Genomic DNA, 72,089 nt, shown 5'->3' with positions numbered 1-72,089 from the left:
AGCTCGAGTGAAGGATTCGAATTAAAAAAACTTCGAATTTCGAAGTGTTTTTTGGGCTACTTCGCCATCGAATGGGCTACTTCGACCTTCGACTACGACTACGACTACGAATCGAACGATTCGAACTAAAAATCGTTCGACTATTCGACCATTCGATAATCGAAGTACTGTCTCTTTAAGAAAAACTTCGACCCCCTAGTTCGGCAGCTAAAAGCTACCTAAGTCAATGTTAGCCTATGGGGAAGGTCTTGCCTGAGATTTTTTGATCGAAGGATATTCCTTCGATCGTTGGATTTAATCGTTCGATCGAAGGAATAATCCTTCGATCTTTCGATTGCAGGATTTGCGCTAAATCGTTCGACTTCGATATTCGAAGTCGAACGATTTTAGTTCCTAGTCGAATATCGAGGGTTAATTAACCCTCGATATTCGACCCTTCATACATCTGCCCCAAAGTATGTCGGACAGGAAAGTAGAATAAAGTGGAGCAACATTTACTAGGGGGCCGATTCACTAAGGGTCGAATATCGAGGGTTAATTTACCCTCGATATTCAACTAGGAATTAAAATCCTTCGACTTACGTAGTCGAAGGATTTAGCGCAGATAGTTTGATAATTCCTGCGATCGAACGATAAAATCCTTCGAATCGATTCGAAGGATTTTAATCCAACGATCGAAGGAATATCCTTCGATCAAAAAAAGTTATGGGGACCTTCCCCATAGGCTAACATTGACTTCGGTAGCTTTTAGATGGCGAACTAGGGGGGTCAAAGTTTTTTTTAAAGAGACAGTACTTCGACTATCGAATGTTCGAATAGTCAAACGATTTTTACTTCGAATCCTTCGATTCGAAGTCGTAGTCATAGTCGAAGTAGCCCATTCAATGGTCGAAGTAGCCCAAAAAAACTTTGAAATTCGAAGTTTTTTACCTTCGAATCCTTCACTCTAAGTTAGTGAATCGGCCCCTAAGTGTGTTTAACAATACATAAGGGTTCCCTACTATAAATGTGCAGCCCACTAACTGTCCCTGAGCTGAACCCCCTTGATCCTCCCCTCTAAACTTAATTTACATACCTCTAACTGGAAGCAAAGTTTTTATTTTCTCTATTCCTGGCTACTTTCTAAGAATTTTAGGTCCCCAGGGCGTGAATCCCAAGCACATGTACACAAACAGGACAATTACTCATTTATTTTCGCAGCGACAAAGGGAAACCTATCTCCTTGCATGCGTGGCCTCAGTTCCTGAACCTGTGTTTGTGCATTTGCAAATGTAATGACTTAGACAGGAGAGCCGGGGCATTGTGCTGAGTATCCTTTGGGATCACTAATTTCAGGTGCTCATTCGTCTGTGATGATTTACTTACATTTCCCTCCTGTCTGTTACCCGGCCCTTTGTCCTCACTCAAAACACATCACTTTAATGAGGTCTTGGCAGGTCACACAATGTACAGAAAGAGAAATAATGAAGTCATGTGGTTACAAATGCAAGATTTTCTAGGGATCTAGCAAGAGTTGGACAGTTCCAGTTAAACAATAATAATGTAAGATGAGGGAAATAATGTATACAAAATGGGAGAACATTTATAAATAAATATACCCCACATTTTTATGACTATATCATACCTTTCAACGCAGTTTACTAAATAAGTGTGCTAACATCGAAATTAGATGAGTGATGCTGTCAAGCGAAGAACAACAATTCACTCAGTTAGAGAAAATGATGGCTAGGAAAGCACAAAACGCGTCAGACTATATATCTATTAGTCATTATCTACTAAAGCAGGGGTCCCCAACCTTTTTTTTACCCGTGAACCACATTCAAATCTAAAAAGAGTTGGGGGCAACGCAAGCATGAAAAAGTCCCTGGGTGCCAAATAAGGGCTGTGATTGGCTATTTGGTAGGCTCTGTGTGGACTGGCAGCCTATCAGGAGACTCTGTTTGGCAGTACATCTGGTTTTTATACAACCAAAACTTGCTTCCAAGTCAGGAATTAAAAAATAAGCATCTGCTTTGAGGTCACTGGGAGGAACATCCAAGGGGTTGGTGAGCAACTCACAAGTAACTGGTAGTGGATCACTGAACTAAAGTAAGGTCTTTCAATTTTCCATGCCTGGTCTGGAGTGCTTGCCCCACATCCACTTTAAAGTCTGGTAGCAGGCTAGGGGCAGGTCACCTGAGCCCTCCGTTTATTTTAAGTGAGTCTTCCCGTGGCTGGTGCTATAGATTCACTAACTTCGAGTGAAGGATTTGAAGGTAAAAAACTTCGAATTGCGAAGTTTTTTTTGGACTACTTCGACCATCGAATGGGCTACTTCGACCTTCGACTACGACTATGACTTTGAATCGAAGGATTCGTAGTAAAAATCGTTTGACTATTCGACCATTCGATAGTCGAAGTACTGTCTCTTTAAAAAAAACTTCGACCCCCTAGTTCGCCATCTAAAAGCTACCGAAGTCAATGTTAGCCTATGGGGAAGGTCCCCAATACTTGGCTAACTTTTTTTGATCGAAGGATATTCCTTCGATCGTTGGATTTAAATCCTTCGAATCGTACGATCGCACTATTTGCGCTAAATCCTTCGACTTCGATATTCGAAGTCGAAGGATTTCAATTCCCAGTCGAATATCGAGGGTTAATTAACCCTCGATATTCGACCCTTAGTGAATCAGCCCCTTGATTTGTCACACACAAAAAAACATTTATTTGAATGGGTGCAACCTACACTTGATTTAATGGTCTACCTACATGACTGTCAACTTGCCAGGCGACACAAAGACAGCCAAGCAAAAATGGAAAGACAAGATTTAAAAAAGTGTTGTTTAAATAGTAATTTCAGGTATATTTAAGGGATCCATTATCCGAAAAACCCAAAGTACAGAAAGCTCTGAATTACGGGAAGGCCGGCTACCATAGACTCAATTTTAAAAAATGATTCTCTTGTTCTGTGTAAAATGAAATAATGTATTTTCTTTTTCTCTGAATAATAAAACAGTACCTTGTACTTGATTGCACTTAAGATATAAACAATCCTAATGTTTTTTAGCAGACTTAAGGTATGGAGATCCAGATTATAGAAGAACCCCTTTTCGGAAAACCCCAGGTCCTGAGCATTCTAGATAACAGGTCCCAGTGTCGGACTGGCCCACCGGAATACCAGGAAAACTCCCGGTGGGCCCATGTATCAGTGGGCCCTTCTGCTCAACCAATTATTTGCCTTGTATGTCTATACCACAGCCATTTCCCCATTTGTAAGAGAGAAGAGAGGAAATGGAGGGAAGAATGGATGATAATATGTAAGGAGAAGTGATTAAAATAATAAAGAAAGAAGAAAAAGAAGAAAGAAGAAAAGTGAATGAAGAAAAAAAGGAACAATTATTTGGAGAGTGGGCTGGCACTCAAAAGTTTTCTGGTGGGCCCCAGGCATCCCAGTCCCACATTGACAGGTCCTATACCTGTATTTTACACTAAAATTGTGATTTTTACATCTGCTATTGACAGTCCAAATGAGTACCTCTGTGCTTCTACTTCTTCCACTCAAAAGCTTCTGTTGACCCCTTTGATCCCACTGGGAAGTTGCTTCCATTCCAGTCGTTCATCTGTGCCCCCAGCTAAGGTATGTCCCTGCAGTGTTCTTGGAAATCGCTGATGGGTCAAGTTGCTAATTAAACCTTGAGGTGATCCATGTGGAGACCATCTCTTCCATTGGGTTGTATATTCACAGAACAGACTGAACACGGTTCCATATTTACTTCTCTCAAGTTACACCTTTAAAGTACTGAGGAACAGCTAAACTTTATTTGTGCTAAGTATGTATGAACTCAAGGTCCACTTGAGAATCGAAGACCAACACAGACTCAGGCATCTCCTGGTGTCCAGACTAATGGTACACTTACTTTGCTTTGACAAATACCTTTGGAATTAGGCATCACTCAGACGTTTGTTCCTTCAAATGTATCTCTTCTTAGCTTGATATTTAAGACGTTGGAACTAGATGTGAAACTAGATTATAACAAGTTCTTTGTAGCAAAGCAATTAGCTTTGGTAATGTTGAAAGTTTCAGAATGGTATTATGGAAAACTTTAATGACCTTGGTTATGGCGTTCCAAGAAGCAGTTATTTCAATTCAGACTGACTCATTTACTCCCTTATCATGCAATTTTTTGATTACCGAAATCCCCTACTAAGCCTTCCTCCCCCATAAACTGCCTCCAGGCAAATGAGTTCTGGATGCTTTGGATAGGCTTGTTTCTTTTACCATGTTCTCTACCAATTCTACCTCCGGCTTCTCATGTTTTTCAAGTTTATTGGTAAATCTGAAAAATCCTAAACTTCTTGTACTGGATTCATTACCTCCAAATCCATGATTATTTCTAATCTATGCCTCCAAGGCTTTCCTAAAGCCGCACCAAGTCTTTACATTTTGAGGGATTTCATTGATTTTTCCCCCTTCACTAGGGATGTCGCGGACTGTTCGCCCGCGAACTAATTCGTGCGAACATCGACCGTTCGCGTCCGCCGAATGTTCGCGAACGTCGCGCGACGTTCGCCAATTTGGGTTCGCCTTAGCTGGCGCTTATTTTTGCCCTCTCACCCCAGAGCAGCAGATACATGGCAGCCAATCAGGAAGCTCTCCCTCCTGGACCACCCCCACACCCCCTGGACCACTCCCCTTCCATATATAAACTGAAGCCCTGCAGCGTTTTTTCATTCTGCCTGTGTGTGCTTGGAAGAGCTAGTGTAGGGAGAGAGCTGTTAGTGATTTGAGGGTCAGTTGATAGTAAATTTGCTGGCTAGTAATCTACTTGATACTGCTCTGTATTGTAGGGACAGAACTCTGCAGGGATTTGAGGGACATTTTAGGTTAGGTAGCTTTGCTGGCTAGTAATCTACCTTCTACTGCAGTGCTCTGTATGTAGCTGCTGTGGGCACTGATCTCTTCTGATCTCATCTGCTGACTGCTGTAATAACCCAATAGTCCTTGTAAGGACTGCTTTTATTTTATTTTTTGTTTTTTTTACTTTGCTACTGTAAGAGCCCAGTGCTATTAGTCTAGCTGTGTTGGGGAGTGGGACTGGTGTGCTGCTCCTCCTAGTAGTTCACCACTACCAGCACCAACCAGAGTCAAAATTGTTACAAAGTATCTTATTTGCACCTGTTAGCTGTTCTGAGCTCTCTGCCAAAAGCTAATTAAGTTAGAAACTGTTTTTTTTCTGGCTGTTCAGTTCAGAGAAAAGAGGGACTGGTGTGCTGCTCCTCCTAGTAGTTCACCACTACCAGCACCAACCAGAGTCAAAATTGTTACAAAGTATCTTATTTGCACCTGTTAGCTGTTCTGAGCTCTCTGCCAAAAGCTAATTAAGTTAGAAACTGGTTTTTTTCTGGCTGTTCAGTTCAGAGAAAAGAGGGACTTTCCAGTACAAAAGAGGGACAGGGGGTTGAGTGGTCAAAAGAGGGACAGTTGGGAGGTATGCAAGTGCCACCTAGCTGTGTGAGCTTTTTCACATTCTGTCTAAATAACAATAATAATTCCGTGTCCGTAAACATCACCTGAGTGATGTTTTTACAGCAGCAATAATATATTCCGTACCCACTACTGTATACGTTGCCCTTGCAGGCATTGTTTGCCCAGTCTTTAACCAAGTGCCACCTAGCTGTGTGAGCTTTTTCACATTCCGTGTCCAGAAACATCACCTGAGTGACGTAGTGTGATTTCTGCCCTTTACAGCACAAAACGCAGCGCTGTGTCAACAATGTATTTTTCAGATACATTTTTGCCCTTGATCCCCCTCTGGCATGCCACTGTCCAGGTCGTTGCACCCTTTAAACAACTTTAAAATCATTTTTCTGGCCAGAAATGTCTTTTCTAGCTTTTAAAATTCGCCTTCCCATTGAAGTCTATGGGGTTCGTGACGTTCGCGAACCGGTCGCATTTTTGACGCAAGTTCGCGAATATGTTCGCGAACATTTTTTCCGCCGTTCGCTACATCCCTACCCTTCACTTTGCCAGAAAGAACATTTTGATCCTCTCAACAGAAATCATAGATGTTCTGGGTCAAGGTTACAAAACCATGCTGACATTTTCATTAAAGAGTCTATGAAGGTTTTCATTAAAGAGCATGTCAAAATGAGTTAAAAAGAGTTTTAAAGGGGAAAAAATTATTTATAAACAGAAAATCATTGAAAAATGAGTTGCAAATGAAATATGTAGAAAATATGATTTAAAATTTGAGAAATATTAAAATTGTTACTGTTTTCTATGGAACCTGTCATGCCATTAGCACCCACATTCAAAAATACATTCCACATGAATACATCTGTGCCTGAATTTGGCAGCAATGTATTCATGAGAGGCTGGCGGGGGAGGCCTCCCTAACACCCAGGAGCATTGTTGGGTGCCTTGTAGCAACACTGTATGCTGGTGGACATGATTTTAAATGCACTATAGATTTAGAATGCTAATAGGCAGTGTAGAAGTGATGTGCAGGTCGGGTTTTTCCCGACCCACCTCACGGCCTCCCTCCACCCTTACCCATCCTTGCCCGACTTCCGGGTTCCTTTTATAGACCCATGCTGCAATGTCACAAAAGGGGGCGGACGAGCAGGCGCTCGTTTATAAAAGTTCAACCAGGAAGTCATAAGCCGGCATTTGTAAGGTCACGGGAGGAGAGAGCAGTCAGACTGCACCCGCCCGCGGCCCGGAAACGGGGGTGCGAGTTTGGCCCGAACTTGCCCGACCGGCGGGTATAGGGCCGGCCCGCACATCCCTACAGTGTAGGACTTACGTACAATGAGGGTCCTTGACGTAGTACATGAGTTTACATTTTTTGGCCAAAACATGGTACTAGCACCTCATTTTTTTGTAACAATTATTTTTTAATCCAGAACGAGGTTAATCCGACAGGTTTTCTAACTCTTTCTGAAACTGAACAGAGAATGAGAATATGTGTGTGACTGTGATAAGGAAATTAGACTGTAAGCTTCATGCTCATTAACCCTGTTCCTTCAGCATGCGGCCAGAGGGTAATTTTTCTTCTGTCCATTTCACTCTCAAGGAACGACTAAACCATTCATCAATGTCAACCTCCTACTAACTGACAGTCCAGGCATCTTAGATTCTGCTGGTAGAATCCTCCTGCTTATCCCTAAGAGAGAACCTGCTCTTCCTCTGTTGAAATCTCTATTATGGTTGCCTGTTAACCAGAGGATACATTTCAAAACCCCCTGCTAACCTTCAAAACATTCACTCCATTTTGCACCTCGCTACTTTTCTATCAATTCCTGGTCTTCTCTGAAGCTCTCAGACCCTTCATCTTTTCAGACCGCCCACATCTACTGCCTACCTCTGTCTAAAACCCTTCTCTTCATCTGCTCCTTTCCTGAATTACTCCATAAAAAGAAGAGTCAATGATAGAGAAGTTGCTACCCATCTATTTATTTCTGTAAGTTGCCTTCCCATATAGATTGCAACTTCTGTAGGGCAGGGACCTCCTTCCTCCTGCGTCTCTTTATAAAGCTCACTCACATTATGCCATTGTGTATATTTTTGTAGTGACCAATATAAACGATTCTCCATCACAACCTATCTTAACCTAGCCAAATTAGTGTACAGCTGGGTAATTCAATTTCAACTGGATCTTTTATAAAAACCAAATATTTGCCCCCCTCCCCGTGCCTCATTCCAGAAGGTAACTGTAACTCACCAATTTAAGTACGTTCCAACTGCCTATGAAAATAATTTCATGTTTCACTGGTTAGTTCCCCTTGCCTTTATAAGAGCTCTTTCCAAGAAAAGTATATCTATAGTTTAAAGGGACATACTTTTTAGAAATGCTTATAGGATATGTGACTGAATCATAATAACATGGCTAGCAGAAATTACATTTATTGCATTTAAATTATGGAGAAGGTTATTTCTTTATCTACTTCCTTCCTTTCACCCAAGCACAGGAGTAGCCGGCAGAAACTTCTTGGGTGGCATTTCGGACGACTTCCAGGAATTTTTAGTGGAAAGTCTGAGCACTCAGCACAGAAGCCTATTATAAAACTGACATTTTAATGGACTTTAGCCTTATGACTCCATACATACTGTATTTAATATATAATATAAATAAATCCTACATCCTTATTGTGCAGATTATTAACAGGACCAAGGATGGTGTTCTCTTTGCTCTTGAGAAAGTTGTCGTATATACCAACAACAACCGTGAAAGTTAATGGAAGACAACAACAATGGGTACTTTATTTATCATAATACACAAGTTTTACACATGTGACAGAAATGACAACAGTACTCACCATTTCTAAGGATATAACTTACAAGGTATAAATGGCTTTTGGTTATTATATATAAGATATGTGGTTGGAGGAATAAAGACTATTTTTCTTTTATGGAAATATGACGCTGTGAGTCCTTTCTGCGATTGGAATCAAACTATTTTTGTGAGCACCCGGCTGGTGACAAGGTTGATCTGTAAGTGCCGATGAATGAAAAATTATATATATATATATATATATATATATATATATATATATATATATATATATATATATATATAAAAAAATTTCAGCTTTTTTTTAAGAGCTTTTTGGATGTTCATATTTTTTAGTGCATCGTTCAGCATTTTTTTCTGTTCAAATGTTTTATATTCCGATCCTTTGATAACTTTAATGGCATTTGTAGTTTTAGAGAAAATAAGTTTAATGGTGACTTCAAAAAGCTCTAATACCACAAAAAATGTTATTGAGGAAACAAGACTAAGTTCAATGATGCTCATACATTGTTGGTGCAGCCCCTTGCTATATAAATTCTTACAGTGATAAAGTATTTAGCAATGAATTCCCTGCAGAAGGCTCTTACAAAGGGGACTAGCGCCTATGACTTTATTATGCCAAAAGAACACAACGTTTTGGGTGCATGCCCCCTTGTCAGGTGATAGATTCTTTTGGCATAATAAATTCATTGGGACTAGTCCCCTTTGACATAAGCTTGTGTGCCGGAAATCCATTGCTAAATACAGAACACTGGGGAGCTCCATCTCCCGAATAACCACAGCACCAAGGTGAATTTTGGAGCCCAGGGTGAGCAAAGGGCAGTATTTTCTGCAGTGATCAAGTGCCACTGATGGTTTTTCATTTAAAATGTATTTTAGGCAGGGTTCATTGATTTTCAAGTATTCTTCTCTTCTGTTCTTAGTGTTTTTCCACTTCTGTTCCCTCCTTCTCTTTGTCTTGGCTTTATTGTTTTATTATCTCTTCACATTCTATGTCTTTCTATCCCAATCCTCTCCTCTTCCCTTCTGTTATTCTACATTTACCACAATTTCATTTCTCATTTCTTTAATGCAGTTGTTTTTATCTTTTACATTTCTTTTCTCCCAACCTTTCACATCATTCCTCCCGTCCCTCTCTTTTCCTTATGACACCCATCATTCTTTTCTCCCCTCTTCCCCATATGATCTCTCCCATTCTTCCTCCTCGTATTTTTCTCCCCAGACCCATTTCCCACTTGTACTATATTTTAGGGTGGCTCTGCTCTTTTCTTTTCTTTTGTACCACCATTTTTCATTTGGTCCCCCAGTTCCAAAAACCACTTCAGGCTCTAGAATCGCCTTACTCACTTCCAATTCAAAAGAAAAGACTTTAGGGTGCCATAATAATAGCAAAACCTATTAATGAGCCTTCACTTTTCTGCTTCTCACTACAGGGTAAATTTATCAAAAAATGAAGTTCTGCCACTAGAGTGAAATTCCGCAGCTCACAATCCATTTCTATGGGATTTTGAAAGGCATATTTATCAATGGGTGAAAGTGAAAGTTCACCCTTTGATAAAAACGCCTTTAAAAATCCCATAAAAATGAATGGAAAGTGGCGAAATTTCACTCTAGTGGCTTCACTCTTTGATAAATATACCCCTACATTTCTTCTCTTGTCTCACTATATGTTCCTGGTTGTCTTCTCCGCTCTTCTCAGAGCCACCTTCTCTTCACACCATCCACTACCATCTCTCCTCTCAAACCCTTCTATCTTGCTGCTCCTTACCTCTGGAATTCCATCCATGAATTCCTCCGTAAGAATCCTCTCTCAATCTCTTCAAGAAAAAACTAAGGGGCAGATTCACTAAGGGTCGAATTTCGAAGTTAAAAATACTTCGAAATTCGACCCTCGAATTGAAATCCTTCGACTTCGAATATCGAAGTTGAAGGATTTAGCGCTAATCCTGCGATCGATCGATCGAAGGATTTTTCGTTCGATCGAACGATTAAATCCTTCGAATCGAACGATTCGAAGGATTTTAATCCAACGATCGAAGGAAAATCCTTCGATCAAAAAAAGGTTAGCAAACCTATGGGGACCTTCCCCATAGGCTAACATTGACTTCGGTAGGTTTTACCTGCCGAAGTAGGGGGTCGAAGTTTTTTTTAAAGGGAAAGTACTTCGACTATCGAATGGTCGAATAGTCGAACGATTTTTACTTCGAATCGTTCGAATCGAAGTCGAAGGTCGTAGTCGAAGGTCGAAGTAGCCCATTCGATGGTCGAAGTACCCAAAAAATACTTCGAAATTCGAACTATTTTTCATTCGAATCCTTCACTCGAGCTTAGTGAATCGGCCCCTAAGAGTCAACCTTTTGGACCATTAGAACATTAGCCTAGTCCTGTGCCTACTGACTATGTCTTACCCTGTGCACTTTTTTATCTCCAATTTGTACCTGTATGTTAGCCTACCATCCACTTAGACTGTAAGCCCTACGGGCAGGGACCTCCTTCCCACAATGTCTCTTACCACTTAGCACTTAAGCTCTTTGTCCTATGATTCTGTATATATTTATTATTTGATTTGTCTCCCCCATGTATACTTTTATATATATATATATATATATATATATATATATATATATATATATATATATATATATATATATATATATATATATATATATATATATTGTACTTTTATGCACTGTACAACACTGCGGCTCCTGAACTGCGCTTTACAAATAAAGTTATACATACATACATACATACAATGAGGCAATCCCCACTTTGGATGCAATTCCATTAAAGAGATACTGACACCAGAAAATAACCTTTTTTTATATCTATTATAACAATACCTTTGAATGTTATTTATAATTTTGCCATAAAAGTACTTGCCTGATGCTTTCACATTACCTTTCTTACCCCCATGTTCCTGTATGAGGAGCTGCCATATTTGTGCAGCAGGAGTCCGTTAGCATTAGAATCTCTAACTGACAGTCTGAGAAGGGACAGTCAGGTTGGCAAAACAGTCAGGGTTAGAAACTTCAAGTAATAATTATTTACCAAAGTAGAACTATCAGCAAAAAAAACATCAGTGTAACCTATATGTAACTTTTAACATAGATTAATATTTTTAAAAGAAAATGTTTAGCGTCATTAACACTTTAAACACAATGCTACCCCCGGGTAATTTGGACCCTAACACCCAGATTGCTGAATATACAAACTGTGGAGCTGCTGAATAAAAATCCAAATAACTCAAAAACCCCAAATAATAAAAAATGAAAACCGATTGCAAATTGTCTCAGAATATCCCTCTCTACATCATACTAAAAGTTAATTTAAAGGTGAACAACCCCTTTAAAAGAAACTGCCTGTGATTTGCCTTTGTATTTTCTCTTTATCTCAGAGCTAACATTGTACCAGGGCAGATGCTTTACATGAACAGCCCAGTGCAGAACAGATCTGATTTCAATATTGACAGTCACTTTGTATAAAGCTGTTTAAAGAAATTCTCTCACACCAACGGAGCCATCAGCGCCGGCGGCACATGCGAGACATGTGACAGTATGTCATTAGCACCGTGTCATTGCCTAATCCAGACATGGCAGTTTGCCTATTCTGGCAGCTGGGAAGGAGACAAACGTAATGGCTGACTATCCTTTTTGTGAAAGTAGATATTCCTTATAATATCACTGTACAATGCACAGCTGCTGTGAAATTATAAGGAATATATACTTTCATAAAAAAGGACATCCTCATAATGTTTATTTTTTAATTCCTGCCTTGGAGGCAATTTTGGTTGTATAAAAACTAGGGGGCTGATTCACTATGGGTCGAATATCGAGGGTTAATTAACCCTCGATATTCGACTAGGAATTGAAATCCTTCGACTTCGAAGTCGAAGGATTTAGCGCAAATGCTACGATCGTACGATCGAAGGATAATTCCTTTGATCGAACGATTAAATCCTTCGAATCGAACGATTCGAAGGATTTTAATCCAACGATCGAAGGAATATCCTTCGATCAAAAAAAGTTAGCCAAGCCTATGGGGACCTTCCTCATAGGCTAACATTGACTTCGGTAGCTTTTAGATGGCAAAGTAGGGGGTCGAAGTTTTTTTTAAAGAGACAGTACTTCGACTATCGAATGGTCGAATAGTCGAACGATTTTTACTTCGAATCCTTCGATTCAAAGTCGTAGTCGTAGTCGAAGGTCGAAGTAGCCCATTCGATGGTCGAAGTAGCCCAAAAAATACTTCGAAATTCAAAGTTTTTTTACTTTGAATCCTTCACTCGAATTTAGTGAATCGGCCCCTAGGTGTACTCTCAAGTAGTCTGCCAGTCCACAAAGACTACAAAATTGCTAATCACAGCCCTTATTTGGCATCCCCTGGGTCTTCCCTTCATGCTTGTGTTGCTCCCTAACTTTTTTTTTTTCATTTGAATGCAGCTCATGGGTGAAAAAAAGTTTGGTGACCCAATGCAATCAATACTGTGTAGTATAAGGGACAAAACATTCCTTGACCACATACAAACCCCAAACCCAAGTTTGGCTTTTATGTAGAATTCAGTGCTGGCATCTAATGTCCTTACTGTCAGTTTTTTTTTTAGCAATGCTGTGTATCAGTTTCTCTCCTGTTGGGAAATGTTGAGAGATGGCCAGGAAACTGCTGTGGTGATAAAAAAAGTTATATTAGAACATGGAATAATGTTAGAAGCTGGGACTGTATAAAATAAAATGCAGGTCCTACTTTAAAGAATAAGAGACAAGAGTTCCTTGACCCAATACAACCCAAAACCTATGTTTGACTTGTATGAAGAAGTCAATATTGGCATCTAATATTCTTTATAACTAAATTGTGTTTTGAGGGCATTATCGTTGTTACTATCTGTTCATTCAGCATTGGTGTATAGCAGTTTCTGTCCTGTTAGTAAATGCTATGCAATGGCAAGGGATTTGTGGTGATAACAGACATCCTGACCGTAGGATATGGTCTAGAGATATTGGCCTTTGTTTGGACACCACAAGAGTTCCTTTTTAGAATCACACTAGATGGTAAGATTCTGTAATGGTCTGTAAGGAATAAGGACCAATAGTTCCCCAAACCCATGTTTGGCTTTTATGTAGAACTCTTTGTTTACCTTAACCGTGTTGAGGGCTTTTTCATGTTACTTTCCATTCATTCAGCCGTGGTGTGTATATGGTTTCTGTCCTGTTGCAATGGCTTGGTCTGTGGCTGTGGGATAGCAGGTATAGTAGGGAGAGATGGTGCCTATAGTAACAGTGGGATTATAGTCTCTGGGAAGGGAGTGTGACTGTGGGATAGCAGGTATAGTAGGGAGAGATGGTGTCTATAGTAACAGTGGATAATAGTCTCTGGGAAGGGAGTGTGACTGTGGGATAGCAGGTATAGTAGGGAGAGATGGTGCCTATAGTAACAGTGGGATAATAGTCTCTGGGAAGGGAGTGTGACTGTGGGATAGCAGGTATAGTAGGGAGAGATGGTGTCTATAGTAACAGTGGGATAATAGTCTCTGGGAAGGGAGTGTGACTGTGGGATAACAGGTATAGTAGGGAGAGATGGTGCCTATAGTAACAGTGGGATAATAGTCTCTGGGAAGGGAGTGTGACTGTGGGATAGCAGGTATAGTAGGGAGAGATGGTGCCTATAGTAACAGTGGGATAATAGTCTCTGGAAGGGAGTGTGACTGTGGGATAGCAGGTATAGTAGGGAGAGATGGTGTCTATAGTAACAGTGGGATAATAGTCTCTGGGAAGGGAGTGTGACTGTGGGATAGCAGGTATAGTAGGGAGAGATGGTGCCTATAGTAACAGTGGGATAATAGTCTCTGGGAAGGGAGTGTGACTGTGGGATAGCAGGTATAGTAGGGAGAGATGGTGCCTATAGTAACAGTGGGATAATAGTCTCTGGGAAGGGAGTGTGACTGTGGGATAGCAGGTATAGTAGGGAGAGATGGTGTCTATAGTAACAGTGGGGATAATAGTCACTGGGAAGGGAATGTGACTGTGGGATAGCAGGTATAGTAGGGAGAGATGGTGCCTATAGTAACAGTGGATAATAGTCTCTGGGAAGGGAGTGTGACTGTGGGATAGCAGGTATAGTAGGGAGAGATGGTGCCTATAGTAACAGTGGATAATAGTCTCTGGGAAGGGAGTGTGACTGTGGGATAGCAGGTATAGTAGGGAGAGATGGTGTCTATAGTAACAGTGGATAATAGTCTCTGGGAAGGGAGTGTGACTGTGGGATAGCAGTTATAGTAGGGAGAGATGGTGCCTATAGTAACAGTGGGATAGCAGGTATAGTAGGGAGAGATGGTGTCTATAGTAACAGTGGGATAGCAGGTATAGTAGGGAGAGATGGTGCCTATAGTAACAGTGGGTAATAGTCTCTGGGAAGGGAGTGTGACTGTGGGATAGCAGGTATAGTAGGGAGAGATGGTGCCTATAGTAACAGTGGATAATAGTCTCTGGGAAGGGAGTGTGACTGTGGAATAGCAGGTATAGTAGGGAGAGATGGTGTCTATAGTAACAGTGGATAATAGTCTCTGGGAAGGGAGTGTGACTGTGGATAAGCAGGTATAGTAGGGGAGAGATGGTGTCTATAGTAACAGTGGGATAATAGTCCTCTGGGAAGGGAGTGGTGACTGTGGGATAGCAGGTATAGTAGGGAGAGATGGTGCCTATAGTAACAGTGGGTAATAGTCTCTGGGAAGGGAGTGTGACTGTGGGATAGCAGGTATAGTAGGGAGAGATGGTGCCTATAGTAACAGTGGATAATAGTCTCTGGGAAGGGAGTGTGACTGTGGAATAGCAGGTATAGTAGGGAGAGATGGTGTCTATAGTAACAGTGGGATAATAGTCCTCTGGGAAGGGAGTGTGACTGTGGGATAGCAGGTATAGTAGGGAGAGATGGTGTCTATAGTAACAGTGGATAATAGTCTCTGGGAAGGGAGTGTGACTGTGGGATAGCAGGTATAGTAGGGAGGAGATGGTGCCTATAGTAACAGTGGATAATAGTCTCTGGGAAGGGAGTGTGACTGTGGGATAGCAGGTATAGTAGGGAGAGATGGTGCCTATAGTAACAGTGGGATAATAGTCTCTGGGAAGGGAGTGTGACTGTAGGATAGCAGGTATAGTAGGGAGAGATGGTGTCTATAGTAACAGTGGATAATAGTCTCTGGGAAGGGAGTGTGACTGTGGATAACAGGTATAGTAGGGAGAGATGGTGCCTATAGTAACAGTGGGATAATAGTCTCTGGGAAGGGAGTGTGACTGTGGGATAGCAGGTATAGTAGGGAGAGATGGTGCCTATAGTAACAGTGGATAATAGTCTCTGGGAAGGGAGTGTGACTGTGGGATAGCAGGTATAGTAGGGAGAGATGGTGCCTATAGTAACAGTGGATAATAGTCTCTGGGAAGGGAGTGTGACTGTGGGATAGCAGGTATAGTAGGGAGAGATGGTGCCTATAGTAACAGTGGGATAATAGTCTCTGGGAAGGGAGTGTGACTGTGGGATAGCAGGTATAGTAGGGAGAGATGGTGCCTATAGTAACAGTGGATAATAGTCTCTGGGAAGGGAGTGTGACTGTGGGATAGCAGGTATAGTAGGGAGAGATAGTGCCTATAGTAACAGTGGGATAATAGTCTCTGGGAAGGGAGTGTGACTGTAGGATAGCAGGTATAGTAGGGAGAGATGGTGTCTATAGTAACAGTGGATAATAGTCTCTGGGAAGGGAGTGTGACTGTGGGATAACAGGTATAGTAGGGAGAGATGGTGCCTATAGTAACAGTGGGATAATAGTCTCTGGGAAGGGAGTGTGACTGTGGGATAGCAGGTATAGTAGGGAGAGATGGTGCCTATAGTAACAGTGGATAATAGTCTCTGGGAAGGGAGTGTGACTGTGGGATAGCAGGTATAGTAGGGAGAGATGGTGCCTATAGTAACAGTGGATAATAGTCTCTGGGAAGGGAGTGTGACTGTGGGATAGCAGGTATAGTAGGGAGAGATGGTGCCTATAGTAACAGTGGGATAATAGTCTCTAGGAAGGGTGTGACTGTGGGGAGCTATTGTGATGTTAACAGAAGTCCTATGTCTCAGTTATATTAGAGATATTGCCCATTGTATGGACACCTTCTTTTTTGGACTCACTCTAGAAGGAAAGACTATTTACTGTATAATATACAGAGAGTTTCTTGAGCATTTACCACCCTAAACCCACTTGTTTCTTTATGTAGACTTCAGTGTTGGCGTCTAAAATCCTTTATAATGTGATTGTGTTAAAATTGAATCACCAGTGCTGTGTATCAGTATCCGTCCTGTTGGCAAGTGCTGAGAGATAGTTAAGGAGCGGCTGCAGTGAAAAATAAATTCTGGGCCTCAGTAATAAAGGAGACTGATGATTTAAATGGCTCGTCCCACTACCCCAGTTTAGGAATATCAATAACATTAGTGTATTGTAACATTATTCCTATTTGCAGAGTTGTGTGTATTGTGTTACAAGTGCAACTTCTTATCATTCTGTACTTTTGCAAGGCGAGGGGGGAATATTTTTGGGGCTATAAATTGTTTACTGAAAGTACAGGAAAAGTTTGCCAAAAATCTCCCTATAGAGCCGCCCACACATACAAATGGCACATTGTATACCCGTTTCAGTTTTACATTCTTCTGCACATCCAACCACGACACAGACGCTGGTCATTTTGCTGCATTTCTTTTGTAGAAAGAACTAATTACTGACTCTCCTGCGGCCAAAATGTGACATTTCAGCTCAAACAATAATGTTTTCAAATCTGGCCAGTGAATGCCGGAGGTTTCACTTAAGTTGAAGAAAGACAGATGTAAGAGATGCCGATGATTTTATTTATTTTTTCTTTTCATTATGGTCGGTGAAACAAAACAAGGCAGCGTTTACTTAACATACGGGACATCGGAGGGGAACGTCGCAAACGTGAGAGCGGGAACTGTTGTTGATTTTAGCGTGGGCTTATTGAGTCGCTTATATGGGAACCCAATAGGAAAGCCTTGATCATGAATTCAATGCCCTATTGTGCACTGTAAAAAGTCAATATGTTAAGGCAGTGATCCCCAACCAGTAGCTCGTGAGCAACATGTTGCTCTCCAACCCCTTGGATGTTGAACCCAGCGGCATCAAAGCAGGTGATTATTTTTGAATTCCAGACTTGGAGGCAAGTTTTGGCTGCATAAAAACTAGATGTATTGCCAAACGGAGCCTCAATGTAGATTGACAATCCACATAGGGGCTACTCAATGGCCAATAACAGCCCTTATTTGGCACCCCAAGAACATTTTTCATGCTAGTGTTGCTCCCCAACTACTTTTACTTCTGAATGTTGCTCACTGGTTCTAAAGGTTGGGGATCCCTGGGGAATATCCACCCAATGAAAATGATGGAAGAAAATGTCATTCTCATCCTGAGCAATATTCCAATATTCGGTTTCTGTTCTATGCATTGCTGGTTCTGACTGCTGAAACAATGTAGAGAGGGAATATTACATTTCAAGAATCATTACAAGCGAATAGAGAGAGGTGAACATGCTCAGTCTATTAAGGCACATATTGGCATTTACGAGTGCAAGTGCAAGAGTCAAGTGAAATTATTGTAAGGACAATGGTTCATTATTATTATTTTTGTTAGCTTTTATAAAAGCATTACTAATTGATCTTGCCTGAGGTGCCCTGAGTAGGTGCCCTCCTACTGTGTTATAATAATTGTATATCTAACAAGGAGCTGGAGGGCAGTATGGCCTCACATTAATAGGATTGGTTTGACATTCATGAAGGTACAGGCAGACCAAAGGGATATATAAGGAACACTACATAGTTGGGACACTTCACTAGGTATGCTCATATGCTGTACAAAGAGATAATCTATGCAACATCTCAGCAGGAACAGTTCTCTAAGTTTGTTTATAGCCTGTACAGAGAGATCCCATAAAACTATGGCAGCATAGGTATTCCCCTGTACTAAGCACAATTCAGCAGGAACAGTCCCTAAGTTTGCTCATAGTCTGTACAAAGAGATCCCATAAAACTATGGCAGCATAGGTATTCCCCTGTACTAAGCACAATTCAGCAGAACAGCCCACTCATAACCTGTACAGAGTAATAATATATTACAAAAACCAGCATGAGCATTTACCTGTGCTAAACACAATTCAGCAGGAACATTTATACAATACAATTACTGGAATTATGGGCCATAGTGGCACCCTTAGATGATCCCTATTGGTAGCATTTCTTCTGTGACAATTACTGGTCACTGACAAAACAATGAGTTTTGGTAGATAAAAAAAAGCTAAAACAGGACAAAAGATAGATAAAAAGTAAAATATAGAGGAAGGTACGGTCGCAGATATTTGTAAAAAGCTCAGCTGCTGTGCATGATACCACCTCCCAATGCTGTAAGATATAATGAGGAAAGTTACACCCTATCATTTTCTCATGTTAGTCCTGCATTAGCGAGACACTACCCAGAGCACAAGATTTTGGTTTTTCTTCCAAAACAATGAGACATTGATTAATATATCTGAACATTAGATATGGAGTCTGGGAAACACACGAAGCACTTCTTTTACATATTGGTTTGATTCTCCTGCTTAATAATTGGCTCCCGTCAGCTTGAAGAACTTTCCTCCTCAGTTAGAGCCGCTGTTCTAGAAAGAGACATTTGGGTTGTTGTGGTCTCATAAGTAAAAAACATTGTAATCACTGATTTCCAGGTATTTATCAGTAGTGAATGGCGAATAATTATATAAATGAATTTGCAAATTAGTTGGTGAAAAATTCACCGGTGTCACGATTTTGACACCTGCGTAAAAAAAATTTTCGACGCCGGGGACGGTTTCCAATTTAGATGCAGGGGCGCGCCAGGCGCCGGCCCCAAAATCGCTGTTTCGCATATTTTTTGCCAGTTTTGCTAATTTCGCAGGAAATTTGCGAAATTCACGGCGAAGCGAAACGGGACAAATTCGACCATCACTATTTATCGGCCTTCCTGTGCGCTAGTGGAAACAGAATAACATTTTAAAGTGGTGGTTCACCTTTAAGTTAACTTTTAGTATATTAAAGAAAGGCTAAATCTAAGCAACTTTTCAATTGGTCTTCACTTTTTTTTCTAGTTTTTGAATGATTTGCCTTCTTCTTCTGACTCTTTCCAGCTTTCAAATGGGGGGTCACTGACCTCATCTAAAAATGTATGCTCTGTAAGGCTACACATTTATTATGCATTTTTCTATTAAGGCCTCTCCTATACACATTCCTGTCTCTTATTCAAGTCAATGCATGGTTGCTAGGGCGATTTGGATCCTAGCAACCAGATTTCTGAAATTGCCAACTGCTGAATAAAAAGCTAAATAACACAAAAACCACCAATATACCATGACCTGGATGAATGAAAATCTTCATAGTCAAACCACCAATAATAAAAACAATCAAAGCCAATTTCATATGATCTCAGAACAACACTCTCTATGTCATACTGAAAAACTCTCTACGTCCTACTAAAAGTTAATTTAAAGGTGAACACTCCCTTTAAGAGAACAATCAGTATGTTTCATACCACGTGTGCCATAACCTTAAAAGCAGTGTACAATGTGCTATTGATTTTCTGGTAAAATCCCAGATGCAATACATTTTTTATTTCTCGCTGACATTTTCTATCCATCGCCCATGCAACATGTAAAAGAAGGAAAATCAGATGAATAACCAATTTGATTACAAAGTCCCTTTACATGCCAGAAGACAAGTGATTTATTGCTCTTTAAAGAGTATTTGGAACATTGTATAGACAAAGGAAGACACCCTAAGCCCATTATATGACTTTCCCAAGGAAAAAGAACATGGCACTTCTACAGAACAAAAGTCTAGAGAGAGAAAGAATAAACAATGTAGAGTTAGTTCATTAAGAATTAAGAATATCACATTTACAATCTATAACAGGCCAACTATGTCCAAGGAGACATTTACTTTCCTGTAGGGGTAATGCCAGTATCAGAAGATTTACTCTCACTCTTAGTGATGGGCAAATTTGTCACGGCGAAAAATTGGCAAAATAAATTGAAGTCAATGGGCGTCAATTTTGATGCCCGCGACAATTTTTATGTCTACGACTATTCTGACGTGCGACAAAATTTTCTTGACGCACCAGCAGGTGAATTTTTGTAATGAAAAGTCACGAGATTTCCCTTCCTGTCCCTAATTTACATATGCAAATTAGGATCCGGATTTGGTTTGACCAGACATAAGGTTTCGGCCGAATTCGGACCCTTCAGAAAAAGGCCGAATCCCGAACTGGATCCTGGATTTGGTGCATTCCCAGTTTTTATGCAACCAAAACTTGCCTCCAAACTTGGAATTCAAAAATAAGCACCTGCTTTGAGGCCACTGGAAGCAACATCCAAGGAGTTGGTGAGAAACAAGTTGCTCGTGAGCCATTGGTTGGGGTTCACTGTTTTAAGGGGTTCCAGTAGGTTCTGCAGATGTAAAGGTGCATACAATGTTCTAAAGTGCTTAAAATTTAAATGAATTATAAATTATCAGGCCAGAATCATGACTTTGTTCAGAGTCTCCAGAGTCTTTAATTAGACCCATCTAACTGATATTGGCTCTTTTGATCAGAAAGTTCAGTCTAGCAGTCGCTCCTATTCGAGCATGTAAGTTGTTATTGGCTAAACCCATGTGGGTCAATCCAACTTCCTACCTCCTGTGGTAGAGTGACCAAAGGGGTGTTGTTCCTTTGAGTTCTCCCCAGTAAAGGATGTAGGCACCAGGATGGGTGTTAAGAAACAGAGAATAGGTTTTCTGTTTAAAGTCTTTGGTGTCCAGGTCCTGGAAGCTGGAGTATTCTGGAAAGAACAGGCAAGCCAGGTACTCCGATCCAGTAGTCCAGCTCATGGATTAGAGCTCACCTTCCACAGGAAGGCTGTCCTGTGGAAAGGTATTTAGTTCTAGTGAGCCTGTTAGGAATCTCTCTCAGTGCAGGGCACAGAGCAGGTAGGAGACCTGCCTTTGTGAGGAACTCCCAGAGGGGCCCCTGCGAGGTGCAGAGAGAGACAAGACCAAGTGACAGAGTAAGACATTGGAGAAAAGCCAGGAGGCTAAGCAATCACTCAGGAGATTCGTAAGTACAGGGGATGACCCCAACTTATGTGTTTGCTTACTGGTAGTCCACAAGGGGCCCAGTTTATTAAGGGAACTCTTCATGTGTGAAGGTAGAGCCCAATGTGCAGGATTTATTTTTATGATTTGTGTTTTTGTATCCTGAAATGGTCACCCCTGTGGGTAAATAAACTGGCCAAACTTGAAGAAAGTGTCTGTTATGGATCCCACAGCTTACACTCCCCTTTGATTTGCTCATTTGAACGTCCTAACTATGTTTGTGATTGTTGCCTTACTGTATCACCCTATTACTTTTGACTTGTTGGGACAGTTTCCTTGGAAATCTCCATTTTAAGGAACCCCCCCCCCCGTGCACCATACGAACGCTGCCTTCTTTCTCTTCATAGTACAGTGTGTGGATGTTATTCTATTCTAAACAGATGTGGCTCTGCCTAAATTCAATATTGTGCAAAACGACCAAATAGGTTAAGAATGTGCTGATCCTTTAATTGTAAAAGTCACAAATGAATTCAATAAGCCATTAAATCATTCCTAAAAAGGGAAACATCCATTGATTCACTATTTATTTTCCAGAAATCCATTTGTGGCAATGAGTCCTGATCTATTTTGTGAGAAGCAAGTGCATCAACTAAATTTTGATGTTATGGATTTGAACCAACAAACGAGCCCGTTGACTTGGATCTACTACTGGCTAGTAGGCAACGGGCTTGATTTACTAAGAGCAGACTCAAGGTTCTCATGCAGTTACAAATGTGCTGAAATTCTGGGGAAAAAAAACCAATGCATTGTGGTAAGAACATTGAGGTCTGCACAGATTTTTGCACTTTTCCCCTCCCCCCCTACATCTTTTCACTTGATAATTGTAGGCTCTCATTGAAGATCAGTCGGTAACTTGATCCCACGATGGGTTTTCCAATGTTTGTTTATTGATACTGGAATCGGCTGAAATATTTCTCTTTTCCCAATAACATTATTTACATCTTGTCCTACAGTAATTAGTCCATTTCACAGAATGCACGTAGAACAGGTCTGGTACAAATTAACCAACTGACCTTAAAGCTGGGCTACTAACAGCTATCAGATTGGATCCCTGGAACAGAGACCGTTCCTCCGTCTTCACTATTATAAATCCAATTCTGATTGTGTTTTGTTATTTTGATGGATAAATAAACTCCCTTCTGGGTCTGGTCCAGTAATGGATACAAAGTTTTGTGCGCTGCTTGAATGGTATGTTTCATACTAATGATACGATAGAAAGTGGCTTCACATTGCGATCAACTCAACGTGGTCCCATATGCAGCAAGTATGGCTGTATTTTACTCTTTCCTCGCCCCTTCCAAATGCTTAAATGGTCAACTTAACCAATGCTTTGGGTATGACCTTTTTTTGAAGGATCTGAAAATCTGTTAAGATGTTTAAATGGCTGTCAAAAAAATATTCTAGTAGATCAATGACCTTTTCATGTGTGTATTGGACTATTGGAATCTGTTGGACAGATGACTAGATATTCTCCTGTAGAATGGTAAGATTTGCTCACAATATTCTGTAAACATGATAAACTCTGCCCTATACAGGAAAAATAAACCATGGATATTAACAAGTGGAGATGAAACTACTAACCACCGACAAGTAAAAAAAAAAACATGGTTACAAAAGAGAACTGATCTTCCCCATGTTCAAACTTGGAATATACAGCAAGTAAAATATGTTTCTGTTAAGTTTTAGTTTTGCACAGGGACTCCAATTTATCTGGACATTTTATGTATTACAGTAGGTGGACTGGGCTTCAGTTAAGAAGGAACTGCCATGTTCTGAGATCTAAAGTATCATCAAATTGGTAGGGGGGTTTCCTTATTTAAATTTAAAGGAGAACTAAACCTTAAAAATGATTATGGATAAAAATGCCATATTTTATATACTGAACTTGTTGCACCAGCTTCATCTTCTCAATAGCAGCAATGATCCAGGACTTCAAACTTGTCACAGGGGGTCACCATCTTGGAAAGTGTCTGTGACACTCACATGCTCAGTGGGCTCTGATTGGCTGTTGAGAAGCTAAGCTTAGGGCTCGTCACTAATTATCCAGCAGAAAATGAGCTTCCCCTGTAATATAAGCTGATGCTACAGGTTTGCTGATTATTAAATTCTGATGCTAATTGCACTGGTTTCTGTGCTGCCATGTAGTAATTATCTGTATTAATTACTAATCAGCCTTATATTGTGACATTTCTATTCTATGTGTACTGTATATTGTGAGTGGGTCCCTAAGCTCAGTAAGTGACAGCAGCACAGAGCATGTGCAGTGAATCAGCAGAAAAGAAGATGGGGAGTAGTGATGGGCGAATAAATTTGCCAGGCACAAATTCTCAGCAAATTCCCGCATTGGCATAAAAAAAATTTGCTGAAAAAGTCGCTCACGTCAAAACCGTCACGCATCAACATTATTCAGACGCCCATTGACTTTAATGTCGATGGCAAATTTGACGCGAGTGTCAAAATTCGCCTCTCGTAAATTTTTCGCCGTTTTGTGAATTTCACAGGAAATTCGAAAATTTTGGTGAAGCGAAATGGGACAAATTGGCTTATCACTAATGGGGAGCTACTGGGGCATCTTTGGAGACACAGATCTTCACTGCTGAAGGGCTGTGGTTGCCTTGGGCTGGTACAGAAGCCTAACACATAATGTACAACATTTCTAGCTACTTCTTTAGTCAGGCTTTACTTCTCCTTTAAGCTTTCATTGTTTCATGCAGCAAGAAAAAACATTCAAAAATATTTTTGATTGTCCTACAGAATGGCTGGGGCTTTCATTACTTAAAGCTTTTCCTAGAGACGAGACTTCTCTTATTATGTGCCACAAGAAAAAAAAACCCATTAAAACACATCTAAAATTGTCCTACAGAAAGGTAGGGACTTTCCTTATTTTAGTGAGTCAAGCTTTTCCCAGAGACCTCTCTTGTTATATGCAACAAGAAACAAACATTCAAAAATATTTATTCATTTATATTTTTCTATCAAATAGAAGGGACTTTCTCCACGTAACTGAGTTAAGCTTGTTCCCAAAGATGAGAATTCTCTTGTTACATGCAGCAAGAAGAAAATCATTCAAAAATATCCGTGATTGCAGATCTTATTGAGCTAAGCTTTTCTCAGAGAGGAGAGTCCCCTTGCTCTATAGATGCAACAACAAAAAAACATTCAAAAATGTTATGATTGTCCTAAAAATTAGGGGCTTTCCTTATTTAACGGAGCTAAGCTTTTCCCAGAGAAGAGACTTTCCTTTTTTTATATGCAGCAAGAATAACCTTTCAAAAATATTGATTGTCCTACAAAAACTATAGTAGGGGCTTTCCTTGTTTAACTGAGCTTAGCTTTTCCTTGAGTTGAGACTTCCAAATCCCTTTTTATATGCAGCAATTAAAAATATTCAAATATATTTATGATTATCTTACAAAATGGTAGGACCTTCCCTTATTCAACTGAGCTAAGCTTTTCCCAGAGATGCAACTTCTCTTGTTATACGCAGCAAGAAAAAAACGTTCAAAAGTATTTATAGATGATTATCTATGTTATGTAACTTTAATCAACTGAAAGGACTCTGTAGGGGATGTGATGAAGTTATTTATCAATGTTTTTCGAGGGAGTGTAACTGATGCCCTGTGGGAGGGAGGTGTTTCAAGTTTGGAAAGGGGTAGAATGGGAAGTTCCTGTTCCCAGTGGAGGGAGGTGAATGCTGCTGGTGAGCCTGGGGTAGGAGGCCTCAGTAGGGACCTGAGGTGGGGAAAGGTATCAGAACTGGAGAAGAGTTACCTTAAGATAAGCAAAGCCTTAGTGAAGTCAGAGATAAGAAACCTTGTAAATAAGTTGAACACGGTGGCAGGTAGCTCCTGTTATATAACCAACCTGGAGTTATATAGACACTAAGGGGCCCATTTACTTAGCTCGAGTGAAGGAATAGAAGAAAAAAACTTCGAATTTCGAATGTTTTTTTTGGCTACTTTGACCATCGAATGGGCTACTTCGACCTTCGACTACGACTTCGACTTCGAATCGAACGATTCGAACTAAAACTCGTTCGACTATTTGACCATTCGATAGTCGAAGTACTGTCTCTTTAAGAAAAAACTTCGACCCCCCTAGTTCGCCACCTAAAAGCTACCGAAGTCAATGTTAGCCTACGGGGAAGGTGTTCCCATAGGCTTTGCTATCTTTTTTTGGTCGAACAAAAATCGTTCGATCGATGGATTAAAATCCTTCTAATCGAGCGATTCGAAGGATTTAATCGTTCGATCGAACGAATAGCGCTAAATCATTCGACTTCGATGTCGAAAGATTTAACTAGACAGTCGAATATCGAGGGTTAATTAACCCTCGATATTTGACCTGAAGTAAATTTGCCCCTTAGACCCACTGTAATCCCATGGAGTACACTGTGAGATTCTGGCACATTATATCGCTGATACCAGTGGTGTTAGCATTGCCCATGAAAACTTGTTGTGTGAAATGTGGTTATGCCATGATTATTTGTTATGCAAAGCAAGTACCTTTCTTCTTTGTTATTTCTTCAGGTTTGTTGCTGTTTAAGAACCATTGTTGCTCAAGTTTCTTTGTGAGAGACAATGTGTTAAGAGTTATAGTTCAGTCTGGAGGAACCTCCTCCAGTGCTTTTGCAATGGTCTAGCATATAGCAGAGCTCTACCCTTGAGAACATGTAGGGAATGTAGCCAGCGCCGATCGGCGCCTTTATGCCGCCTGAGGCGACCTTCCATTGCCGCTCTCTGCACTAGAAGAGCCGAATTTCCGGGTTGAAAACCGGAAATTCGGGTCTTAGTTACCAGGAGCGGCATTTTTGCCGCCCCTGGTAACCAGGGGGGCGCTGCCGCCTGAGGCGAGTGTCTCAACTCGCCTCATTGGTGGAGCGCCCCTGAATGTAGCCCAAATGTCTACAGCACTAGAGAATTCTAACATTTATTTCTTCACATGGGAAAAGATGCATGTAAAAGTAAACTTTGGATATGAACAGTGGATGGAACTTCCTACTGATCACCAACAAGTAGAAAAATATAGTTGCCGAAGAAAACTGACCATCTCCGTTTAAGCTAAAGATATACTCCAATTAAATATGGGTTTCTGTTCAGCTTCATATCTGAATTTATCTGCACAGCTGTATTATTAAGATGAATTGAGCTTCAGTTGACATATTTTGAGAGCCAAATACGCACCATGAAAATGGTAGGGGCTTTCCTTTTATAACTATAGAAAGGAGACCTCTCACAGCAAAAAAGATAAACACACGCAAAAATATTTGCAATGGTCCTATGACAATATTGGGTTAAAATCTTTAACCTTCTGATACCAGATAAAACTAAACTAACGCAGACTCACCGGGCCCCTAGTAGGTGACCTAAACAATTACCGATGCAGGAATTTCCACTAATGACCATGCTGCTTACCAGCAATCTCATCACCTTGCTCTTTCGTCTTAAATGATTTTTATTGTTTTTCCAAGTTAAACAAGCAGAAACTTTGACAAAAGATAAAGGCTGAACAGTGAAGCTCATTCAGTTATAAAACAGTAGATGGAGCCATCTTGATTGTTTAAGAGATTAAATCACCTTGAGAGATCAATGTACAAATGTTGACTTTCCAACTTTGGTTTGGTGCTACAATCAACTGTAGAAACGAGCACGCACTCCTGAGGCACACCGATGTGGTAAAACTCGATTTTATTCCATGAATTAATCCATGGAATAAAACCGAGTTTTACCACATCGTTGTGCCTCAGGCGTGCTCATTTCTCCAGTTGTCTGCTCCTTCACCCCAAGTTACAGGTTTGGGCACTGCACCCAAGCCACCATTTGATACCATGAGTGCAAATCACACATGTTTCACTTTGCTGTTTCATTTGTGATGGAGACGGACCTGGAGGTTATGCACCCAGGTCAACCTGTTCATTGAGTGAGCCATGGCTACATTTATTTGCTGATCTAATCAATTAAATACTTAGAGGTCGGCGTTTTACTCATCCGAACAAATAATTTTCTGCAGCATTTCTTTACTTGTTTTGGGATAGAGCCGCATATAATCCTTTCCTTCTGAGAATATTTGGTGCTACAAAATTTGTGTTTAATGCTTCCACCTCCAGTTACAGGAATAAAGAACTTGGAGCCAGATTTACATTACACCACATGAATAACCACTGAAGAGTGTTCTGAATCGACCATACTGCAGCTCCCAGCATGTTAAACCCCTATATGGGAGGATGGTAGTTTGCAGAGACCCAACCGTGTAAAGGTTCTTGCACTAGCCAAAACCTTGATTGTGTGTCTTCTTATAAGAAATAAAATGTGTTATGAAGATTAACGGATACTTTTTTAAACACATAACTACTAAAAGATTATAAATAGATAGATAGATAGATGATAGATAGATTCAACAAGAATATTAATTATTTTATGAAGCAATTACATTGTTTACTCATTGAATGTCTTCAATTTCAAGTTCTCAGCTGTTAGCTATATAAAAAAAACCTTGAAAACACTTTTAGTTGCCCAGATTCTCTTTCCATCACGTTGACACTGATTTTATTGAACCAATAATCCTTCGCATTCATGTTTAAAGGAACACTCTTCCAAAGAAGTGAGGCTTGGACTACAGTTCCTTTCACCTTCAACAAGCTAAGATGTGTCTTCAAGTTTAGATTAGACTTAGAATATGTGGCATGACAATCAAAATTCTTAAGTTTGCCCTTACTGCAGACTTTGTGTTGATCTTGGTCCACACATTTGGTATTTGGAACAATTCCATGCTCCTAAAAATGTTTGAACTTTTTCTGCCTTTGCTTCATTGACTTTTTTTTAAACTTTTTGTTTTCTCTACCATTGTGTCTAGAACAGAATCTTATAAGAAACATAGCCTTCGAGGCTCATCTTGCTGACAGCTCAGAATGTTCTGAGCAATCTACATTAAACACATTTGATTGGCTTTCAAAATTTAAATAATTAATACCTTAATTGCAGGTTAGTCCACCCCCTCCATGGAACTAGCAGACAAGCATAACTTAGCTTGGTGATCATATTAAATTGTATTATCATTGCTTTATCATGTCACACCAAATGATAAAAATAGTAATTAAGCTCAAATAACAATTTGGCTATAAATGATGTATTTTATATACTGAACTTACTGTACAAGTCCAGAAGTTCAGCAATGGCCCAGGCCTTCAGATTTGCCCACAGAAGCTCCTCATTTGGGATATTTTGTGTGACAGTGGCACTGAATATACAAGAGAAACTATATCTGACCACCTGCTGGCTAAGCAAAGTGGGCAGTTGGTGGCACATTGGTTAGCACTGCTGCTTGCTTGATTCCAGCCAGGGCATTATAAGAATGGAATTATATGTTCTTTCTGTGCTTGCGTAGGTTTCATTTTCATATACCAAAAACATACAGGTAGAGAGAAGGTAGATTGCTTCTTGCAAACTTTATCATGGTATGTGAGAGGGACCTTAGATTGTCAGCTATACTGGTTCACAGGGCCGCCATCAGAAATCACAGGGCCCCATACGAAAATATTTCTTGGGCCCCCTGGGCTGCACCCACCACAAGCCCCACCTACAGGTCCGCCCTCCCCACCCCACAGGTCCACCCCCCACCACACACTAAAAAAAAAAACATTGGTGGCTATGGTTCCCTCATGTTAATAAAAAAATATTGGTGGTCAGGGCCCCCTCATTGAAAAAAATATTGGTGGTCAGGGCCCCCCATTAAAAAATATTGGTGGCTAGGACCCCACATGGGTAAAAAAATTGGTGGCTAGGGCCCCCCCCCATGTTATAAGAAAATTGGTGGCTAGGGCCCCCCTTAAATGTCCATGTAAAAAAACTTGCCCCCCCAGAAGTTTAAAAAAAATTTGGAGCTCAGGGCCCCACCACACAACAGGGACCACAAAGGGTTACCTTTAGGGGACCCTGCCATGTTACACTTACTTCATTAGTGTGGCCCACAAGCTGTCAGTGAGCTGCCAACTACAGAAGGGAGGAGGGGAGCACAGGTGGCTGCATCTTCTTCCAGTGACAGCATTTTATTCCCTTATTGGTCACAGAATTTCAAGTCCTGGTAAAGCTGCATGATGATTGGATGAGCTGGAGGAGAAGTTCAAACCTCAGCTATCCAATCCCTGAGCAGCTCAACCGGCGCTTAAACTCAGTGACCAATAAGGGAAGTAATGGACAGAAGATACCTCCCCTAGTGCTCCTGCCCTGCCTTCCCGAAGTCAGCAGCTCTCAGAAAGAAGGGGGGCCTGGCTAATCAAGAAAGTGCGGCGTGGCCAGGCCCCCTTACCCTCGGGCCCCCTACAACTCTCCCCCCTGTCCCCCCCTGATGGCGGCCCTGCTGGTTCACTGAATAATGTTTCATCTAAGAATATTCTATTTAACCACTTACTGAACTTGTCTTGATTCTGTGTTAGTGGCAAGATTTCTACTTTCTGTTTTTATTTTCATTATAGTGACATCATTTTTTTTCACATCTAATTTATTAAAATGTACACACATCCCCTGGCTTTTCATAAACTTCTTTGCTAGCTTGTTGGCAGTTACATCAATTAAGTACTATTGCTGCATTTTTTTAAAAAATATCTCCTGAAAATTCAAATGTTACTTAATTCACAGAACTATCCAAAGCAAAACACTGAAAATGTGCAGCACCAATTCTAGCCTAGTATAATACAATTAAATGGCTGTAAGAATTAATCTTCTCAATGTATGCTATTACATCTCAGTTAATTGTGCCTTATTAGTCTTGGGGCCCAGGTCTCGTTGTACTGATTATATGCCGCATCTCAAACAATGATGATCACACAAGTATGTGAATCCATACAATATTATGGGGCATATTTATTAACACTGTTAACAAACACCACCAGTGATGTTGCCCATAGCAACCAATCAGAGTTTTGCTTTTGTTTTGCTGAAAAGAACTTGAAGGTAACTGTTCAAATCTAATGGGTGATTGGTTGCTATGGGCAACATTACCTGTAATGTTTATCTCCAATGTTAATAAATATATGTTGATACTAGCAACCTTGTTCTTCTCCTCATTTCCTAAACATCAATTCCCATCCATTCTTACAGCCAAAAACCCCTCTAATGCTTGAAGATAAAACCACTTTTCTTCGGATTTCAAAAGGGTGATATCTTTGTTGGTGTACAAGGAACCAAATAATCTATTGTATGGCTTCCTTATAGGAGAATTAAAGCTCAACAAACATGTAAGCTAAAAGTGTTACACCATATGTCTGGAGCTTTTGTACCAGCTCAAGGCCACCACAGTTCTTCAGCATCTTCTGAGAAAGAAGATGCCTCTAGTAGCTCTTCATCTTCTCTTCTGCTGAGTCACAGTACATATTCTGAGCTTCTCTACCAGCTCAAGGCCACCACAGTCCTTCAGCATCTTCTAAGAAAGAAGATGCATTCAGTAGCTACTCATCTTCTCTTCTACTAATTCACAGCACATGCCCTTTAGCTGGTTTCACTTACCCTATGTCCTAGGGACACATTCACTATATATAGTATATAAAGGTCACAATTTAAGATTATTTGTAATCATATTACATGACAGCATAATTCTGCAGTAGACTTAATTATTAGCATTGTGACATTAGTTTTTGTGATGCATGTAACATCATTTTATGGCAATGAATTGATGAGTTCCACCAACCCACTGAGCATGTGCAGTACAACTGACACACAAAAGATGGCCTAACAACTTTCAAGATGACGAGCTCCTGTGGACAACTTTGAAGGCCTGAATGATTACTGTTATAAAGGCTGCTGAGCTTCTGGGCTGGTACAGTTTTTTGAATATATGAAATCCAACATTTCTACACATATTTTGGCTTTAGTTCTCATTAAATTTAAATGTATTATTATTTGCAGAAACTGATCCTAAAACTCTTCTGCTGTGCACGCAAACCCCAAGTTGGTGAGCGTTTCTCTATAGTTGAGGTCCTCCTATTACCTCTTCTGGAATGTCTAGTTTTTGGACCACATATTCTAGATAAAATCTTTTCAGTGCTTACTAATCACTTATTTCAAGTGACACAACAATTATAAAGTGGTTACCATTGAATGGCCTAGCCGAGTCCTTTTCAAAAGCCCTTTTTATAGCACATGTGGTACAATGTGAAAACTGCAACTGAAATCTAAAGCCCATCTGCCAAAAGGAGTGAAAAGCTCCTCCCAGAATTGTGCAAAATGAGCAGATATAATGTAACTTCTTCTAATATTCATTTTATCAGTGACTCTTAAGGTGTAACACACCAAACTCCTGATCACAAGTTGCTTCGGTTTCTCGGCTAGTAAACAATGTTGTGGCTACTTGCTAAGAAAAGGAACATAAAGTGCTTTTTTTCCGTGTTTTCACGTTATTATTAAAATAGCTTTAGCTGTTCAGAATTTAATTAACATCATAGGTATTTTAGTTATTACTCGTTTTACAAGATCTCAGACTTGTTTTTGGTCATCTCAGCCAACTTACATATTGTACTTATTATAATTATTTACATAACGTACAATGAATTGTTGTGTTCAGTGAGTCGGTACCTGGTAAAGCTGGAAGACTGTTCAATACCATTGTCTCAATGACAAATGTCCCACAAGTACTCCAGTCTGTCAAGGCAGCCACCCATAGCTCCATCCATAGGCATGGAGATAAAAATATTTGTTATACACTTAAAATATAAGTCTGTACTCAGTAAAACTTACAGGCACTGGGCGACTGTTCTCTGACCAGGGTAACAAACAGCAAACAAAGGGATCAATTGGCATAAGTATCAAACAGACTGGTGCATAAAAAGAAGGGAAAAGAATATGAAATATATAGTTTATATTTTAAGTGCATTACAAATATGTTTATCTCCATGCCAATAGCTATGGCTGGATTCCTTCACAGTTGGAATGGTTAAGGAAGCAAAAAAGACAATGGTATTGAGCAGTCTTTCATTGTATGCATAGGACCCCTTCACAGGCTCCTTTTGGGAGGAAAATGGAGAAATAAGTAAAAAAATAGTCAAGGTATCAAAAAAGATCTTGCTGGCCAAGTCAGCTGAAAAATAATTTGTCTTTAGCATTTCCAAAAAGGTCTTAGTTCAGAACTTAATAATGAAATGGGGTCCCTGACACTTGCTCAGTACCTGGAAAGGTCCATCAATAGAGCTACAAAATTTAGGACTAGAAACAATATAAAAAGGCGTGAGTAAATCAATGTTTAAAAACAAAGGACAGCCTCTCTGGGTAGTGCTTATCCACCTTTACTAATAATACTGATTTGATTGCAAAATCTACAGTAGACATCTAAAACCACATGCTATAGGAAAGTCATTATTATAGGGGGCCTTTTATCTCAAAAAGTATTGTGTCATGTGTCTACTGTCAAAAACATTGGCAATAAACTGGAGTTGAAAAGTTTATTTATAAGCTGTGTGTTAAGAGTTTACTGTGAAGGTGGGTTATCAGAACTTGTCTGGGTTCTTTTGACCTTTTTGATTGGAGTTTAGAAAATGTACCTCCTTGGGCATTAAACATGAGGGGTTGTTTATGAAGCAATTTCAGATGCATTAGACCATGGGGCCCCAACCTTTCTTACCCGTGAGTAATTGTGAGGAACTCCCTGGTTTTGAACCAGGGACCTGTTATGTTCCAGGCACTGCTCCTCCTGCTTGAACCACAGGAGGCAGTGTGGTGGCACTCTAATTTTGACAGGATGCCTTTTTGTTTTGATGCCTTCGTGTCAGTTTCTGCAAGTACACTCCCTCTATCTAGCTGAGGTCAATTGCTCATTTGAGGGCTATTTAAGCCTGATTTCCCAACACCCTGTGCTGGATTATTGGCCCTTCTGATGACTCCAAGTCTCATGACCTCATGATATCCTGTGTTCTTGTGTTATCCTGTTCCTGAAATATTATGGTAAATCTTGTCCTGTTCCTGCCTTGTTTCCCTGTTGTGTTTCTTCTCTGCTCCCTGTTACTCTGGATTTTTGGATCTCCCGGTATTGACCTCAATCTCTTTTTGACCTTGTATGAACTCTTTGGCCTGTCTCTCATCTGTTTGTCTACCGCCTGCACTGGAATTTCGGCCAGTACCTGGACTTGTTTTTGCTTTCTTTCTGCAAAGGTCTGCGTACACCTTGAAGTTGTTCAGCACATAGGCTCCTATCTGTGAATCCTTACAGTAATATTCAAATGTAAGATTGGAGCAACACAAGTATGAAAATTGTTCCTGGGGTACCAAATATGGGCTGTGATTGGCTATTTGGTATCCCCTATGTGGACTAGCAGCCTACAGGAGACTCTGTTTGGCAGTACAGCTGGTTTTTATACAACCAAAACTTTCCTCCAAGCCTGGAATTAAAAAATAATCAATAATCATGTTGCTCATGAGCCACTGGTTTGGGATCACTGCATTAGACCATATCTAGTCAAGCTTTACACCTTTAATTACTTTGCATTACCCCAAGTTAATGGTCAATATAATAAAAGCTAGAGTAGATTGAACAAACCACTCCATATGAGAAGAAGGATCTGTTCTCAGTTGGGAATACACTTCATTTTAATCAGAGAAAGAAGCAGACTGAGCTGGAAGACAGGGGCTTTCTGCAGGTGCTATGGAAATCCTTTCAGGAGTGTAAGTTTCAACTTGCAAAGTTCTGTGCAACTTTAAATAAACTTGATTATGGCAACGCACAAAGCTGTGACATAATATTTATCTTACCTCTCTGTGTGTATATTGTGAATTCCGGAGCATTCCATTCAGAGTTTCCTATTAAACTAGTGATGATATTCGTCCTTGCCTGTGAAGTGCTCATGCTTTGATTAAAGGGACACTATATCCTCAATATGTTAGCAGCATTATATTTAGTACATTGAGTAGCTGTGCTTGGAGTACTTACTTTAAATTATCTCAGAGAACCCCATTCTATATTCAAATAGACATCCCCCATCGTGATGATGTCATACCCCACAACTTTGAACGCCAGAATTTTTATATTTTAGGTAACACAATTTAGAAGATGCTCTTCTATATTCTGTATTACTTTCAGATGAGCATGCCCAATGAAAGAAGAAGTTAGTGAAGAAAAATATTCAAGGGAACACAATAAAGGAGAAGGCACAATGTCGTTGGAGCTGCAAATCCTTATGAGGAATGCAATCTGAGTGATCTATATCATTTTTGTAAAACTACTATGCTATAGCTTGTTATTTATTTAAACTTCTTTAATATCTTTCCTTGTTCACCCAGTGCTAGAAGGATGCTCAAAGTGACCCCTTACTCCAGGAACCTCTTTATGCCACAATCTTACCTCTTGAGTTCATGGGTGACACCATGTGTACTAACCCCATTAAGTCTGGTCATTGGAGCCTCAGACTGCTCAACTAATTACCCTCAGCCTAACTCTCACTTCTATAGTCAACTATTATAGGGTATCCCCTAATGCCAGCTACTCTTACCTAAGCCTATCTGCATCTCAGGCTCTTCAGCATTGATTACCCCTTCTGCAAGTGGGGATCACATCGTGACTCCCCTAGAGACTCCTGAAACCCAAGGCCACATAAAGAACTGCCAGGGAAACTTTAAACTGAACAACAAAATAGCTCCCAACTCTGAAAAGGCTTCAGACCTTGTCTGAATTAACTCATTTGGTGACTGATTAAAGAAAAGATGAGCAAAACCTTTACCTGCCTACAAACCATATCCTTTATTTGTATAACACTAACATGTTTATACATCACTATACAGAGACAGTATGGACCTATTCGACTAAAAAACTTATTACTTAACTTATTTTCGGTTGGTCTTTTTTAATTCAAATTTCAAAGTTTTTTTAATTCAGAATTTGACCCTTGATAAATATGCCCCCTAGAGTAACTCACATGCTTACAGATAATTCCATGGTTGGAATCAGTCAATAATATTTCTGCCTGTTGCTGGGGGCCCTAATATGCAGATAACAGTTGAAATTCAAAAGTGGAGAGATTAAGAACAAATCATTGAAAAAAATGTAAAAATGAAGGCCATCGGCTAATTCTAGATTGCATTGAAGTAGAGATTTTTTTTTATATCATATCAAAAATACATTTAATAAACTTATTTTAATGCATTTCCTGATGTATGACTACATTCTGTCCTTAAAGGATAAGTAAACCTTTAAAATAAGTGAAAGTAAAATTGATGAGGGGGCTATTCTAAGAACTTTTGTATTTTACATTAATTATTTTCTTTTAATTCCAAGATATTAAGGTATACATGTACTTTTAATATGAATGAATTTTGTCAACAGCGCCAGCATCATTGTCTGACCAGTCTGAGCACAAAGTAGTCAAGGAAGTTGTCAGGAGAAAGAAAGAGGCTGCTCTGATGTTTTTCTGTGTAGAAAAGATTTGAGAAAGGTTTCTAATTTTTTTCCTAAGCAGAAGAACATCAGTAAGCAGAAGAACATCAGAGCAGCCTCTTTCTTTCTCCTGACAACTTCCTTGACTACTTGGTGGTCAGACTGGCCTGAAATTGACCAGCAGGTGGCGCTGTTGGAACAAAAGTCATTCATATTAACAGCACATGTATCCTTTAATATCTTGGAATTAAAATAAAATAAACAATGAATGTAAATTACAAAAATTCTTAGAATAACACCCTCATCAATTTTAAATTCACTTATTTTAAAGGTTTACTTAACGTTTAAGTAAAAAGCAGACTTATCCTCCACAGGTTTCACTATACTATAAAGAAACAAAACAGTAAAAGCACAGAAAACCATTAGAACCACAGTGACAAAATGATGTATGACGTTGGAAGAATCTAACACATCTTGCGTTGAAGAAAGATGCCAAGAGAAAGGCAGCAACATTTGGCAAAAACACAATGGTTACAAAAAAAATAACCAAATTAAATCTATTCTCTTTTTCAATATTTCATCAAGCTGAAAGTTTTCTTTTATAAAAGAAATCTAGACTTGTGCCTGCCAGTTTTTAAGGAATGTTTTTGAAGTTTTATTTTCCAAATAAAGGTAATATCCTGGTTCTTATATTCCTTGGACATAGTTTTAAGCAATTGAAAACACGCTTAGATTAAATGAATATATCTATGTGTTGCTGGAAAATCTGCTCTCTTTGATCTGAATTAAGTTTATAATTGATGAATATTTATCAATTATTATTAAACACACAAAAAAAGAGCAAATTGTATAAAACCTATCTTTAGGTTTAGAGTTTTGACTTTATCAAAGCAGGAACATTGAAACAACAATCTCTACATGTAATTAAAATGTGTTTCAATACAATTTCATTCTAAACGTAGCATCTACTGTACAGTATATGTGGTTATATTTATTAGGTAAAGGTGTCTCTATGATTGATGTGATACAACTGGACATGCTGGAGTACCTAGAGCCACCTGGGTAGTTCTAAAGCTGGAAAGGTTGACTTATTGCAGCTTGCCTCCAGCAGAATCATTGACCTCTGTTAAGGGGCAAACAACTTGCACTGAAGTGAGATATTGAATTTGACTCTTTCTACTTCCTTGTGTATTTACATCTTTTCTCTCGTCTGTTATACACCCTCTTAAGGTGGCCATAGACGCAAAGATCCACTCGTTTGGTGAAATTGCCAAACAAGCCAATCTTTCCCCCGATATGCCATTAACGAGCATGGCTATATAGGGGTAATCTGAACATTCAGCAGTATGGCCGAACGATCCAATTACGATGTGCAATGAGCTCAGGCGGGATCGGTCGGGCCAAAATCAAACCTGTCCGATCGACCAAACGACCGATCTCCACCAGACGAAAGATGTCGGCACTCTCCACACTCGATTCGGAAAAAAGTAAGATTCGTACGATAGGATCTTTGCATCTATGGTCAGCTTTAGTTCTCCCAATGTATCCTCTGCTCTCGGGCAGTATTCTTGTAAGCTACATCATCATGTATGCTTCTGTTTGCATTCTCTTGCAGTCTGTTATCTAGCTGTTGCAAAGGACTAAATACCCCCTCCTTCTACTTGGTAGTATCTCTTTCTCCTTTAATCCCAAGTTCTACCCAAATTTCACTTCTATGCAGGACCTTTTGGTCCGCTCCACCAGGCCTGAATTTGTGGCCGGGAGCACCAGGGTGACCGCACTCAAAAGATTAAATACAACTATAATTTGTTTCAACAGGTTTCCCATACTTTGATGTAAACTGTTATTATTGGAGGTTGACAAGTGTGTTAGGGGGGTTAATCAATCATTTGTGTTTGTTATATATATAAGAGTCAGGTTTGGGGCCATGGGTCAACACACTGTCACAATGAAGGAGGAGGCACAACAAAGTGGCCTAGGGCAGCATAAATGTTAAATGCAGGGTAGCTCTCTTATGTTATTTTGCTCTTTGAGTTTCCCAAGTTCTGCTCAACTTCTCCAAGCTCTCTAGCATCTCCCTGGCAGAATTCTTTAACTAATTGCTAAGTAACCACCTGGTGAAACATTGGACATTTCAGAAACATGTGTTAGAGCATTAAAGGAAAACTATACCCCCAAAATGAATACTTAAAGGGATACTGTCATGGGAAAAAAAAATTTTTTCAAAATGAATCAGTTAATAGTGCTGCTCCAGCAGAATTCTGCACTGAAATCCATTTCTCAAAAGAGCAAACAGATTTTTTTATATTCAATTTTGAAATCTGACATGGGGCTAGACATTTTGTCAATTTCCCAGCTGCCCCATGTCATGTGACTTGTGCTCTGATAAACTTCAATCACTCTTTACTGCTGTACTGCAAGTTGGAGTGATATCACCCCCTCCCTTTTCCCCCCCAGCAGCCAAACAAAAGAACAATGGGAAGGTAACCAGATAACAGCTCCCTAACACAAGATAACAGCTGCCTGGTAGATCTAAGAACAACACTCAATCGTAAAAACCCATGTCCCACTGAGACTCCTTCAGTTACATTGAGAAGGAGAAACAGCAGCCTGCCAAAAAGCATTACTCTCCTGAAGTGCAGGCACAAGTCACATGACATGGGGCAGCTGGGAAATTGACAAAATGTCTAGCCCCGTGTCAGATTTCAAAATTGAATATAAAAAAATCTGTTTGCTCTTTTGAGAAATGGATTTCAGTGCAGAATTCTGCTGGAGCAGCACTATTAACTGATTCATTTTGAAAAAATTTTTTTTTCCCATGACAGTATCCCTTTAAGCAACAGATAGTTTATATCAAATTGAATGACATATTAAAGAATCTTACCAAACTGGAATATATATTTACATAAATATTGCCCTTTTACATCTCTTGCCTTGAACCACCATTTCGTGACTCTATCTGTGCTGCCTCAGAGATCACCTGACCAGAAATACTACAACACTAACTGTAACAGGAAGAAGTGAGGAAGCAAAAGGCACAACTCTGTCTGTTAATTGGCTCATGTGACCTTACATGTGGTTTGTATGTGTGCACAGTGAATCGTACGATCTCAGGGGGCGGCCCTTATTTTTTAAAATGGCAATTTTCTATTTATGATTACCCAATGGCACATGCTCCTAAAAAAGTATATTATTATGATAATGGTTCATTTACATGAAGCAGTGTTTTACACATGAGCTGTTTTACTCAGTATCTTTTAATAGAGACCTACATTGTTTGGGGGGTATAGTTTTCCTTTAAGGGTGCAAAAGCCCTTAATTCCCATTCTGCAAACCCTTGCACTCATAATATGTCCACACTCTGCACCTAGCTCCAACATTGCTGGTGCTCCCTAACTTTTTCTCTTAATTGACATCCAGCTTGGGGTATGCCCACGTGCCTTCTTCCACTTGTCCATCATGAAGACAGAGCTGCATTCAATAGAGGGCGGAACACAAATTATTGTAGGTAAAGCTGTTGTAGCGTGTTACCCAAGTCATAGGGCAAGAAAAATAACAAACAGGTGGTATAAAGGTGATACCTTTATTGGCTAACTAAGATAATCATAGCAAGCTTTCAGAACAGTTTCAGAAAATGTTCTGCAAGCTTGCTGTGATTATATTAGTTAGACAATAAAGGTATCACCTTTATACCACCTGTTTGTTATTTTTCTTGACAAATCATTGTAGAATTCAGATTCAGACATCCAATATAAATGTAACCGTTTTTTGAATAAAACAATTCCCAAGCTAGTGAACAATAGAACATGGGTCACACTGGACTTTCTTACCCAGATGAGCTCTCGCTAAGTAGAGGAGTAAGGAAGATGGTGTTGTGGTACTATTCCCCTCTTATGCGGTGTAAAAATAAAATAGAGGACACAAAAGGTGGGTTTATGCTCCGAGACAATCCACAGGGTTAATATTCACAAAGCACATGAGGTATTATGAGATGTCAGATACAGTCATAGGGTCCCGTGACCACTGTGGAGGCGGCCTTCATGGCTTAGTGTTTCTATAGTGGTCTGGATTCCCTACAGCAGAAATGGTTCAGCGAGTGAATCCCTATGCAGTACTGTGGTCCCTTTACTCAAGCTAGCAGAGCCTAAGGGAGAGCTACCTCCAGCTGTCACTCCTGGACTGTTTGGACTGCTCTTTCTAGCTTTTCCTTATTATTTTACATTCCTAGAACATACTTTTACAAATGCTAGCCTCTAACTGACTTCACCTTGTTCACGGGGTACCTGTTCCCTTTTGACTAAAAGGGTTGTCACACCAGGGTGTATCCCAGGCTCCCCCAGACACATTTACCTGGGTTAGCAGATGAAGGCCAAAGAGAAAGAACTACCCCTTTGCAATAATTATATTGAAGTGTGACAGGATGAAGTCACTGGAGCTCATTTATCAACTCTGGGCAAATTTGCCCATGGGCAGTTACCTATAGCAACCAATCGGCGATTAGCTTTTTAAAGCCAGCTGCAAGTAGAACAATGAATGCAGCAATTTGATTGGTTGCCATGGGTTACTGCTCATGGGCAAATTTGCCCAGTGTTGATAAATGACCCCCACTATCTCTCGGAATTGTTAATCCTGTGGGTCCTACATAAACATAGAGACATCAATCACAGCACTAGATAGGCCTCCATATCCATGCACATTGTAAACATATCCATTCTACCTCTAAGGAGAATGGATGCACATCCCTCTGCTCATGTCCTACTCATGTCCTACTCAACACAAGGCATATTCACATATTACATATCTCTTCTGCCTCTTTCTATACCTCTGATTTGGTAAAATACTCACCCCTAATCCCTTCCAGTCCCCTTTGGTAACATGCTATCTTTTTCCTCCCATCCAAAAACATTTAACCCCAGCCAACCCTTCTCTTAACATGGTATCCACCAATGTCCCCTCTAATTTCTGAGCCCTCCACAATTTGTTGTGTCTTAACTTGAGTAATCAAATAAAACAAAATGAAAATCCTACTTCTTAGAAACAGGGTTTATTTCCTGACTCATTTTATATTAAAGACAATTGTGTTGCACATTCTTTCTACATTTTTTTTTGCCTCTTATCTTGGCAGCCTTGAATTCTGGCACGATATCTTCATAACGATTACAAAAATAATTATTGTGCGCTATGGGAAACAGCAAAGAAAAAGTGGTTTCAGTATAACTGTTCCATTTGCATTATCTGAAAATGCTTGACATACTTTCTCACTCAGTTTCGCCCAATAGATGCGTGCGTGTGTATGTGATGCAGATTCTTCAACACATTAAATATATTTACAAAAACGGTTTATTCCCATTTGACACATTTGCCATGTGAAAGGATAAAACAGAACACAGTCACAGCTTTGAATGCACGCAATTCCTTGGCTCTCTCTAAATGGGTTTCTTCATTACTTATGGCACTTTGCTTCCAAAAATTGTGCCTCATGTCTGAGAGATTTCCATTGGTTCAAAAAAATACAATTATTGAGGATATTGACGTGTGCATATCTAACTCTGTACTAAGGTTATTTCTGGTTACTTTTGCTCACTTATTACTGATGCAATAAAATAATTGTTATAGAAATATTTGATTATATTATTCATGTTTAATAATATTAATAATAATAATATCTTATATATGAATATATATATATATAAATATATATTATGATTATAATTACACTTACTTTTAAGTTTAAGTGAAAATTTCAGACATAACTGTTTAATATGCACTAGTATTCATAAAAATATCTGTGCAAATGGTTTATAAATTGTCAAATGTAGTTTGAAAAACATGAAAAACAAAAAAACAAGAAATTTGGAGGAAACATTGAAAGAAATAGCACAAGAAACTTTTTTCTCAATTTCTAGCATATGTACATAAATTGCAACATTTGACACATGCTTAAAATACAGGTTAATTTGCCTTATTATTTCTATAAATTTTAAATATTTTTTTAGAAATGATAAATTGGGAAAATTAACGTTCAGAAAGCACAAATTTGAAAAAAAAAACCACTTGACTGCTTGAATGTTGAAAATGCACCTACCATTTCGTTTTATAGAAGCTTGACATTACATTTTTTCATTCAAATTTTCAAGAATTTTCTAATTTTTGATAAATGCCGAAAACATCAAGTTCATAAAAAAATTTTAGTTCATTTTTTTTTTGCGGCGATCTTCCCAAATCGGAGTAAAAATGAATACTAATGAATTTGCCACATAGATTAAATATCTGTGAAAACTAGTACATCAATTTTATTATGTAAAAAGAATAATGGACTTTTGGGTTGGGCTATCCTTTGTTGTCCTCTAAGTGGCCAACTATAAATTGACAAATAGATCAAATCCAGTGTTAGTAATGAACACATATCCACTCATTAGTAATGACATTGTTATATTCTCAAGATGTGAAGAATAAGCTATTCACTCGGTTATCAATATATTGTTCATGTAGAAGGATTCATGTTTCTCGACAACACTGGTTCCACAAGCATAAAAACAACACTTGTAATTTGCATAGTTTCTTGTGTGACCATTACTTTTTGTAGGACAGGACACTTCTACTCTGGGTGGGACCTGATCTCTGAAACTATTTGCTTTTTTTTGCTGATTGATCCTCATTCTCTAAAGACACTAAAAGAGCTTTGACTTTGATAGGCTGTATCAATTCATCACATTTCAACAGTAGCACTTTTACTGCAACTGGGAGACCATGTAAGGAAGGTACTGCTGTGCTGTAGGTGGTATAGTCCAAGGCTATTTTATTGCACCAAATAGATACCCTGTAAGGACTCACCCTGGTGGTCTAGTAGAGCTGCGACGGGGGCACCCGTCACACCCTTGGTGGGGACGCCAGCTGCATCCATATTTGTTGGCACTGGTCCATTGGATGCTCATTCTTCCGGGTTCGCAGCGCTCGGCTATTTTCAGATCTATCCGGAAAGTGCCGAAGGTGACGTCATCGGTGGCATGAACTTCTAATTATTTTAAAGAGCTCTCTGTGTAGTTGCTTTGCCCAACGTAAAGGTCTATTCATTAGTTTCTGGGTAAGATTCTCTGTGTTTCTTTTAGTGTTTGACCCTGCCTGTTCTTGACAAAGTCCTGTCTGCTGCCTGTCTTTGACCCCTGCCTGTGTTTTGACCATTCTCTCTGATCCTGAAGTTATCTGATATTTTGACCCGACCTGTGACCCAACTATGCCTCTGACTCCTGTTTTGTACTACTGCCCCTTTGGTAAATTGACCTGGCTTGTGACCCCGATTACGCTACCATCTACTGTTATTGTTCTTCTCAGCTCATTTGGTGTATTGACCCAGCCTGTGACCCCGACTACATCAGTTTAACGTGCGGTTCCCTTGCTTGACTAGAACTCTTCTCTGGGTCCTTTCATATTAAGACACCCGAGCAGCAGAGGGCTCCTCCCGAAGCCAAAGGTGGTTGCTAAAGGGGGAAAGTGAGCCGGACCGGGACCTAGGGTTTGTTCTAGGTTCGGGATACCAATCGTAACATGCCCTTAAATATCATATATAATAGTATTTTAAGCAACTATGCAGCTAATGCAGTTCTTGTTAAGATAATACTAGGTTTCACACACGGATATAAATATGGCAGTGGAAAAGTTCATGAAAGGGCAACTAAACGTTATACAATGAATGGGAAAATGAAGGCGGGAGGCAAAGCTGTCACATTTAGGTTTGTTTTCATTGAAAATGAGGCATGTACCAGGGATACCTTAACTTTCTACAAATAAATGGAAGGTTCCATCAAAGAACTCACCAGGGACTCACAGGTATGGGCAGAGAGCAAGAGGTCACTTGTTCTCAAAGGAACACTAAATTACGGCTGTTGCACAGTTAAGGGTTGAGAACAATCAGTCATTCTCCTTCTGTGAGTTTGTGTGTTTATATGGAAGGTAATTATATAATTTCTCCCACAAGCTTTTATAGAAGGGTTGCTCAACTGGTAACTGTTATTAATTTATAGCTGTATGGCTCATATGCAATATGAACCCAGTACTGAAATGCATTGGTCCAGTAAAATGAAACCCTATCTGCAGATGGGCCCATTGGGCCTTTAAGTCTGCCTATCCATTTAAACAATATTTCCTGACCCACCATTAATCTCTTTTTTTTCTATAGAACATTGTAGGAGTTGCATATTAGAGTCCCTCATTTTAGCACCTCAGAAAGTCTGCTATTGGAAATCTCTATAAGTAGGATGATGGGGCTCAGATGTGCCATATTTGACAGTAGCTTTTTAGGTACCCAGGAATAATGGGAATTGATGGCTCATTTACAATATGTAGTATGTATGCAGCATGGTGAGTTGCTCAAGCATGGACTGAATGAAAGATTGTTTTCTTCAAATCAAATGTAATTATGTGAATTATTTATATTTATGTGTGCATTTGTGTTTCATTTTGGAAAACTCAAAAACTGCATAGACTGCACACAAAGACTCCCCCATAGCACAGTGGCACAGCTGAACAGGGCCGCCATCAGGGGGCACAGGGGGTACAAGTGGGCCGGGCCTGAAGTGCTGAACTTTTACGAAAGAGCCTGGCCCCCCTTGACAGCGCAGAAGCCGTGCCGCCTCCTTCCAAAGTCTCGAACAGCCAAAATGTGGAAGTGCCGAAAAAGCCGAACAGCTGAAGTCCCGAAGCAGCAAAAAGACCCGAAGCCACGAAAATAGCTAAAGCCGACGTCCCGAAGCGGTGAAAGGACCAAAGTCACAGAATTAGCCGAAATTGAAGTCCTGGAGTGGCGAAAAGACCGAAGTCATGAAAACAGATGAAATTGAAGTCCTGAACTGGTGAAAAGACCCACAAAAGTCACAAAAGGGGGCGAAGTTGAAGCCCTGAATCCACGAGTTCAATTCCTTTGAACACCAAGGTGTGTTTTTTTTATTTTTTTTAATCCCCTGGCCACCAATGTATTATTTTAATACTCTATAGACTCCTGCCACCAATGTTTTTTTAAAAAAATATTCTTTGGGGCCCCAATTTTTTGTAACTTGTAAGGGGAGCCCTGGCACTAATACTTTAAAAAAAACTTTTATGGGGGGCCCTAGCACCAATATTTTTTTTAACTTATAGGGGGACCCTGGTTCCCAATAGCTTTTTATAACTTGTGTGTGGGTTACCTTTTTTAGTGCTGATGCCTGTGTAGTCTTTTAACTGTGATGTGGAGAGGGTGGGATCTGGGGTGGGGCATGGGGGCCGGGTGTTGTATGGGGCCCCTTGATTTCTAACGGCGGCCCTGCTGGTCTATATGGTAACTCATACATCTGCAGGCGTTAGACCTTGTTCTTGATGCTGACCTCGACAAGGAGTTGTACCTTTTTCTGCATGCAGTGTTGTTTGGGTTTATTAATGTTGAATACAGAAGGGGAGACAGGTAGAAGAACACTCCCATCTTTCATGTCATTCAGGATGTCCAAGTTGGGGAGCATAGGGGGACACTATACACAAGGGAACCCCCGTACATAATTTGGCCACTGGTACAGTCGCTATGTGTTTGAGACCTAAGAGGCAGAAAAGACACAGTAGGAAAAAGAAAGTTCCTGTCCCAGAGAGCTTACATACAGCACTTGTGCCTTTACAAAATGCATCAATATGGAGGTTGCACAGATTAAGAATTCTGACGAAGATATTTTGAGAACTGTCTGGAACCTCCAGCAATGTCATTTTCCAAAGATTTCAGCAGATTCTTCTTATGTTAGATTTCACTGCCTGCTCCACCCAGAGGCAAAATGCAGAATCTATCCATTACCACTTTCCTACTAGATTGCTGGACAACCATGGTACATACAGTGAATGGTTCTTATAAATGAGAAATTGGTCTGATTCCTACCCTTAAAAAGTATCATAATCAATGCATGGTGAAAATGAATGCACAGTGGTTCAGTTGGTAGCATTGCTATCTTGCAGTGTTGGGGTCTTAGGTTTGAGTCCAGCCAGCTCCAGCAAGGAGTGTGTGTTCTCCCTGTGTCTGTATGTGTCTCCTCTAGGGTTAGGGAAAGTTTCCTCCCACACTATGTGCGAATGTGACATTATCTTAGACTGCACCTTAGATTGTAAACTGCCCTCGGCAAGGAATGACGTATAATCTTTGGAAAGCATTGCTGAATGTATTGGCATCATTTAAATAAAGAATGAACATGTACGAATTTGTCAGTGAAAAAAAGCTGGAAATTCCTGACTTGTTGCTTTTCTTGTCCTTTGACCCTGCTGTTTTTGCATATATTTACACAAAGAAAAAAAAAACATATAAATGAGATTGGGAAGATCTAAAATAAAATATCTGCTAAACTACTAAAAAAAAAAAACTAAATTAAGACCAGTTGCCAAGTTACAATCATTTTTGTGTTACTATTTACTCCAAAGTGAGAGATAATATGAAGTGAAATTTCCATGTAAGTGATAGATCATTCTGGGATTATAAAGGGAATTCTGGGGCATTACACTGTATAAACAAACATGCTGTCAGGACTGGTTTATAATACTCTTATGGCCAAAAGAAATTCTTAACCTCCTATGCCCTTCCTATTTTCTATTTAGAGAATTGAAGTACAATGGTCTGATTGGTCGCTATAGGTAACCGCCCCATACATTTCTATATTAGACTCATCTATCTAATATCCTATGCAGTTTCCTATTTGAACTCTTTGGGGGTTGAAATGTAATAAAAGGCCCTAAGTTTGCCCAGGAGCAGTAACCCATAGCAACCAACCAGCACGTAGCATTTACTGGTCACCTGATTAAAAGCAGATATCTTATTGATTGTTATAGGCTACTTCTCATGGGCAAACTTAGTACCTTTTATTACATATGTTTTTTTTTTTTTTTGCTTTTTTCTGAGTAATCGTTACATAATATGCAAAATATAACATATTTTCATGGAATTCAAGGGAATAACAAGGAATAAAGCTATGTTGGTATTTGCATGGTCACCTTCAAAAAGATGTGATGAGCCAGAACACATTTATAGAAGCTTTAGTGGGAAAACAAAAATAAATCCCAAACTTTTTGTACCGCTGTTAGTTGTATTTAAACTAAAGAAGTGGTGGAGAGCTAATCTCAAAAACTAGTTCTTGTGTGGTTTTCACATCACTGGGGCAGGTGGTTTATTAAAGGGCATGTAAAGTCTATCTAAAATAGAATATGGCTAAAAATGCTGTATTTTGTATACTAAATATAAACATGAACTTACTGCACCACAAGCCTAATCAAACAAATGATTTATGCTTTCAAAGTTGGCTACAGGGGGTCACCATCTTGTAACTTTGTTATACATCTTTGCAAGACTAAGACTGTGCACATGCTCAGTGTGGTCTGGGCTGCTTAGGGATCGTCATAAACAAAGCTGCTTGAGTTCTGCATGGCTGGGAAGTAAGGCGGGGGCTCCCCCTGCTGTTCATAAGTATGATTGTTTCCTGCAGAGCAGTTAGGGACCGTCTGACAATTTCTATCCACAGCAGTAAACGAAGGGAGAATTTCACTGCATACAGTCAGGTTTCTTATAAAAACGGTACACATTTTTTAATGAAAATATATTGGAGATAGGTTTCTTTTTCATTACAGAAAGTAAAAATGGTATTTTATTTTTTTGCCTTTACATGCCCTTTAAAGCTATATGCTAATAAATGTCAAGCAAACCACAGTATGTTACTGTAACAGCCCCTGTCTGTAAGTCTGAGTTGTATGTAAGTCGGGTGTATGTAACTCGAGGACTCCCTGCATTTGTTTTCATAGGAGGAGATCCTCGGTTATCTGAGCATCATTCTACTGAAATGATTCCAGCCTTGACACTTATGCACCGTCACAAGAACAGAATAAGATTTCCCAAGTCCTTTCGCTGGTGATTAGAAGTGAACTGCTACGGGTTGTTCTGTAGAGTCGAAGTCTGTATCCTCTTGAGAACAGGACAATCCCTGCTGTTGTACTTGCCTTTGTAATAGCATCTACAGTAACTGCTTGTTTCATTATTTGCAACTGTTGTCTAGTATTGTTTTCCTCCCAAAAGATAGAGCTACTTCCCAACAGGCCTAAGGTAGATGAATCAAGTTTTAGTCATAAGGAGGTTCTCATTATGCAGTGGGATTACCTGGGAAGAGTCACTTTTGTTAAATGACCCCTCCTTCTCTTGCAACTGATCTGTACATACAAGGAAGAAAGTTCTTTTAATTTCACTGTTTTGCACTGTTGGGTGCAACAAATAACAACAACTACAGATTTTTTTTCCAAATAACAATAGTTTGGGGGTGGCTCAAGGCTCTGTATTCTTCACCCTGTTCCCTTGCCATTTGGGAGAACTCTTTATTTATTTGGCTTTTAAATATTGTACAGGGTAGATGTAGATCCAATGATAAAGAGCTGTTAAGCTCAAAACATGTAGTTGTTGAATAAAGGCACCTTGCAGCAGAATCCCTGCGCCTATTGGTATCTTTACCCATTCATTGGATTTATTGATGATATTGCTCTGGATCGGAGCAAGAGTTCCTGATACCAGAATAAAAAGAGAAGGGTAACTATACTTTATATTGACTTTGTATTTAGATGTAGAGTCTGAAAGGCAGTGCATTTACCCCCCCCCAAAAAAAGAAGTAAAAAAAAAAAAGGCTGCCGCAATATAATGCATAAATGACAATGAGCATGGGACTTGATTTATCTGCAAAACATGTAATGGTGTAAAATAGAGTTTTGGTCCTGCACAGAGGAAATGTTGACTTGCACCATTACTTTTTTTGTAGATAAATTAAGTCCCATGTGTGTACTTAATGCTTATTGTATTTAGATATTCAAATATAATTATCCACTATAATTATACTCTTCACTAACCCCTGTAACTGAGATCTCTGGCTGTTCCCTATTATATTGCATTAAGCTTCATCAGGTTGGCATCTAAACCTGGCTCCTCTCTCCCCTTTACTACAGATGCCTTGTTGCTGTTGCTATATCAAATTACCTATAGTGACTTCTCAACTTCTTTAATCACATCAACACCACAGTCAAAACCCCCTGCAGTTTCATACTAGTTGTAACAGCTAAATCACTCATCTGTTATCCTATCCCACCAAGACTACTGCAACCACTACTCACTGTCCCACAACCTAAAACTCTGCTGACATTATTCTTCTCCTTTTGCTTAACAAAGAAGTCCTTAGCTGTTGAAATCTTTATCATGGCTCCCTATTAAGCAAAGAATTATTATTTTCAACCTTAACAGCTCTCTTCCCCTCACTACATCTCTTTTCTTGTGCCCTCATACGTTCTTGTCCAACTCCTCCATTCATGTTCCATAAGCTCCATGGGGCAGGGACCTCTTTCCTTCTCTTTCCCTTCACACCTGGAACTTGATCTTGACTGTATTTATATAAAGTTGATTTACTTTTGTAATTGTTGCATCTTTCTCTCATCTGTTCTGTGAAAGTATTGATTGAAACGTATAGTGTTATAATAATAAAAACATACATACCTACATACATAGCGAACGCACGTTCAGCACAAGCCCTAATTAGTAGGGATGTCGCGGACTGTTCGCCCGCGAACTAATTCGCGCGAACATCGGCTGTTCGCGTCCGCCGAATGTTCGCGAACGTCGCGCGACGTTCGCCAATTTGGGTTCGCCTTAGCTGGCGCTTATTTTTGCTCTCTCATCCCAGACCAGCAGATACATGGCAGCCAATCAGGAAGCTCTCCCTCCTGGACCACCCCCACACCCCCTGGACCACTCCCCTTCCATATATAAACTGAAGCCCTGCAGCGTTTTTTCATTCTGCCTGTGTGTGCTTGGAAGAGCTAGTGTAGGGAGAGAGCTGTTTAGTGATTTGAGGGACAGTTGATAGTAACTTTGCTGGCTAGTAATCTACTTGATACTGCTCTGTATTGTAGGGACAGAACTCTGCAGGGATTTGAGGGACAGTGAGTTTAGGTTAGTTAGCTTTGCTGACTAGTAATCTACCTTCTACTGCAGTGCTCTGTATGTAGCTGCTGTGGGCACTGCTTCTGATCTCATCTGCTGACTGCTGTAATAACCCAATAGTCCTTGTAAGGACTGCTTTTATTTTCTTTTTTGTTTTTTTACTTTGCTACTGTAAGAGCCCAGTGCTATTAGTCTAGCTGTGTTGGGGAGTGGGACTGGTGTGCTGCTCCTCCTAGTAGTTCACCACTACCAGCACCAACCAGAGTCAAAATTGTTACAAAGTATCTTATTTGCACCTGTTAGCTGTTCTGAGCTCTCTGCCAAAAGCTAATTAAGTTAGAAACTGTTTTTTTTTCTGGCTGTTCAGTTCAGAGAAAAGAGGGACTGGTGTGCTGCTCCTCCTAGTAGTTCACCACTACCAGCACCAACCAGAGTCAAAATTGTTACAAAGTATCTTATTTGCACCTGTTAGCTGTTCTGAGCTCTCTGCCAAAAGCCAATTAAGTTAGAAACTGTTTTTTTTCTGGCTGTTCAGTTCAGAGAAAAGAGGGACTTTCCAGTACAAAAGAGGGACAGGGGGTTGAGTGGTCAAAAGAGGGACAGTTGGGAGGTATGCAAGTGCCACCTAGCTGTGTGAGCTTTTTCACATTCTGTCTAAATAACAATAATAATTCCGTGTCCGTAAACATCACCTGAGTGATGTTTTTACAGCAGCAATAATATATTCCGTATCCACTACTGTATACGTTGCCCTTGCAGGCATTGTTTGCCCAGTCTTTAACAAGTGCCACCTAGCTGTGTGAGCTTTTTCACATTCCGTGTCCAGAAACATCACCTGAGTGACGTAGTGTGATTTCTGCCCTTTACAGCACAAAACGCAGCGCTGTGTCAACAATGGATTTTTCAGATACATTTTTGCCCTTGATCTCCCTCTGGCATGCCACTGTCCAGGTCGTTGCACCCTTTAAACAACTTTAAAATAATTTTTCTGGCCAGAAATGTCTTTTCTAGCTTTTAAAATTTGCCTTCCCATTGAAGTCTATGGGGTTCGCGACGTTCGCGAACCGTTCGCATTTTTGGACGCAAGTTCGCGAACATTTTTTCCGCCGTTCGCTACATCCCTACTAATTAGTGAAATCATGTTCAACAGGTGCAGTTTGCCCCTTTAACCTAAGAGAAGGGAATAGCCTTTTCCTTGACTTACGTCTTGTGTAGGATAGGATATCATTAAAACGTTGTTTATTTAATTAGAAAAGTGATGCCAGGTTCCAGTGAAATTTGTGTATTTTGGACTCCACATTTTGGCTCCAACTACGAGCCCTCTGATTTGCAGAGGAACGAGTGATGGATTAGACAAGACTAGGTTCTTCTCTTTATCTCATAGCTGAGAAATGCACCACTTAGAATGATGATACTGTGATTACTGTGATTATTTTTAAAGGGTTACAGGTTTTAAACAAACCTTTATGACCTGACTTGGTGATGGCTGAGGCCCATAGAGATTTATTAACTTATCCTGGAAACGTATCCTGGAAAGTAACATACATTGGGGCTTCTTTTTAAAGCAGTGAATTAGTTTACCTACCTCCATACTGTGGTTTTGAAGTATCTTCTCTTTTCTTCTCTTTTATTCCAACCAAACTATCCCCCCCTTAAATGCATTGCATTCATTCTTTGCCATAGGACTTTGTCCACCACAATGTCACATTTGGTATCCCAAAACCCAGAACTAATGCCAAGGTCTCCATCACGGGTCACGATTCTGCCTATAAAAGCCGCCTTTCACGTCGGGAGGAGCCTTTTGCTACTTGGATGCCGCCAGGTCTTAAAGTGAGAGGACAAAGGCGAGATTTCTGAGCAAACGTGTGCATCTACTCTAAGGGAGGAGGCTACGGGCGTCCCCACGAGGAGAGAGGTAGGCGTCCCCCCCCCCTCTAGACCACCAGGTAATGTTACACAGAAATAAAGGGTTTACACCAGGGGCCCATGCCTTTAGCCCCCTCAAACTCTTTCATTTCTCCATGAGCAATAGTGTAAAGCAGTGGTCCCCAACCAGTAGCTCATGAGCAACATGTTGCTCTTCAACCCCTTGGATGTTGCTCCCAGTGACCTCAAAGCAGGAGCTTATTTTTGAATTCCAGGCTTGGAGGCAAGTTTTGGTTGTATAAAAACCAGGTGCACTGCCAAACAGAGTCTCAGTATAGGTTGATAATCCACATGGGGCTACCAAATAGCCAATCACAGCACTTATTTGGCACCCCAAGAACATTTTTCATGCTAGTGTTGCTCCCGGACTCCTTTTACTTCTGAATGTTGCTTACGGGTTCCAAAGGTTGGGGATCCCTGGTGTAAAGTGAACAAAATAGGTTTAACTGGTTGAAATTCAAGAATTAAGGTGGCTATACATGAGTGATAAAGTCCAAAAGGCTCCACAAATGTAGCACTAAAACGGATGCAAATGTTGCCTTTATTAACGCTACTTGCATACAAACACACCACTTGCTCTTCCGTTGCACCAAGTGCCAATGCATGTCCCGCCTCTTCTGCTGAATCTGGTGCAATTGTGACTATTGATGCTGTGGAACCGTGGTGCTACAGCCACCCTGAACATGATAATTATGCCAAGGCTCCCACAGTGGGTTGAGCCAAAATAACTACACGCAAACGTGCGCAGGAAGTGGCGCAATCCGAATTTTAGCTGCAACTTGCATTCATATTGTCATCAAGCATGCATTTATTTGCTTTCTATTGGTGCAACTTCCGGTGACCACAATTACGCTGGTATTATGGGAAAATAATTGAGACTTTGCACACTGCATTTAAACAAGTAAATGATCCCTCTAGATGGCAGCTTATTGGCCTGTGTATAGGGGATTCCTGATCACTTGCCCGATCAATAACTGCCCAGAAATCAGCCAGATATCTATCAGGCAGGTTTGAAATTCTCATCAGGCAAGGACTGTTATGTGGCCCTAAACCGGCACGTCTGCATAGGCCCATATTGGGATCCAATCATTGGCCTGGGGGGTGGGGAAACAATCAGATCAAATCAATCTGGTCCAGCCCATAGATAGCAGATTGAGATTCAGTAGTCTGGCAACCTTGCCAATTAATGGATCTACAAGTGTGTATGCACTTTAGGGTGCCAACTTATTTTCAGTTGGTAAATTTTACCAAACGATAAGTAACCATTCAATAAAGAACAGTTTAGGATTCTACAATTTAAAAAATTGTTCAAATTCTCTCTCCCTACATGTGATTTGCATCAGGGAGCAAGCGTTCAGATGGGTGGTAATCCTCAGCGCTGCCGTCCCATTCATCAAAATGGTGTTCACCGCACAAAGCTGTCTAACGGAACTGACACAGGTAGGACTGTGATAAATGTGTGAAATCATTCCTGGCTGTCAGGAAAGTCTGATTTCCATGGTTCCATCTGTAATAAATCATCCCCTTGGTATAGTTAAGGGAGTATAGAAAGTGCGTATTATATCTGAATCCTATGAGCAATATTGTGTGCAGTAATGACTTTTGGTGGAAAATGTACTTTCTGGGAAAAAAGTTATTTCACTTTTGTACATATAGGGTGGTGTATTTTCTTGTGCTTAGATATCTACATTTACTCCCTTTTTATCGAAAATAACAGTTCTCACTTGCTTCATAACAATATATTCAGGTTAAAGAGCCTCCCAAGAGACTTACCAGAACTAATTACCCTTCATATAAAAAGGATAGGACCGTATTTAGATCAGGTGCAACCCTAGGAACCGGACCTATTAGCTGACCCCCTCACCCCTACCTCCTAACATTTCACAAACGGAAAGAAAAAAATTCTGCCGGGGACAAATGTTTTTGACCACGCCCATCTGGCCACACTCCCTAAATGCCATGTCCATTTTACAAAATTTGGCAGGTTATGGAAAGTTTTAACACATTTCTGGGAGATTTAAGGCAATGTTGTTTGTGTTATTACAGTTTTGCTAATGAAGGTGAATTGCCCTTCACTGGGAGTCTCAGTTCTCCCAAGAGACTTGCTTTTCTTAAATAATTGTATCCTTATCTTAAATAGCTACAAATGTATCAAAGTGTAGGTGCTGACTGGGCTCTTATTTAGAAATGTTGTATCTTTTTTTGGTTTAGTAGCAATCCGGGACTACAGGCTGAGCTGTCAAAATGGGTGGTATGCCCTTCACTCGTCCAGCTCCACCTCCGGATTTGTACAGGTAGGTTCTGATGGCAGCTAGTGAGGTTTTTTTCCCAAAAATAAAGCAATTATATAGGCTCCCGTGGGCTGCCCCTTTAAAGCTCCTGCTCCCGCTGGTGCCTATATATAAATACAGCCCTTAGGTGGGGGTGCAATGAGGGCATGACCACAAAATTTATAAGACAAAACAAGAAATCCCAGTCCCTTTATGCACAAAATGTATTAAAGGGCCATTCATAAAGTAGTGCATAGTGCAATGTTCGGATGCAATACCAGCATAACTGGGGCTTCATGAGAAACTGAGCCCTCCAAAATTGCAGCCGATGTGTCTAGATGGATACAATGAGCTGCATTGCTGCATTCATTGTTCTACTTACAGCTGGTTTCAAAAAGATAATCACTGATTGGCTGCTATAGGTAACTGCCCAGTGTTGATAAATGAGCCCCAGTGTCTAACATTTTCAGAGCATCACAAATGACACTTGTACCTTTAATAAGTCAGATCAATAGGTGCACTTGTGTCCATTCAAATGCCACCGCACCAGAAGCTATGTCCATAAATGCCCCTCTTAATGTCCTTCATGTACTGATAAGGGTGAGAGCAGAGGATCTCTTGTTCTTGCCTTTATTTAAAAGGCCTATTAATATTTAGGCAAATGAGAAATTCTTATGGAGAAAATCTGCCATTGTTCTGCCCCTTGTTTTTTGTGCATTGACAGGGACTGTATCTGCCTGTCAGTGCTCATACAGGGTGGATTTTAGCGGAAGGAAGCAGAAATGTGCATTTCACGCCAAGAAAAACAGAATGGCATAACCTTACACAGTTTCATGAAGGGGGGGATTTGACTGATGTAAATGCCATATAGAAATAACTTGGTAAGGGAAAACAAACAAACCCATAAGGCCTTTGAAATACAGGTATGGGACCTGTTATCCAGAATGCTCGCGACCTGCGGTTTTCCAGATAACAGATCTTTCCACAACTCGAATCTTCATACCTTAAGTCTACTAGAAAATCATGTAAACATTAAATAAACCCAATAGGCTGATTTTGCTTCCAATAAGGATTCATTAAATCTTAGTTGGGATCAAGTAGAAGCTACTGTGTTATTAATACAGAGAAAAAATTAAATTTTTGGATTATTTGGATAAAGTAAAGTCTATGTGAAACAGCCTGTCTGTAATTTGGAGGTATTACAGAAATATCCTTATAATACACAAGAGCCATGAATATACTGTAAATTATATCCTTATAAATGGTGTTTAGTGATGGCATTGGTTATAATTGGAGCTTAGTAATGTCATTTCTGTCACATGACTCACTGAAACTTGTTTATTATAATAAATAAAGTACCCCCTGTTGCAAAATATGAGGATATTACAAGTCACCTCGAAGTTCCATGACCTGTATAAAAACACTAGGCCTTCGGCCTTATGTTTTTATTAGGGATGCACCGAATCCAGGATTCGGTTCGGGATTGGGCCAGGATTTGGCCTTTTTCAGCTGGTTTTCGGATTCGGCCGAATCCTGCTGCCCGGCTGAACTGAATTCGAATCCTAATTTGCATATGCAAATTAGGAGCGGGGAGGGAAATCACGTGACAAGGAAGTAAAACATGTTTTCCCCTTCCCACCCCTAATTAGCATATGCAAATTAGAATTCTGATTCGGTTCAGTATTCGGCCGCATCTTTCACAAAGGATTCGGGGGTTCGGCCGAATCCAAAATAGTGGATTCAGTGCATCCCTCGTTTTTATATGGTCATGGAACTCCTTGGTAACTCCTTGGTAACTATCCTTATATTTTACAAGAGGGGTACTTTATTCACTATATTTATATTATGCCCCTACACTTTGCTACAGGGAGGCATTTCCCTAATAATAATTTGTATTTTAGAGAGGGATTTCCAACAAATACTGGAACAAGCAAAAAAAAAACATGGCACTGAAATCAGATCTGAACCAAAGAGGAAATCTTTCGATTCTCAGCTCTTCTTCTTTTTCTTTGGTGACATTGGAAATAAAATCCACATCTTTCCTTCTACAACCCCTGGCCAGCCTCTGGTTTAATGGCAGCTGGCATGTTGCAGAACATATTGTTCTGGAGGACACGGGGGAGTGAGCTCTGAGTATATTGTACTTGTACATTTATCCATATGCATTAATCATCTGCATTTTTGTCGATGGATTCATGTGCTTTGTGTTTAAGCTCAGCAGAAACATAACTGGAGTAATGCTATGGACATGGAAGCAGACGGCAGTAATTTCCGAATTACATCGACAATGTCAACCTGAAGTTCCCTGTATGCTTTAGAATATTTTGAGAAGATTTAAGCAGGAACTGCCCTAGATATTGTTATAGCTTGACAGCAAACACCCAAGATTATGACAGAATTACACTACAAGGATGGAATTCAGAGGTATGGAGCAGATCCCTGGTCTGTTCGTAACACATGAAAGTAACCTTCTCAAAAAAACAGGTTGAACATGGATTTCATGATTATTGCTCCCATCCTTTAAGGTCAACTTTTGGTCAGGTCATATTTAATTTATTAAATGTGTAAATCTACATAGAATGTTTTTGTATGTCATTAAACTCACCCCAAGTGAAGTTCAGGATTGGGATCCAAATAGATCTGAGAGTGCCAATGTCATCCTTTACTGGGCTATCAAAAAGATCTAGAAGAGCAAATTTGCATCTCTCCAAAGATATCAGCCTATTTAGACTTTGAAACCTTTAGGGGAGCAGCCTGCAGTTTGGGAGCCTCTACATTAAAACAACATACCATTGGATTTCAAGTTCTTTGATCTTCCAGCCATAGGCCACACAGATGATCCAAACAAACAATCCTGCCTGGGCTTGAACCAGTAACCTATATTATCAATACTGTCTGCAGCACATTTTTTCTATTTGAGCAGACAGCTATGGTTCTGGTGTACTGCTATTGGTATTTCTGTATTTCCAAGTAGGCATGTGTGTTTTACCTGTTGTTAATCTGCTCACAGGTTTTCTGAGTTAGTTATTATTCCAGCTATATACCCCCATGCTCTGCGTTGACTCATTGCCATTTATTGGTCAAGCATGCTTGGTCCTAGGTACTCTGTTCCCTTTGTTTGTTGGTTCTTTGACACCTGTTCCTGTCCCCTGTGTAACCCCGGCTTGTTCCTAAAATTTTGTTTTTTTGGCCCACCTGGCTACGTCCAGCTCCTTCCTTATCGGCTTCTTCCCTGGAGTATACATTTGGTGTCCTTGCTTGCCCCTGTGGGAGTACTGATTCTCGTGCAGTAAGTCCTGGCGGCACCCGAGTAGCTAAGGGCCAAGCCCAAAGCCAAAGGTTGCTGTTATAGGCAGAAGAGCTCGCCTAGACAGGAATCCAGTCACCCCCAGGGGTTTGGGTTTGCCATACGTGACAATGATTCCCTCATGAAGATTCCCAGGCTCCCCAAATGCTCTATGCAAAAGCATCCTCTGGACAAGAAACTGATCACAGAGATGGTGAGGGCAAATGAAGTTCATATGAAGCCCATAGTGCAAAATAAAAGTTGTCATTGGCAGCTAAAGTTCATGAGTTTCCACCTCTATGATCGATCAGTTACTGAAATGAGATTGGACTTGAAACCCATGCTATAAATTATATTCTTTTTATAGTATAATAGCATATTGTGTTGGACATTGCATTGGAGTGGAGGGTACAAACAGTAGAAACAAACTAGAGGATATCTCACTATAATTGATTGTAGTAGAAAATATGGAGGTTCATCGACATTTAGAGGCCCATTTATTAAACTTCATTTTTTTCTGGTAGAGGTTTAGGGGGAAAACTTTAATTTTTTTTGGAAAAAAACTTTTTAGAGATTTATCATACCGCAAAGCTGCTTAAGATCTGAATCTAAACAATACTCCATCTCAAACTTGTAGATGTCATGTAGAAGTCAATGGCAGATGTTCCTGAAGTTGTTTCTTGACATCATGATCTGTGCTGGATAACCAGAAAAATTCAGGGTTTTCGTCTGATGAGTTTTTGCAAAGAAAACTCGATAAAATCTAGTTTTTAGAGTGTCAATCGTATGATACAAATTGCCACTTGATTTTGTCGGGACGTTTTGTCGCTCTGATTTTTTCTACACAAATTATTGATAAATGAGTTAAAATCATGAAAGGGAATTGGGCCATCTAAGATTTCAGAAAAATTAGATAGATCTGAGTTTTAGCAAATCAGACCCTAATATTTGGCATTTTCCAAGTGCCTTGTGAATATCTTGGTACAAAATAATTCCATCTAGCACCAGCTTAAGGGGCTTATTTATTATGCTGTGTAAAAACACAATTCGCCAGAAAAACTATGTAAAAATATGTGTTAAATAAATGTCAAATTTATTAATGTGGGTGTTATCATGATCGACAAGCTGACCAATATCCTTCTGCCGTATTGCTCGTCTCCAACCATACACTCACTGAATATCACACAAAAATCAGTTTGGTACAATATTATCAGTGCGTCTATGTCCACCTTTGTTACCTCCATTATAACATATGCAGAAGGGATCTAATGAAAACAGGCAGAAAGCGCCAGACACTTTACATAACGCCCAGACAAAGGGTGTAGACACAGGGATACTATTAATGTAATTTATAAATACCAAGGGACCGATTCACTAACTTCGAGTGAAGGATTCGAAGTAAAAAAACTTCGAATTTCGAAGTGTTTTTTGGGCTACTTCGACCATCGAATGGGCTACTATGACCTTCGACTACGAATACGACTTTGAATCGAACTATTCGAACTAAAAATCGTTCGACTATTCGACCATTCGATAGTCGAAGTACTGTCTCTTTAAGAAAAAACTTCGACCCCCTAGTTCACCCTCTCTACAGCTACCGAACTCAATGTTAGCCTATGGGGAAGGTCCCCATAGGCTTTCCTAAGTTTTGATCGAAGGATATTCGTTCGATTCGAAGGATTTTATCGTTCGATCGAAGGACAAATCCTTCGATCGCACTATTTGCGCTAAAATCCTTCGACTTCGATGTTCGAAGTCGAAGGATTTTAATTCCCAGTCGAATATCAAGGGTTAATTAACCCTCGATATTCGACCCTTTGTGAATTGTCCCCTTAGTGATTGTAATAATTCTGATCTCAGTATTCTGTGCTTGTGTGATTAATGACCCATAGTTCGACTTGAAACAAATGATGTTGATCTTTACTTAATTCCTTGTATCTAAACAAACACAATGTTTTTGCTTCTATTTAACAATGGGATGAATAAATACAGAGAGCACTGGAGAATATCAGTATTTTTGGCTCACATCTGCTTGATATTTTCCTCTTACCGCAAGGGTCCCTGAAGAGTTCTCCTTATTAGATGTTTTACTGATGTTTTGCTTACGCTTTATTAAACGAGCAATAAACTTTTGCCTTACATAGCATCGTATAATTTTAACGTATGAAAAATAATGATGACTTCCTGTTCTCTCCTTTTTAATTTCATACTTTGCCATAGAATGAGATGTCAGGGTCCTCAAACTGGTCCTTGATTTTATTGGAGCTTTTATAGACATATACAGTAAACTGTCTAGTTCCTTTTCCAGACCTTTCCAGATGACCCAAGGACATCCTTCAATGTAAGAAGAAAGGAGGTTTCTCCTTTAGGTGACAGTAAGAACAGTAACTATGGAATGCCTTCTTACCAAGACAGGAAAACCAATATTATTATTATTACTATTTCATGTAGGGCCTGGTCCAATCTAAGGAAAGCTTCAGATTTTTCAACCAAAAAGAGATCTCTCATCCATGGCAGATCTTTCCCATCTCTCCTGACTCCTGTGGAGCTTAATTCATTCTCAAAACAATGTATTTAGTTTGCCTTCCTCTGCATCAACAGTAGGGCAATGAGATAGAAGACTAATGTCCCTTTTGTAACCTTTTTAGCTGTTATTGAGCAATCCCAAATGTAATTCTCTAGGATGATGCAACCTTGACTATTGGTTGATGAATGATGATGATTTAATGATGAGCTTAATAAACCCTGAGAGATTAGAAGTCAAAGGACAACTCAGCTTGAGACCTCAGAAAAAATTCAGTGATAGCTAGTAAAAAGAGAACAAGCAGCTCCTTCTGTAGAGGAAAATGTACCCAAATGTAAGATGACACCCAATCCTTTAGATCCATGGAGAGGGATCAGAAGGGTAATTTTTACATTTTTTTGAAGTGCAACTTAAAGTGAACTATCGGCAGTATTTTAGGACATGTTGCCATTGGTCTTTTTCTTTCATTTTATTTACAATTTGATTTACATTTTTGTTCAACAGCTCTCAATCTTAAAATCTCATTAGCAATCTCATTGCTGGAAAAATTAAAAAAGAGGACACGCAATAAAAAAACAAGAACAATAAATTGTGTTGACCCCACTGGTTGCCACATAATCATGAACACGCCAGTCGCCAATGGCCAAAGAACTCCTCAAAGAACACAAAGTCCTCCAAATAAAGTAAAGTTAAATAATAGTCGTTGTTGGTTCCACTTTTAAGTTGTAATCCTCTTGCCTGTTTTTAAAGTGGAACTAATAAAGACTATTATTTTATTCTACTTTATTTGGAGTAAGTGCTGCTGTCCGAACTTTGAGAACATCTGAGGTCTGGGGAACGCCTGAGGACCATGTATACTCTCCAAATGTGGATGGAGAGCTGGGAGTGGCTAATTTTTGCCCTCCTTATTCCTCTATAAATGGCTAAAGAACATATAGATCACTCTTTGCAGTAAGAACAACATGGCTAGTAAGCCATATTTCTGTTTCTTTGCATTGTGTTGGAATATGCACAAACTTCCTGTTGAGGAAGTGAAGTTCAATTTAATCATAATTTGTTTTACAATAAAATGTAGTAAGATAAAAGCCCACATTTAACTCACTGCAAAGAGCACTTCAGTTTTTTTGCCACCTTGTTTGCACTTACACTTCCATTAGGGGTCCCCAATCTTTTTTACCCATGAGCCACATTCAAATGTAAACAGAGTTGGGGAAGGACACAAACCCCTGGTGATGCCAAATAAAAGTTGTGAATGGTAGCCCCTGTGGGAACTGACAATCTACAGGAGGCTTTTTTGGCAGTACCTCTGGTTTGTATGAAATTAAAACTTAAAAATCCCTGGCCTCCAAGACATGAATTAAAAAATAAGTAGGTTAACAGCCAAGGGGTTAATGAGCAACATTTGGGTCACTGGTTGGGGATCACTGACAGACTGATCACAATGGAGCAGCCTGATTTAGCCACAGTAGATAAACTCGTTTCTGGTAGAAGCAGAGGGAGTTTGAAGGTGGTGGACTTCAGTACAACTTTATAACAGCAATTAGATCATTGATTGTTACTTTAAAAAAAAAAAAACAGTCGCTAGGGCAACTGCTGGAATTTCATTACAGGCATCTCAATGAGCATAACCTCCTCAGTCATTACCCCGGGGGAATGAGACTGTGTGAACATGTGAATTGACTCTAAGGATTCAAACTTTGTGCTAGCCATAAAATGAACGGTCATTTGTAGCCGTGTGCTCTGTGCAATTAACACCTTTGTTCAGTCACTCACTATAGTTTGAAAAAATATATGGGTCTTGTGTGCCTTTCTCTATTGTTGTAAAAAGAAGGAGGCAAGTCTTTATCTCCATTAACCTTCATTTCTTTACAGCAATAGAGCCATGAAACTCAGTCTGGCTTCAACATTACATGCATAGGCTGTAGCCATATTGTCTGTGAAATAGTCCTCTGCCAAATCTGTATATTTATCAAACAGTGAAGTTAGAGATCACCAGAGTCCACTAGAGCGAAATATCACCACTCTCCATTCTATGGGTTTTTGAAAGGCGTATTTATCAAAGGATGAACTTTCACTTTCACCCATTGATAAATACTCTTTTAAAAATCCCATAGAAATGAATGGAGAGTGGCGGAATTTCACTCTAAAGGACTGTGTCGACCTCTAACTTCACTCTTTGATAAATATACCCCTGGAGCTTTGCTTATTCATGTTCTGTGTTCCATACAAATGGAATATGGAAGTTATTTTATCAATTAGGTTATCATGCCAATATACAGGTATGGGACATATTATCCAGAATGCTTGGGACCTGGGGTTTTCCCCCGGATATCGGATCTTTCAATAATTTGGATCTTCCTACCTCGAGTCTACTAGAAAATCATGTAAACATTACATAAACCCAATTGGTTTTGCCTCCAATAAGGATTAATTATATCTTAGTTGGGATCAAGTATAAGCTACTGTTTTATTATTACAGAGAAAAAGGAAATGATTTTTTAGAAATTGGAATATTTGGATAAAATGGAGTCTATGGATAACGGATCCCATCCCTATGTTTAATCATTAATTCATAGAAATATTATGGAGATCTCCAGTGTAAAGGATGTACAAATCTCAAACGTAACACAGAGAAGATAGAACATATAGAACTAACATGTCATTCTGGAAAATAATGGCACATCTCAAGGGTCACATTAAGTTGACACCATAATAAAACCCATGCCTCCCATTAGCCAGAGACAAGTGTCACAGTTTGGTACTTTACTCACTGAGTCAAATTGCAATTCTAATATAATTCAGCAAACGCTACTTGGAGTGTTGGTGCTGATTCAATCTATTAGTATTTCAAAGGCGAGGACACAAAGCCATTTGATTAACGTAGAAAACTGAATGGAAAAGACCCTAACTCTTTAGTTGGAAGAGTGTAATATAAAAAAAATGGTGAAATTATAGCACGGTTTGAGGTGAAACATTGGTCATCCATCATGCTTTATGCACAAAGATTACTGGATCCCACTGTGGTGAGTTCCTTTGAGCCAAGAATGGATACAGAGAAGAACTGATTGCAGTGCAGTTGATTACAAAATTCCCAGGATGCAATAGTTATGGCACATTAGGTTTGACCGTATCAATAGTATCTATGGAGAACTGTAGTAGTGAAGAGCATGGTAATTAACCATAGTCAGTGAGGTAAAGCAGGTAAAGACAATTCCCTCAAGGTCCACCTTTAAAGGGCATGTAAAGGCAAAAAAATAAAATCCCATTTTTACTTTCTTTAATGAAAAAGAAACCTATCTCCAATATACTTTAATTAAAAAATGTGTACCGTTTTTATAAGAAACCTGACTGTATGCAGTGAAATTCTCCCTTCATTTACTGCTGTGGATAGGAATTGTCAGATGTTCCCTAACTGCTTAGCAGGGAAACAATCATACTTATGAACAGCAGGGGGAGCCCCCGCCTTACTTCCCAGCCATGCAGAACTCAAGCAGCTTTGTTTATGACGATCCCTAAGCTGCCCAGACCACACTGAGCATGTGCACAGTCTTAGTCTTGCAAAGATGTATAACAAAGTTACAAGATGGTGACCCCTTGTAGCCAACTTTGAAAGCATAAATCATTTATTTGATTAGGCTTGTGGTGCAGTAAGTTCATGTTTATATTTAGTATACAAAATACAGCATTTTTAGCCTTATTCTATTTTAGACTTTACATTCCCTTTAAATGTTCATCCAGAGGAAGGCAAGCTAGCAGCTCAATCTGCTTAAAAATGGGAAAATACTCCTTTCTGACACTCAAATTGTATGTAAATTTGGATTACTTCCAGGTAGTGATAAAGGAGTTTTTTCGCCATGTATGGTTTCACTGCAAATTTCTGTGTTTCACCTCCTGCCAAAAGTTTTGTGAAACAGCGCCAATAGATTGCGATGCAGTCAGTTTCGTGTGTGACAAAAAATCTATGCTGTAGGCAAAAAGTTGTGCGCAAAACAAAACAATTGTGCATCATAGTATTCTCCCCTCTCCTTCCACATTAAAGGGCATGTAAAGGCAAAAAAATAAAACCCCATTTTTACTTTCTTTAATGAAAAAGAAACCTATATTCAATATACTTTAATTAAAAAATGTGTACCGTTTTTATAAGAAACCTGACTGTATGCAGTGAAATTCTCCCTTCATTTACTGCTGTGGATAGGAATTGTCAGACGGTCCCTAACTGCTGAGCAGGGAAACAATCATACTTATGAACAGCAGGGGGAGCCCCCGCCTTACTTCCCAGCCATGCAGAACTCAAGCAGCTTTGCTTATGCTGATCCCTAAGCAGCCCAGACCACACTGAGCATGTGCACAGTCTTAGTCTTGCAAAGATGTTTAACAAAGCTACAAGATGGTGACCCCCTGTGGCCAACTTTGAAAGCATAAATCATTTGTTTGATTAGGCTTGTGGTGCAGTAAGTTCATGTTTATATTTAGTATACAAAATACAGCATTTCTAGCCTTATTCTATTTTAGACTTTACATGCCCTTTAAGCAACAGGATTTGAGCAACAGATATTCATTGGTGGTTGGATTTATTAGTTGTGCCTGTGCTTGTAAGCCAGCAATAAATAAACTATAGATGGTCCTTTTTGGTTAAACAGCAACAGAGTTACTAAGTGTAGTGATAGATACTATCAGTCGACCAGAGGTAATGTCAAAAATCACAGACATATTTTTAAACAATTGGCAACATGGGAGCCTTTTTTTCTATTAAAAAGGTCCTCTAACAATGTAGGGCATGTGTGTAGCAGTACACTGCATGGGATTTTGCAACTTTGACATTGGTTTTGTGAATTTCTACACAAAGAAAAACATGGCAGATTCACTCAACACAGTCAACAAGACTCGAAATTGAGGAAAAAAATGTTATTGGTAGCCCAAAGCTGAAGAAACGTGCCATGAAAAAATGCTGATAGAGTGAAATATTTTGCAACAAAAAAGTTGCAGTGACAAAACACTCGTCTGTAGATTTTAAATCGCAGATTTTTCAGGGCAGATTCACTCATCACTACTGCTAGAATCAATTACTTAGATGGAGAAAACATTATTATATGCACCCTTTTATAGAAATCAAGCTCATTTTGAATTCTACCAATGAATTACTGATTCTGTTTTTCTTTGTTTGTCATAAGCATTTGTCTTAGAAGCCCTGGTGCCGTGTCACCTATGGTGGTCACCACCTAATACCACTTCTTTGCCTATTCAATCCTAGGCTAAAGGTGGCCATAGACGTTACAATTACAATCTTTCCTGGAAAAGATCTTTCCAGGAAAGATTGTTCGTTTCAGTACCCATGTGTAGAGCTGCATCATCACGTATACAGGTAGAAACAATAGAATTCAACCTGTATCTGATGATTCAGCTCTCGTGCCAATGTTTGGTGCCTTCAATGGCACAGGATCAAAGTGTTCTGGCCAGCCTGATGGACGAACCCATATCCAAGTCTTCGGCGTCTCCCACCAGACGCACCGAATATTGTTCGAAAATGAGTTTTATTCGATATTATTGGTGCATCTATGCCCACCTTAAGGCTCCATGTACACCATGAAGAGAAGTTTGCCTAATACTGATAGTATCTTTCTATATTATTATAAACTACGTGTACGTAGAAATACATATTCAAATGTTATCCATGTACTATTGATATCAGTCACTATCGGAAATCAGGCAGGTTCATAATGCATCTGTCAAAGCTTCACTTCCTTTTTTTTTGACTGGTTTTGCTCTTTGCATGAATAGAAAGGCAGCCATACTGGTCCCCCCCACACACACAGTCTCTGTCCTTTTAACCTGTGGATTGAGAGAGCATACAAGATTGCTCCATGTAGTCTTGTATATAATATATTACCCTATGTACATAATCTGCCATTTGTTCTGCCATTTAGTCTGCTGTGTATATGTAGCATTCTTGGTTCTCTTGGGCAGTGGTCCCTAATCAGAAGCTCGCAAGCAACATGTTATTCTCCAACCCCTTGGATGTTGCTCCCAGTGGCCTCAAAGCAGGTGCTTATTTTTGAATTCCTGGCTTGTTTGGTTGCATAAAAACCAGGCGTCCTGACAAAAAGAGTCTCCTGTGGGCTACCAGTCCATTTAGGGGCTACCAAACAGCTAATAACAGCCCTTATTTGACATCCCCATGGACTTTTTTATGCTTGTGTTGCTCCCCGACTCTTTTTTACATTTAAATGTGGCTCACGACTAAAAAAGGTTGGGGACCAATGCTCTTGGGTCATTCCTCTCCTTTATGAAAGCCAATTAAATAATTTTTTTTCTGGGTTCTATTAACTCACTAACAGAAAGTGAGACTTTCTTTGTAATTCATCTTCTCAAACAAATAGTTTCTGATTCCTTCGTCTATTGGTTTAATGTCACGACCTCTGTGTCAAAATGAGAAGAAGTGTGTGGTGTCCTCTTGTCTCTAAAAGCCAGAAACAAGGAATTCCATTCGGGAGAGCTGCAGGGGTTGCTATAAAGGAGTAGCTATAAACTGTCTAAGCCTGGACAATGTGTCTCCTGAGACTTTCCGCTTCTAATGTGACACGAATAGAACAGAGCATCTTTGAAGGTAAACACATTAATGGTTGTAACACTTTCTATTTCAGGTAATGACCCTTAACAGATCAATTGTTTTAGTAAATGTTTAAACTGCTGAGTATTAGGGAGGTTTTTGATTTTGTTGTGGTGCCCCTAAGATAGATTGTAGGCTACAGAACATTCTGACCTGGTGACCATTAGATCACAATAGTTGAGCGTTGCTAGTATACAGTTATATAAGCTTGAAATGTAACTTGATGCATGGGTGCTGTTGGTCTAATTTTAGCAATAATCACTGTTATTTTAATATATCACAAACAGAATAACATGCTGTTGCCTCATATTGTGTCTTTTAGAAATAATATATATAATATATAACACAGTTCTATTAAGCAATATCAAATTGTGTTGCAAGACCCCTTCCAACTGGCTGCATGTTTGGCCTCCATTCACAAGTTGGACACCAAAACACCCTCTTGGATGGAAGGTAAAGATCCAAAGGTTTGCCCACAAATCTATTTGCTGCAACATACGTTTAATATTATTTTAATAATTAAAATAATATTTATGTTATTATTATTATATAGTCGTAGGTAGGATAACCGCACTCACGAAAAAGCAGTATAAAGTGCCAGGGTGCAAGCCTCAACATGGATAGAAATAAAAATCAAATAACTCGCACTCACAGGTCTTAGCAGAAAAAATGAAAACTATTTTTATTATGAACATATTTTAGATGCGTTCATAATAAAAACAGTTTTCATTTTTTCTGCTAAGACCTGTGAGTGCGACTTCTTTAGATTTATACTATTATATAGAATATTCCCTTCCAGTCATGGATTGAGTAAGGGGCTTACCTTCCCAAGCATTAGGTTAAACTGGGGTAAGGGACCCTGTGAAGGAAGATTAGCCAGTCCAATTCTAAATGCCATGATGGATTTCATTAGAAGCAAAAAATACAGCTAAGGCTAAGTAGCAGAATTGTCTTAAGTTCCACCAAGGACTTAAATAACATTAGTAGGAAGAGTTATTAGACATAGACACCAGTACAGGGATACAAAAGCATAATATTAGAAGCAGAGGTGATCTCCTGGAAGAGAGCAGAAGTACCCCAGGGAATACACCAGCTGACTACTTTGGTCTGTGATCACAAGGGAATGTGGTCACCAAAAATCACATCGGGCCAAAGATGGTCCATGATGCCTATGTGATCAAATCACAGGAGCAAAACAAATAGACCAACCTGAATTTGCTGACCGCCAGGCAAACTAAATTTGCCATGTAGGCCCATCATAAGTCTTGTTATACCCGCTTGCACTGTATGTGCCCTGAACTGAACAAGTTTTAGTAGAACGGCTTTGTGTCGATTAACAGTTCCTGGTGATCGTTCTGTGGTTGAATAAGTGTAGGAAAACTCTCAAAAGTCACGTTCTTGTGATTGCAATTCTGAAAGGAACAAAAATCAGAATAGGTGCATTTAACAACGTGCAGTGAAAATGTCATCTACATCAGCTTTTTTGTTCCCTTTTCTACTTGAACATTTGTACAGACCCACCGTAACTCATAACTAGAAAACAGACATTTGAAAATTTTGCTATGTTAGAAGTCAGCAGCTTAAAAACAGCTTAAAGGATAAGCAAACCTTTAAAATAAATGAATGTAAAACTGACAAGAGTGCTTTTCTAAGCACTTTTGTAATTTACATTCATTATTTATTTTCTTTTTATTCCAAGATATTAAAGATAAGTGTGCTGTTAATATGAATGAATTTTGTTACAACAGCGCCACCTGCTGGTCATTTTCTGACAATTCTGACCACCAAGTAGTCAAGGAAGTTGTCAGGAGAAAGAAAGAGGCTGCTCTGATGGAAAGTCTGGGAAAGGTTTCTAATTTTTTTCCTAACCAGAAGAACATCAGAGCAGCCTGTTTCTTTCTCCTGACAACTTCATTGACTACTTACCAGCAGGGCCACTATGATGCTGAGGGCAGTTGGTAGCAGGAAGGGCTCTTTCAGGCACATGGTGCTGCTGTGGGGATCCGGGGAGCAATGGCTTGGACTGGAGATGAACAATGGCAGGGCTGCAGATATAACAGTGACAGCAGCATGGTGCCCAGGGAGCAGGGCATGGGCAGCGGGACTCCATCAATCACAAGGCTCTGGCTGATTTCCAAAGGAATCCTGTTTGCACCCAGACCACGGGAAGAGTCCCTCAATGCCGCTGCCGCCACTGATGGGTATCAATAGGGTCGGATTGGGGGGCCAGTCTCAGGGCCCCCCGATGATGTGCCCTGCTGTGCAACGATACGCTTGTGCATGCGTGCACAATCGTGTGCCCCCCTTGCCCCTATCTGCGGACACCCATGACCAGTACTAACAAGGAATCAGGAATTGTGCACCCATGTTAGTAAATCAGCCATGGTACTCATACATTGGATACATGTGGGGGCCTATTTACTAAAACTCAAATTAGTTTTTTTTCCCATGAATTGAACTAATTTAGCGTACGATTGACACTCTGAAAACTCAATTTTATCCAATTGATGCTGCAAAAACGCATCTATCAGATTATCAACTCTAGCGACTTCTGCCATTGACTTCTACATAACCTTGACTGGTTTGAGACGGAGTATTTTCAGATTCGGATTTTTAGCAGCTTTGAAGTATAATAAATCCCCAAAAAAAAGTTTTTATTTTTCCATGATATATTTAAGTTTTCCCCCTAAAAAACTCTACCAGAAACATTCAAGGTTTGAAAAGTGGGCCCCTTAATGTCGGCCATTAGTGATGGGCGAATTTCTCCCGTTTCGACAAAAAATTTGAGAATTTCACGCGAAATCCGCGAAACAGTGAAAAAATTGGGAATTTCCCGCGTAATCTGCGAAACACGAATTTTGACGCCGGCGACAATTCTGACGCTGGTGACATCTCTGACACCGATTAAAGTCAATGGGCACCTAGAATTGTCTCCGGCATCAGAATTGTCTCCGGCGTCAAATATATTGCGAAACACGGAAATTTACGGCAAATTCGCGCCTGCCGAATAAATTAGCCCATCACTATCGGCCAGTGTATGTCTCTGTAAACGTGGAGCGCTCACCTTGTTGTTTCACACTTCTTGTAGTGTCAGGTGCTGTAACTGGAGGACCCACTCCTGTCACTGGGTCATAATAACATGTAGAAAGGAACCAGCAGCACACTGTATTCAAGTTGCAAAAAGTGTACCAAAATTTATTAAGCCCACATCATACAATTTAGGCAACGTTTCGGGCCTACCAGGCCCTTTATCAAGCCATGTGTTACATGATGACCATTCCTTTTAAAGTGAGAGCAAGGGGTGTGTGAGTCCATGCCCCACCCTCTCCTCGTGACATCACAGGGATGTTATATACAATCAGTGACAATTTGTAACAGTCCAGTGACAAAAAAGTAGAAAAAAAAGGAAAAAAAGGAAAAAAAGAAAAAAATCCATATAAATGTCCAACTCAATGTCCAATGTCCAATTGTCTCAAGACATTCAAAAAATTTTTTATAGTTATTAATGTGAACAAAAATGCATAGTTAACTGATCAAGCATACCTGAGGCGCCATTAAGACTCACTCTGCATACAGTACTCAGCACTTTTCTGAGACACTTAGTGATATGTCAGATGCATTGTCAGCACTCAGGGTGTTCTATGCCGATCTTTAATAACCTTAGATAAAACAGAGAATATATAGTTAAAAACATTTGATTAGACAAATTTATAATATGCAATATGTAACATCATTGTATGTCTATACAGGATCACCGTAATTACCTAAAAAATAAAGCTTGCAGGGGTGTATTCCCTGTTCAGACCTCGGGGCCAGATTGTGTCCAATTTATGTATCCATTTCATTTCAAGTTTCTTAAGCATTAGGAGTCTAGTGTATGGTCACCTTTAAAATTAGAAATTTTCTCTTTTCTAGACATACAGTATGATGGTAGAAAGCAAACTCAAAGCTTCCAGAATCCTACTGTTTCTCCATAGAGACTGGTGCATGTTATATCCACACCTGCTTCTATAGAGAATTCTAAGCCTTGTCATATACGATTGTACTCACAGCTGGGCATTCAGACTATTTCATTTAATTCAAATTCCATGCATATCTGTATGATTGTTAAAACATAGGTGTTCCTTAATAATCTCAGAATACTTTGGCATGCATCCCTGTATTTATTCACCTGTTCTTGAACTGTCTTTAGGCTCATGTCAGGAAAAGGTAACTACCAACACTCCAGATGTTGTAGGCGTGCAACTCCCAGCAATCATCAAATAGCTCAACTGACAGAAGGATGAAGGGGGTTGCAGCTGTTCCTAAGGTTACCTATGTATGGTATAAATCACTAGTGGGGCTGCCAAGTTTAGAGACTAATTATCTTGGATATATTATTTAGAAACCCTGCCATAAAGCAAGGTGTGACTGTTATCTCTAGAAGTGTAAAAAAAAAAAGTGTCTTGTGATATTTTTCTATATACACATTGAACTTAGTGGTGCTAACTAATTTCTGTATATTGATAGAAAAATATATACAGCTTCATCTGAGGAATAAGAAAGGAGCCAAAATAAGAGGGAAAGAAACAATACCAACTGGTGGGTGCCATGCAGGATAACATTAATGCAGTGGTTGCACTTTTAAAGCGCATACTCTCCTTGGAGGAGGGTCCTAATTTAGGGCCCTTCTAACAAGGATACAGATAAAAGAAAATATTGGTGTATCATCATTCAGCCATGGATCCAAGTACATCTAGGACAGCAAATGAATGTTCATCCCAAATCTCACACCAGTTAAGCAGCCAGATAACCTTTTTAAGGTGCATCTAGGAGAGTAAATACATGTTCTCCCCAATATCACCGCCTTCAAGCTGAGCACCCTGCCATTGCTCCAAGGGCACCATCACCACAGTTTGGGAATCCTTTCCTTAATGTATAGATACTAGAATAATATAACATAAAATTAGAGGGTCGTACTGGGCAGCGGTACACTGGGATAAAACCTGGTGGGCTCCCTTGTCCAGATCCGTTATTGCCGCCGCCCCCAACCTTCCTCTCTGGCCCCTGTTACAGCCACAAGCAGAAAAATGGTATTTGCGGGGGGCTGAGAGCAGAGGGGTTGCGGCTTGACCGGGGGGGCTGAGGTATCTTTGCGGCTGGGACGGGCGGCCCAGGGGGGCCTGAAACAGCAGTCTGACCTGGATAATATATGATCTGACTCTTGTATTTTGTGCTAAGATACCACACTAGGAACCCCCTACCCTGACATGTGCCCTGATGCTGAGTTAATTTATCATTGATCTCAGATAGCCTTTGATTTCACACAGTGACACTGCATAACAAAACAAAGTCCCTGCTTTGCTGCCCCAAGCTGTTTATTGATAATCTTGTAGGTTGGATGTCTGCGGAATGCCGGAATTTATGTTAAGTGGGAAGCAATATCATTGTGTGTGACCTTATTTAATGCAGGAACATTTTCCATGATGATATTTTCTATAATTTCAGCTTATCCAACCATATTTCTGGCATAAAAATAACAATGCCTTGTTGTGCTGCCTGAAAACCGCTGACGTTCTTCCTTCTCCTGTAGACGTGAAGTAGCAGAATCAACAGGATTAAACAAGCTATTAGTTATTATGTTCAGTCCATAACAATGCTTCTTTATGGCTGTGCTGGGGAAATGCTTTTTAGTGGAGTTTTCAATAGTAATTAAATGTTTTG

This window comes from Xenopus laevis, chromosome 6L (assembly GCF_017654675.1).
Source record: "Xenopus laevis strain J_2021 chromosome 6L, Xenopus_laevis_v10.1, whole genome shotgun sequence".
Lineage (NCBI taxonomy): Eukaryota > Metazoa > Chordata > Amphibia > Anura > Pipidae > Xenopus > Xenopus laevis.
The sequence above is the reverse complement of the archived record's forward strand: the minus strand, read 5'-3'. Positions refer to the sequence as shown.